This window comes from Heloderma suspectum, chromosome 5 (genome assembly GCF_057233095.1).
Source record: "Heloderma suspectum isolate Gila_16-S chromosome 5, 16-S_ref, whole genome shotgun sequence".
NCBI lineage: Eukaryota > Metazoa > Chordata > Lepidosauria > Squamata > Helodermatidae > Heloderma > Heloderma suspectum.
Window position 1 is genome coordinate 119,470,940 of NC_139462.1, and position 72,089 is coordinate 119,543,028.

Sequence of the window (72,089 nt, forward strand, 5' to 3'; positions counted from 1 at the left end):
CTTCAATTTAGGAGGGAGGCTATGGGTGGTGGGGGAAGCAAACCTTGCACCCCCTTGAGATGTATGTCAAACAAAGAAGGAAAAGTTTTTTTAAAAAAAAGATTCAGAATAGGGAGAGAAAACAGCAAAAAGCTCAAGGTCGAGCTGAGAGGAAAAAAAGAACAAGATCTGAGGCTGTTAATTAGAAAAATGTTGCAGGACAGTCTGGCTTTTAACAAAGCATGGGAGCGTGGGAGTGTAAGGCCGAAGAAGTAGCTGTTAGCCTAGCGTGCCGAGAGGGGGGGGGCAGGAAAATTGCCCACAACGTTCTGAGTTGTGCAACATCATCACTTCGCCTAATTGAGATGAAATCCCTAAGAAATGGAAACTGAAAATGAAGACCCAGAAGATGAAGGCAAAATAGAAAATAAAGGTGAAGAATCAGCCCCCAGAGCACAGGCTAGACCCCTCTTCGAGTGAAAATGTGCCATAAGACTGTCCCAAAGCAGAATGAAGCGGAAAGACCATCTTGAAGATCTCTGTCAAGGTAGCCGTGTTTAGCTTTGAACTGTGTTAGAATTGCATAGAGCCTGTAGCTACTGACCATCAGCTATATGATTTCTGAAGAGCGCAACCATTAAGCTTTTGCCGTGGGATTTCCTGCAATGAAGAAATCTCACTGATTTGAGTGTCCAGTGTTACACTGCCTAAGTGTGTGTGCTGAAGAGACCGAGAAACCAGACAGCATGTTCCTGGCCAAGCCAAAATCACGCTACTACCATGCTCCTGAAAGCTGCGATAAACTGTGTAAGCTGGGAGACCCAACCTGATTGAGAAGAAAAGAAGATACTGGAGCAACTGTCTTAAAAAACAATGAGATCTGTGTAGCTGGCTGGCTGACGCTGTCAGTGATGTTACAACTTTAAATTAAGACTGTTTTCCTGTTTGAGACCCCAGAGAAGAAAGCTGACCCGAGTTATTTGTTGCCCGTGCCAAAGCAAGAATTTGGCTGCCCTGTACCTCATCATGTCCTGTTTTGAGCTTGGGATTTACAAATACAAACAAACTGAGAAGCTTGCCTTTGAAGTCCTGCAAATCACCCCACCGCCTCCCCGAAGATTAATGGCTGCCTGAAAAATGCAAGTATAAAGCGATGCCCATCACCCCCCAGCGTCCTGAGTTTCGGCACTCAGTGTTTCAATGCTTTCGTGTACCAGGTTAGAAGAGAAAAAAAAAGAGTAAGTTTTTAAAATGTCTGTGAGAGAACCTGACAGAAGTAAAATAAAATTTACAGAAGAGTTGCCCAAGTTAAAGCGTCACGGCTAGAGAGCTGAGCTGTGCCGCTCTGTTTAGACAGAGGCCTTGCTAAAAAGTTAAAGGCCCTTGTCTGTCAGAAGGGGTGTAGGGCCACACTTTCCCTTTTTAAACTGATGCAAAAGTGGAGAGCCTTTGCTGGAAACATCTCATCTTCATTGCCCAGAGCTTTCTCTGTTTGCCTCCATCATCATCTGGGCTTTTTAGAGACACTCTGCACATGGACTAAAAATTTAAATTGTCAAAGACTTGCCATGGACAGTGCTGTAAAGCTTTGGATAAACTTGAACTCTCATCGCTGTGGACCGTGTGTCTATGTTTGTAGTCAGCTCAGTGTACAGCAGGCTGAGTTTGATCTATGACTTTTAGATTTCCTTCTGCCAGAACTCATGCAGCATAGAGTTGCCGATGCAAAAATGGTGACCTAGAACTCTTTGCGTGTGTGGGTATGCCCGTCCCTTAATTTTGATGAGCCCTGAGCTTTCAGCCAGAAGACCAGTATGATTGCTGGATCTGCTCCATCATGCCTTACCATGCAAAAAGTGCTTTCCATTCATTGTGTTAAATTGCAGAAAAAGTTTGTTGTGTATATTTTATGATTTCTTAGATATCATAAAATATATGTGATATTTGCAGATTAGTGTTAGTTGCAACTACAAATAATACTAAGTGTGGTTCCCAATGGATGACAAGGAAAGAAAGACAAAAGCAAGTAGAAAAGAAGAAATAGAGAAAGTAGCAAACAGATAGAGAAGAGAGAAAAAAAAAAGAAAGAAAAGGCAAGAGGCAAAGAAAGAAAAAACATTTGTAAAAAAGAAGCGTGGCCATAGTTGCCCCCAGGGTAAATTAAAAGCAGCTGATTGTGCCTGGAGCTTATTACCTGGGGTAAAGTAGCCACAATAATGTAATAGTTCTTTAAGATGAAAAAAATGTAACTAGAAAGAGAAGAGCCTATCCCAAATGTGTGTCATTGGGACTAGTGTAAGGCAGAAAGGTTTAAGTAAGTGAGTTTAACTTGAAAAAGACAAATAAAGAGACAAGGCTGGTGCATGAAGCAGAAAGTTTTATGTAAAAAGTTTGAAACATGATCTGCAATACAGACAGATCAGCAAAGAAAAAAAAAGCAAAAGAAAGAGCAAAATTTGTCTTCCCATACTAATAAATAAAAGTGTTATCAAGCACTTTGGGAAGCGAAGTTGTTTACAGGAAGCTGTGCCTGAGAACCAAACACTTCTAGCCTATGCTGAAAATGCTTGCTAGTGTTGTGTTGCCTCATGGGTAACATGTATGGTATAAAACCCATTTAGCCCAATAGCTCGTGGTTCAGAGAAGCTGTCTGATCCATCCATTAAGTACGCCTGTGTGCTGTAAGTTACCCAATAAAGTCTCCTTGTAAGTAACCCCCACCCCCCGCTGAAATCCCAAAACACAAGTGGGGCTAGAGCGCCTCACCCAATATCAAACCCTGCTGTTAAAAGCCATGAAAGCAGGTATAAAGAAGTCAATTAATATGACCAAAGTGTCTAAAGTGCTGCAAGGTGCCACCGAGGCCCCAGAGTGTGCTTGGAGCGTCTTTCAAATGCCTATCGCCAGTATACCCCCCTCCCTCAACCCAGAGGCCCAAGAAGACGTGGACGAAAGAAAAAAGAAGAAGACCCGGCAGAGGCAGAAGATTCTTAAAAAAGAACCAGTGTGCCCAGTGTGGACAAGATGGACATTAGTGGCATGAATGCCCAAATAAAATAAATCAAATACACAAAGGATAAAACCAAAGGGGCCAGAATAGGCGAAGAGGGAAACAGCTTAAGAGGGGCTGTGACATTGACTTCATGATTGACACTGGAGTGGCATCAAGAGCAAGCAAACGTTAGCCTTAAACAAGAAGTCCAAACACTGAGCAAAGTTCTTCAAGCCCAGCGTCGCTTTGTCTTAAAAAAATAAGCCATTCCCATCACAGAAGTTCATCCTTTCCAACCAAGAGTTAAAGTATGAGTTAAAGAGGGAAAAATAACCCTTTGACTCCCAGATGGAGAGGACTGAGAACTGTCATACTTTCCACCCCCTCAGCTATGAAAGCAGCTGGAGTTAAACCCTGGATACATTAGACACGAGTCAAGAAAGCGAGAGGGGGAGAGTAGACTGTAAACAGAAATCCTAAAAATTCTTTAAAAATCATTCTGAAAAAGCAGTAAGAAGACTCAGGCTAGACCTTACTGTGGACACACCGGGAGACTGTCCCCCTGCGTACGGTCAGACCTGCAACTGGAGAATTGAAAAAGGGGACTAAACCCTACTGCAGCTTGCCAGGTGAATAGCTGCCCGGCGTATGGTCAGATCCCAAAGAAGATCAAACATGCGTGTTGTAGTGTTAGTAGTGTTGCATTGTGTTTCCTTAATAAGGTGCAAAAAGGGGGGTCTGCCCCTAGAAAGAGAAGTTTGTCCCAGCGATTTGCTGATAATTACTGGCTCCACCTGGCTAACATCACGAGAGTAAAACATTTTTGTTTGCCAAGAGGTATGCCTGCAAACAGGCTTATTAGCTCTTGCCTAATACCTGTCTGTAGACATCCTGGGAAAATTCAAAAAGATACCATGTTAAGAGTTTATGGTGTAAGTTTAACTTATTCCCAAAATGCTAATTGGGGCGTAGTTGCAAAGATCCTACCCCCTACAGAGTTCACTCTACGCACCCCCATCGTTGCTACGTGTGCACGAATGCTTAATTGTCAAATATTTTCCAGAAAATATAAAGCTATCCCTGGCCCCCTTCCACTGTAATAAAATTCAAAACATATCTTTTAATGATGTCCACATACTTTTGCCTCATGGATGGTTTTAGACATGTAGTTCCCGCACTTGGTCATTCATTCCTGCCAACTTGTCTAATAACCACCCATGTTGCCTCAGCCACCAATTGAACTGGTGCCAATTCTTCCCCTGTGGCCCGAGAAAATCCGTCGACGGCAGCCTCGAGCACTCCAACTAACTAAAAAATTGTAATAGTCATGTGCAGTTATATTCTGACTCAGAAAAATTGGCCTTAGCAATGTCACTGGTTGGGGTTCCAGGTTTAGCCTTGGCTGATGGTCTGGAGATCAACCGGTTAGCTTGCAGCTTAGCCAAAAGCATAAATGCCACCTCACGAGCATTGTCATTGTTAAATAAAGAGTTGCGTGATCTAAGAGGTGCAGTTCTAGAAAATAGAGCTGGTATAGATTACCTCTTCCTTCTTCATCATTTAAGTTGTGATGACAACTTTTGTCATCAAAAAGCTCTGTTGTTTTAACTTAACTGATAATGGCAATGCTGTAGATGAACAGATCAACAAGCTGCACAATATAGTAGCTAACAAAACAATAAGACAAAACAATTAGCTAAATTAGTTAACCCCTTGGCTTCCAGATCTTAGCTGGCTTAAAGCATTGTTCATCCTAATTCTACCAGTGTTGTTCATAAAAGTTCTGTTATGTCTCTGCGTTCCTTGTCTTATGCGCTGTTTAACCAATCTGTTTTATGTCTCAGCTAGTAAAACCGCTGCCCTCTACGCTCTAATAGCCCAACAAGAGGCTAAGTACTATGTACGTCACAAAAAGCTTTGTATAGTTATCAGAAATGCTATAATTGTAATGAAATTATGCATTTAAGGGGGGAATGTAGCAGCCATATCGGGGGTCAGACTAAGTAGCCTCATGCAGTCTCATGCTTCATGTTCTTGCTGAGCTCTTTCTCCCTTGAATATATTGTTGTAAGCTGACGAGACACAGGAATTCCTTATCTTGTCAAAGGTCATACAATTGTATATCTTGTTCTCTGCTGTTCTCTTCTGTTCTCTCCTTATCATGGCTACCCTATAACCCAGTTCTTGTATTATAAACAATGGTGCTAAGAGAAGAAATGTTGAGGACTGCAACCCCACGCGGGAGGGGGAGGAGGAGCCGTTTCATATGTGTCACAATGTCTATAAAACCAATGTGCTGATGTATTTCGGGGCTTCTGGCTCTTTGGAAATGATTCCAGCCTTAAGCCCGCGCGTTAAATAATCTCTTTTTCCTTCACTCGGTGGTCTCTCTGACTCTGGGTTCTGCAACAGTATAAAGTCAAATACAGTTCAGAACTTCTCTTGCCCACCGAAGAGAATTCTCTTTAAGAATTCCCCAAGATATGCTCTGGGTGGAATAAAGGAAAGAAAGAAAGAAAGAAAGAAAGGATAAGGGAGAGAAGAAGAAAAGAATGGTGATTGGAAATGTGCATGGAGTTGGGGGTAGAGAGAATTCCCTAAGCCAAGTGGCTCCTTTCAGAGAGGTAGTACTTCAAAGGAATTTAGGAGGCTGTGGAGGGTTTGTAAGGATTGCACGTACTGAAATGAACTTTATGAGGTGAGGTGGCTGAGGGCTTTTTCTAGCTTTTTTTAAACTGTAGCACCTGTTTAAAAGCCTTAGCAGTTCCTTGATCATGACTCCACATAGTCCTAACCCTCCTTTTGAAATAATTTGAGTCCTACAGCTATTTCGTAGAAATTAAAGTGGAGGGGGAGAAAGAAGTTTGTGTGGAGGCTGATTGGATCCTTTACTGTACTGAAGCTACTAAACTTCTGCAAAAGCCAAAGTCTCCAGTTTGGGGCAGTAAAATCAGATGCTGTGTGAAATACCAGTATTTCTCATGGAGCTCTTTCTTCCCTTCCTTCTCCCTCTTCAAAATTTCATTGCAAGCAAGCTCCCAACAGTGGGCATGTAAGAGCGGAAAAGTAGGGGGAGAGGGGGGTTTTGCACCTCAAAAAAAACCTACACCAGAGATTAGGGAAAGTGACCTCCTACACCATCTGATTAGGATCTCTAATCCCCTGGGTGACTTGACAGTTTTTACTTTTTGTTGTAGACTTTGAGAAAAGGAAACTTTACGCATGGCTAGCACAAAAGCCACTGGACCTAACTGTCTGAAATTTGGCAGGTTCAGTCAGCTTCATAGGGGCTACCAGGTTCCCAAATTCCATGCATGTATATGGAAGCACAAAAAAAATATAGCTCTTTGATTTGACAGATTTTCTTGAAAATAGCAAATTGTACCTGTGACTAGCACAAAAGCCACTGGACCTAACTACCTGAAATTGGGCAGGTTCAATCAGCTCCATGGGGGCTACCAGGTCTCCAAACTTCATGTATTTATCATACAAAATAAAAAAAAGTTATGGCCATTTCTGTTTTCCATTGCAAGGCAATGGGAAAATGTAAAAAAAAATGGCAATTAGGACAGCTCAAAAGATCTGGGGCACAACTCAAAAAACATCCGGGGATCCATGCCCAGGTGGGCCCTTAGCTAACGATGCCCCTGCTTTGTGGACTGGGCAAGGCATGGCAACGTTTCCCTTCTGTTTTGGAGTCATAAATATAATAGCTTAATACAAAAGCAAATATTGTCAGAATGAAATAGTATTTGCCTCTAGCATAAGCAGGGTGCAGACAAAGGAGGCAGGAGCGACTGCTAAATGGACATGGTTAAAGGATGTTTGTTGTTTATCCGCTCAGTTGCTTCCGACTCTTTGTGACTTCATGGACCAGCCCATGCCAGAGCTTCCTGTCAGCCGTCGCCACCCCCAGCTCCCCCAAGGTCGAGTCCGTCACCTCCAGAATATCATCCATCCACCTTGCCCTTGGTTGGCTCCTCTTTCTTTTGCCTTCCACTTTCCCTAGCATCAGCATCTTATCCAGGGTAACCTGTCTTCTCATGATGTGGCCAAAGTAGGGATGTACAAAAGTCACTTACCTTTGACAAAATTTGCTTCGCGGTGGGGGAGAGGCACTCCGTCCCTCCCCCCCAAAATTCTGGCCTGGGGGGGAGGCGCCTCGTCCCTCCCGCTGCGAATCCCGGCCAGCTAGGAACACAAATGGCGGCGGCCGTAGCCACCGCCGTTTGCGTCCCTGCAGTCAGCCGTGATAGGCTACGTAAATGTTTACGTAGCCTATCATGGCTGAGTGAAAAAAAAAAAACACCGCACGTACGGAAATGGCGGCACCCATGGGCGCCGCCATTTGCGTTCCTTATTTTGGCACGTGTAGTCTATGTAAACATTTACGTAGACTACGGCGAAAATAAGGGGAACGCAAATAGCACAGACTGAAATTTGCGTACGCGCGTGTTTTTTTTGGTTTTTTTTACTCAGCCGTGATAGGCTACGTAAACATTTACATAGCCTATCACGGTATTTTTTGAAAATCTAGCCGTGATAGGCTACATAAATCTTTACGTAGCCTATCACGTTTTTTTGGTGTGGTTTTTTTTTTTTACTGGAAATGGCGGCGGCGGCGGCAGCCAGTCGGAAGACCGGCCACCGCAGCCGCCACTGCCGAACCGCCACCGAACCGCCGCCGGAGCCGCCGCTGCCAGGGACATTTGCCAAAGGTAAGTCCCATCCTGGGGGGGCGGGGGGGCAGACTGTTTCGCCACCGATTTCGGGGGGCCGAATGCGCTGGTATTTGGCCTCCCCGAGATTCGTGGCGAAATTCTCTGACATCCCTTGGCCAAAGTACTTCAGTTTTGCCTTTAATATCATTCCCTCAAGTGAGCAGTCTGGCTTTATTTCCTGGAGTATGGACTGGTTTGATCTTCTTGCAGTCCAAGGCATTCTCAGAATTTTCTTCCAGCACCACAGTTCAAAAGCATCTATCTTCCTTCGCTCAGCCTTCCTTATGGTCCAGCTCTCGCAGCCATAAGTTACTATGGGGAATACCACTGCTTTATCTATGCAGACCTTTGTTGTCAGTGTGATGTCTCTGCTCTTCACTATTTTAGCAAGATTTGTCATTGCTCTCCTCCCAAGAAGTAAATGTCTTCTGATTTCCTGGCTGCACTCAGCGTCTGCAGTAATCTCTGTGCCTAGAAAGACAAAGTCTGTCACTGCCTCCACATTTTCTCCCTCTATTTGCCCATTATCAATCAAGCTGGTTGCCATAATCTTGGTTTTTTTGAGGTTTAACTGCAACCCAGCTTTTGCACTTTCTTCTTTCACCTTCATCATGAGGTTCCTCAGCTCCTCCTCACTTTCAGCCATCAAAGTGGTATCATCTGCATATCTGAGATTGTTAATATTTCTTCCAGCGATTTTAACTTCAGCTTTGGCTTCATCAAGCCCAGCACATCACATGACGTGTTCTGCGTACAGGTTGAATAGGTAGGGTGAGAGTATACAACCCTGCCATACTCCTTTCCCAATCTTAAACCAGTCCGTGACACGGTCACAAGAACATGTTTAAAGTCAGGAGGAGCTAGTGCTCAATAAATATGGTTAAAGGAGAAGAGGTCGGCTACACGGCCAGGAAGAAGAGCAGATAAAAAGTAGGTCATGTTTAAAGGACATGGTTGAAGTAGAACCATGGTTAAATTAGGGAGGAGCTTATGCTAAATGAATGACCTGGAGACTGAGGAGCAGATCCTCAATTAGCCATGAAGACACTGGATGAACTTTGGACCAGTTATTCATCTTCTCAGGCTAGCTTACTACTTAGAGTTGTTGTGTAAATAAAATGCAGGAGAGAACCATGTATGGTATCTTGAACTCCTCTGAAAAAAGTAATGATTTAAGTAAAGAAACCAACAAATAAGTAACTGCTGGTCACCAGTCTGCTTGCTGCTGGAAACCTTTTAATGCTCTGGTATTAATCTCAATCCAGATACAGTTACCTTCCATGTGTTTTGTGTGGTTACAAGAAAAACCTACGTCCATATGCTACACTCCAGTCCAGGTCAGGGAGAAATGAACAAATCATCCTCATTTATTTATTTATTTATCCATCCATCCATCCATCCATCCAGAACCATTTCAACAGGTAAATGAATCCTAACAGAGTACGAAACTCACAGGCCTCTAACTCAACTGCCCTGGAACCAGCCTCTTTCCCCCTTTTTCCCAGTTCTCCCAGCTTTTTAATTAAAGGGACAGAACATATTAACCATCAGTAAAGCAGCTCTTAAAGGAAAAAGGAAAGGTTCCTCCTGTGCAAGCACCGGGTCATTACTGACCCCTAGAGGGACGCCGCTTACACTGGCGTTTTCATGGCAGACTGTAGCAGGGTGGTTTGCCATTGCCTTCCCCAGTCGTGACATTAACAGAAAGTTAGAATTGGCTCTAATTACATATCACAGATACTCCAGCAGAAGGTTTTTTGTTGAGTTTATATACACCCCAAAGAGGTTTTCATTCATTCTCTCTTCCTAGGATCCTAGGAACTGTAGTTCTAAGGAGGAGGCATCTAGGGATTTCAAACACAGTTCTCAACACCTTCAGCAATGTAAAGCTGCCAAGAGTATCTGAGGGAACCTGAGAGTTTAAGCTATATATGGCTGTTTTAAGTTGGTAGTTCAAATGTGCCCCAGTCATTGCAGTGACCAAGAATTCTGGGCGATTTCATAGGAAGATAATAAGAGCCCTGCTGGAATAGACCAACCACCTGTCTCATCCAGCATCCTCTTTCCAACACTGCCCAACCAGAGTCCTCTGGGAAGTCCACCAGCAGGGTATGAAACGAACTGCCCTCTACTGCTGTTTAACCCCCAAGGGGTGCAATTCAGAGACACAGTCCCTGTGAAAACGCAGGGTCCATACACTTTTCATGACAATCAGGCTCCCTGGGTGACTGATCTCCTGGTGAGACTGGAGGCATGGGGAAAGCCAAGGGCTAGTCTGCTCCCACGAGGGGCTGCCATCTCTGTAGAAGGAGGAAGAAGACTAAAGTCTGCTTTCCTTTTCACATCATACAGGACAGAAAGAATTACGAGAGGCCATGGCTGAACCGGCTAGCTCACCAAGGATGGGTGGCACCAGTAAGTACAGCTACATGCTACCCAAGCATGGCATAAACTGTGGATTGGAGAATCTGTGGCTTTGTACTTGGCCAATGCAGGACCTGCGTGCCCAGGTGGAGGTTGGATATGCCACCCAGAAGAGTGGGCTGGTTCCCCCACCTCGCACACACACACTTATGCAACATGTAATGATATTTGGCAGATAATGAGGAAGTAGACTTTTGGGCACACCACTGTCTGGTACTATGCTGAAGGATTCACATACAGATCCTTCTAGGAACCCACCATGTGGCCGGGCTTAAATGCATACTCTCATAGGGAAGTTCCCAAGTTCTTACAGACCGTGTTCTACCTGCCATGAAAGAAAGGATCTGGGATGGGAGAATCTGTGAAGATATTCTCATTGCTCTTTTGAGAGGCATAGGTCAAAGGCAAGGAGAGAGGGGATAGCAACAAAGCAGGACAAGGCCAAACAAAGGCATAGCATCTTTGTCTGTCATAGCATAACAAAGGCTGTCTGGTTCTGCTACATTTTATTTATTTATTTGTTTGATTTTTATCCCACCCTTCCTTGCAAGGAGCCCACATACATGGGTGTGGTACTGCAGGTCTAGTACTAGTGTGGTTTTGATCTGTGCCTACTCAGTTGGTGTCCCTTCCGCACTGTAATTATTGGCCCTGCACATTCTGTCATGAGTGTCCTCTCCATAGCAGGGTGGGGTGGTGAGTCCTAGGAGAAATTAGACAGGAGATCAAAGGTGTGAGAGTCCCGAGCTTACGAAAGATGCCCATCCCAGTTAAGCTGGGTGCACTGTGCTGCATTCTGGAGGCCTCCCCCAACCAGGAGGCAGCTGCACACCTGTGTCATTGTGTAACGGTATAGGCTGTACCCTGCACTGTTAGAGAACGGGGAGGTGAGAATACCAGCTAACCCAGCCCATTCTTCTTTGGGTCTCACTGCTGGATATCTTTATCGCATGCTTTGACTAAAGAGCTCTTGAAGTTCTGGAACTTTGCTCATTGGTCTAGCTAACTCTCTGTAATGCTTAGTGTGGTAAGGTACTTAGACATGGGGTGAATAACAACGCCTGAGACAAAGTTGAACCAAAACGAGTTTATATTTTACTGAAGTTTTTTTTTAAGGTAACAATTCAAACTTCAAAAGTTATAGTGGAGATATCTTTAGGGGTGAGGGGGAACCTAATTTTAAAACAGCTTCAGTAATTAACCATAAGAGTAAATGAAAACAATAAAGGAAATGCATCCACCCAAACCTATGCTTAGGGATGGCCGTCGCTGGGAAATACGACCCTTTTGGGGCTTTCTGGACTGCTGTGGCATGCCTGAATCGGCTTGGTTTTTGCAAGCTGAGCCACAAGGCTTCCCCAAGTTTTAACGCTGTTTTTTGGTGGTCTCGGGTGCAATTTGTGCAAATAGAGATTTGCACAAATTTTGGCTGCAAACTGCACAAAGTTGCATAATTTGTACAGATCTCAACTGTTAATTGTGCAAATCTGCATAATTTGTGCAAATTATGACTGTAATTTGTGCAAATTATGCAAATTTCTATACTTTGTAGCTGAAATTTATGCAAATTGTGCAAATTTGCACAATTTGCACCCAAAATTTGCACAAATGTTCTTTTACACACACACACAAAATGGAATTTCCACCAGCTGGCCCAACTCACTGCGTGCTGAGTTGGGCCAGCTGGTGGTGGATGGAATGGAGTTCAAAGGTCTGAGCCGACAAAAGCTTGTCGATCTCCGCCTCCCAACTGGATTCCTCCGACATCCCTACCTATGCTAGACTGTTTCCCAACTCAAGCCAGTACTTAGCAAAACAACACTTTCCAGCCCTCTCAGTTCACCTTCTGGAATCTGGGTATGGTGTAACCCATTCCATTCTGGCTTCCTTTTCCAATATCAATCTCATTATGACTTTTACCCTAACTCTGTGTGCTCCCTTTACTTGCATACATTATTTCCACTCCCCCTCCAACCTCTTACCCAATCAGAAGTTTGTGAATGAATAGGAAGTCATACAGTTTGGTCTATGACCATCAGGATGTGGTTCGGGCCAAGGTGGGAACTTCACAGGGTATCCAGAAGCCAATGATGGGCCACTGACACAGTTATGCATCTGCCTCCTAGTTGGGTAGGGTACTAGGGCGGGAGTACAGTGCATTCAGCTTAACTGGGATGGCTGTTTTGAAGTAGAACTGCAGCAGCAACTTTGCTGGAGATTTCGTCAATGCACACTCTTTGGCACTGGCATGGGAGGCACCCTGTCTTCCATAGCTCTGCCACATCCAGGCGCTCATATTCAAAATGGTGAGAACTAAAATCCAGAGGTCCTCTGATTGCTTAACTTCCCAGACAAATCTTTCTACTTTTGAACCTAGGTAACACAGAAGGATTTGGACCTCTGCTTCCGAGAAAAGCGGAGGTCCAACAGAAGAGACTACGTTAGGGAGTCTCAGTTCAGCCACCTCACAACATGGAGGAAGATAAATGAGGTGAGGAAAGTAAAGGAAATGTTTCACCCACACACTAAGCAAGAAAACTACTTGGGAGATTTTCCTTGCCCATCTACTTTGTCTAAGAGAATGGACAGTTTTGATTGAAAACCCAGGAAGATCCGGGGTTTGGTCTGAATTGGGGTGGGGAACTGAGTTCCACCCTCACTCCCCCGCCTTGCAATTCCTTAAATGAGAATGGCTTTATTTGGTATATTGATGGATGATTAGTGTTACGTTGGGTATGACTTTACACCCAGTAGCTGCAATAGTGATTTTGTTAGCTTCCTCAGGAATGCTGGTAGAAAACTGAAGATGGCCGGACGCATTGTTGAACAAACACAAATTTGAACCCACATCCAAATGACAACTTTGGATGGCTAGGTAGGAGGACTGTCTGGTCCATGCAAATCCTGTGTTGGTCAGGGAGAAACGGAAGGCTCTCATTATTACAAGCTATCAAAATCTACCTTCATACAGCTAAAAGAGATGTCTCCTTACCACACAATACTAGCCTTTTACAGCCAGTGATCAAGTGGGTTTGGAAGCCTCCAAGATCCCTGGATGCCAAAGTTCTCCACGCAACTTAGGTGAGCCATGGCAGCAACTCCCCTGAGATGTGCAAGTCTTCTTTGCAGATGGGGAACAGTTGTTATCCGCACAGAAGCTCCAATTCCCCCAAAGGGCTGGTGCAAAGCAAACAGCATCCCCACACTGAAGACCCTATTGCCCCAGTGGTCTTCAGTTGTAGGTTGCTTTTTCTCCCCCGTCAGGTGTTCACAGCTTGGTAACTGGGGAGTAACTAGAGCTGGGATTAGAGTCTGGAGGCTTTGAATACTCAACTATCCTTTGAGAGAAACTTCACCAGGTCAGATGCCTGAAGGTGAAATATTTTATAAACCATACTTTAGTAGGCAGCAGCTTTGGCAGAATTCATTCTGTTGCTTAGTCATATAACGAACAAGAATATTGAAGGAACACAGACTCTCAGCCCTGGTTTCTGTTGACTGCCATCTTCACATATTGTGGAAAAGTCCTAAGCTCTTTAACAGGACCTACTAAAAAGGACACTGAATAGCCATTGAAATGCATTGGTTCATTCCAAATGGCTATAGAAAATCACTGGAAGATTTTAGGGATCATCTTCAAATCAAGAGACCTAAAAGAGATAAATATATTTTCATAGAAAACAACTCTGAATCAAAACACTTACTAATGGACTGGTTTTAGGGAACAACTCCTATGACCCCCAACACAGCAGTTTCTAGGGATCGTCTCCAAATACAAAGACATTAGGATGCAACTGGCCTGGAGTTCTGAATGGCCATAGGAATACATTGGAATGATACCAGAAGCCCCACAGGAAACACAGGGGGTCCCCAAACTGCTCACAGGTAGCAGAGGCAGTACCCCCAAACATCCAAATACTTCTGATGTGATGCATGCTCCATAGGAATGGCCCCTCTTTCCGCATCACCATAATATTCGGTTGTCCTTCGGAATGGCCATAGGAATGCACTGGACTGGGATGAGCAGCCCTGCAGAAAAGAGCAGGAGCCTCAAAATTGCTCGCGTGGGATACGGGTAGTACCCCCAAACATCCCAAGAGCCCAGATGTGATGTGTGTTCCACAGGAATGGCCCCTCCTTGCGCATGGCCATAACGTTCAGCGTGCCTCCAGCAGAGGCTCGTGGGCTGCTTGGGTGCTGACTCTATCACCCGCGAGCAGTTCGGGCTCCGCTGTTTCCGGCGGGCGGCTCGTCTCCATCCAGGGTGTTCCTGGGGCCCTTCCGAAGGACGCCTTCGTACTGAGGCCACGCGCAAGGAGGGGCCGTTCCCGCGGAGCAGGCGTCAAGGAGTGATTTGGGGGTGTTTGGGGCACCGCCTGTTGCACCCGTGAGTGGCTTGGGGCTCCTCTCTTTCCTGTGGCGCTGCTCGTCTCAGCCCAACGCTTCCCTGTGAGAGCCTTATGGCCTCATTCATTGACTGGTTCCACTCCTCCGTGCGTGTTACGCACGCTTCGCCCACACGAACGAACAAGAGAAGAGGGGCCCTCCCTCGGGAGGAGACGGAGCGCCTCCCTCCGGAAAGCGCGCTGGCAGGGCAGGCCGTTTCCTCAGCCAGCCCCCGGCAGGCAGGCAGGCAGGCGGCGGCGCTGGCCTCCCCGCGGCGCGGAAGAGGTCGGTTCGCTCCTTTCACCCCGGCAGGCGGAGCTACGAAGCCGGCTTGCAAGTGCCCCGCAGGAGCTGCGAGGGAGCCGCCCCAGGCGGGCGGGCGGGCAGGCAGCGCGATGGCAGCGGCGGAGGCGCGCCGGGTGCTCGTGTACGGCGGCCGGGGGCCCTGGGCTCCAGCTGCGTGCAGCACTTCCGAGCCAAGAACTGGGCAAACGGCGTTTCGTTGTGCAGTGGCCGCCCTATGTTGCATTCGCTGCGAAGGGCTTTTCTCTCCTGTCCTTTGTCGTGAAATGTGAATGTTATTTAAAAAAAAGCACCAACGGATCCTGATTGAGTCTAGTCGGGTGGGACTACTCCAGCCTTCCCCAACCTACCAGCCAGGGATGCTGGGAGTTGTAGTCCAACACATGTGGAGGGCACTAGGTTGGGGAAAGCTGGACGAGGATGTGTACCTACTGAAATCCTTGCTCTGCCAGGAACTCAACGGCCTTGGGCAAATCACTTTAGTTGGAACTTCCACTTTCCCGTTTATGAATTGAGGCTGAAGAATGTGGGTTGTTTAAAAAAAAATCTTTGCCTGTTCAGAAATAATAGTGAGAACCTCAAACAATACTGGGGAGGTGGGAAGGGACAAAGAAGTCGTCTTCTCCCAACTGCCTTGCCCATCCCTCAGCCCTTCATTCTTCCTGCAACAAAGAGGGAAAAACAAGCCGACGTGCTTTTGGCAAGATTGGGGTTTGGGTACTAGAGTTTTATGGAGGTGTAAAATTGGCAGAGTTTGCCAACTGGCAATATTGTCAAGAAATCTGCAGCTAAAGAATGGACACTCCTGCCCACCTACATGTCTGAAACGTATTTGGAAATTATTGCATGTGTTAAAGCCAAAAAACAACTTTTAAAAATCAGGAGGGGGGGATCTTGTTGTCTTCTATTAGTAGGTGGCCAGCATTGACTTGGCAGAAAATGAAAAAGCGTGTGCCAGCATTGTGGTGAAACTGAGCAATTCGTTTATTGAACAAGCAGTTCAGGTAACTTGCATGGTTTTGTGTGTGTCCTGTATTTTTATTTGGAACAATTCAAGTGAAGTCAAGAGAATATTAGCGTAACTTCTTCTGGATCTCGACATCGAGATGAGCTACCTAAAATAACATTCCATGTATGCTAAGTTCTTTCCTCTTGGGGACGGGGTTTCAGACTCAGGCTCTGCTCCTTTCTCAGCAATATGACAGGCAGAAAGGTTGATGCAGCTCTCACCATTCACTGAATTGCCATGCTGGGAGATGCTACACTGGTTGAATTTCTATTTATCATGCAGTTGTTTAAGGTATAGTGCCAGTGTCTGAGAGAAGGGTAGAGCGAGAATGTTACTACACACCATATACAGCCTAGTTAAATGATTTATGGGCCTTGAGCACAACAGATCTAGGCCTCTCCTCTACCCATGATATATGTTGTGATATATTTTAAATACATGTTACGGTGTAATGGAAGGCATTTATTTCAGGTGATCTTCAGACCACCCACTTCAGCTCCTCGCTTGCCTTCTTCCTGCTTGTTCTCCTTTTCCTGTAATTTATTGGGTGCCTTGCCTTCTAAGAAGAGAGGTTGTTGTTGTTGTTCAGTCGTTCAGTCGTGTCCAACTCTTCGTGACCCCATGGACCATAGCACACCAGGCCTTCCTGTCCTGCGCTCTCTCCCGGAGCGTGCTCAAGTTCATATTCATTGCATCCGTGATGCTATCTAGCCATCTCATCCTCTGCCGTCCCCTTCTCCTTTTGCCTTCAGTCTTTCCCAGCATCAGGATCTTTTCCAGGGAGTTTTCTCTTCGCATTAGGTGGCCAAAATATTGGAGCTTCAGCTTCATTATCTGTCCTTCCAATGAGCACTCAGGGTTGATTTCCTTTAGGATGGACTGATTTGACCTCCTTGCAGTTCAGGGGACTCGTAAGAGTCTTCTCCAGCACCACAGTTCGAAAGCATCAATTCTTCGGCGCTCAGCCTTCCTTATAGTCCAGCTCTCACAGCCATACATTACTACAGGGAAAACCATAGCTTTGATTAGACGGACCTTTGTCGGCAAGGTGATGTCTCTGCTTCTTACTATGCTGTCTAGGTTGGCCATAGCTTTCCTCCCAAGGAGCAAGTGTCTTTTAATTTCATGGCTACAGTCACCGTCTGCGGTGATCTTGGAGCCCAAGAAAGTAAAATCTGTCACTGCTTCCATTTCTTCCCCTTCTATATGCCAGGAAGTGATGGGGCCAGATGCCATGATCTTCGTTTTTTTAATGTTGAGTTTCAAACCAGCTTTTAAACTCTCCTCTTTCACCCTCAACAAGAGGCTCTTTAGATCCTCTTCGCTTTCTGCCATTAGGGTGGTATCGTCTGCATATCGGAGGTTATTGATAATTCTCCCAGCAATCTTAATTCCGACCTCTGATTCATCCAACCCGGCATTTCTCATGATGTACTCTGCATATAAGTTAAATAAGCAGGGTGACAATATGCAGCCTTGTCGTACTCCTTTCCCAATTTTGAACCAATCGGTTGTTCCATGTCTGGTTCTTACTGTTGCTTCTTGACCCTCATACAGGTTTCTCAGGAGACAGGTAAGGTGGTCTGGTACTCCCATCACTTTAAGAATTTGCCACAGTTTGTTGTGATCCACACAATCAAAGGCTTTAGCGTAGTCAATGAAGCAGAAATAGACGTTTTTCTGGAATTCTCTTGCTTTCTCCATGATGCAGCGAATGTTGGCGATTTGATCTCTAGTTCCTCTGCCTCTTCTAAACCCAGCTTGTACTTCCGGTAGTTCTCGGTTCGCATACTGCTGAAGCCTAGCTTGTAGGATTTTGAGCATCACCTTGCTGGCATGTGAAATGAGCGCAATTGTGCGGTAGTTTGAACACCCTTTGGCATTGCCCTTCTTTGGAATTGGAATGTAAACTGACCTTTCCCAGTCTTGTGGCCACTGTTGAGTGTTCCAGATTTGTTGGCATATTGAATGCAGCACTTTAACAGCATCATCTTTTAGGATTTTAAATAGCTCGGCTGGAATACTGTCATCTCCGCTAGCTTTGTTGTTACTAATGCTTCCTAAGGCCCACTTGACTTCACTCTCTAGGATGTCCGGCTCAAGTTCAGTGACCGCACTATCATGGCTATCAGGGACATTCAGATCTTTCCTGTATAGTTCTTCTGTGTATTCTTGCCACCTCTTCTTAATCTCATCTGCTTCTGTTAGGTCCCTGCCTTCTTTGTCCTTTATCATGCCCGTCTTTGCACAAAACGTTCCCTTGAGATCTCCAGTTTTCTTGAAGAGATATCTAGTCTTTCCCATTCTGTTGTTTTCCTCAATTTCTTTGCATTGTTCATTTAAGAAGGCCTTCTTGTCTCTCCTGGCTATTCTCTGGAACTCTGCATTCAGTTGGGTATATCTTCCCCTTTCTCCCTTGCTTTTCGCTTCCCTTCTTTCGTGAGCTACTTGTAAAGCCTCATCAGACAGCCACTTGGCTTTCTTGCATTTCTTTTTCTTTGGGATGGATTTCGTTGCTGCCTCCTGAACAATGTTACGGACCTCCGTCCATAGTTCTTCAGGCACTCTGTCTATCAGGTCTAATCCCTGAAATCTATTCCTCACCTCCACTGTATATTCATCAGGGATATGATTTAGGTCATACCTGAACGGTTTAGTGGTTTTCCCGACGTTCTTCAATTTAAGCCGAAATTTTGCAAGAAGCAGCTCATGATCTGAGCCACAGTCAGCTCCAGGTCTTGTTTTGACTGACTGTATGGAGCTTCTCCATCTTTGGCTGCAAAGGACATAATCCATCTGATTTCGATATTGACCATCTGGTGACGTCCATGTGTAGAGTCACCTCTTGTGCTGTTGGAAAAGAGTGTTTGCTATTATCATTATGTTCTCTTGGCAAAACTCTATTAGCTTTTGTCCTGCTTCATTTTGTACACCAAGGCCATGCCTGCCTGTTATCCCGGTGATTTCTTGACTTCCTACTTTAGCATTCCAATCCCCTATGATGAAGAGGACATCTTTTTTTGGTGTTAGTTCTAGAAGGTGTTGTAGGTCTTCATAGAACCGATCAACCTCAGCTTCTTCGGCATCAGTGGTTGGGGCATAGACTTGAATTACTGTGATGTTGAATGGTTTGCCTTGGATTCGTACTGAGATCATTCTATCATTTTTAAGATTGTACCCCAGTACTGCTTTTCCCACCCTTTTGTTGACTATGAGTGCTACTCCATTTCTTCTAAGGGATTCTTGCCCACAATAGTAGATATGATGGTCACCTGAATTAAATTCGCCCATGCCTGTCCATTTTAGTTCACTGATTCCCAAGATGTCGATGTTCAATCTTGCCATCTCATGTTTGACCATCTCCAGCTTACCTTGATTCATTGATCTGACATTCCAGGTTCCTAAACAATATTGTTCTTTACAGCATCGGATTTTCTTTTCACCACCAGACACATCCACAGCTGAGTGTCCTTTCGGGTTTGGCCCAGCCGCTTCACTCTTTCTGGCGCTACTTGGAAATACCCTCTGCTCTTCCCCAGTAGCATATTGGACACCTTCCGACCTGAGGGGCTCATCTTCCGGCATCATATCTTTTAGCCTTGTGATACGTTCCATGGGGTTTTCTTGGCAAGAATACTGGAGTGGGTTGCCATTTCCTTCTCCAGTGGACCACATTTTGTCAGAACTCTCCGCCATGACCTGTCCGTCTTGGGTGGCCCTGAACGGCATAGCTTATGGCTTCACTGAGTTACGCAAGCCCCTTCGCCACAACAAGGCAGTGATCCATGAAGGGGAAGAAGAGAGGTGCCGTGGCTCAAATCTGCCTGGAAGCAGCCTCCTGTGCTCTGAAAGCCCTGCCTTCTAATTCTGGATAGGTGGGGTCCTTTGGAGGTTGCTTAGCAGTGAGGGAAATGCCTTCTGTGCTTGCTTAGGGGCACCGTCTTTATTGCCACCCCTTGATCAATCCAGAATTGAGGACTGAAAACTGGTTGCAGGGCTGAGGCTTGGCAAGTGCTGGCTTATATTAAGCCTTGGCCCATATATGCTTGTGTCTCTGTTGGTACAAGGGCTAAGGTGGGGCAGGGGGTTGTATTTAAATTCAAGATGAACATTCAGGAAGGACCCTAGAATATCCTTGGGGCTCTCACAGGCCCCCATGACTGTGATGTTGAGTCCCACTGCCCTTAAGCTGAGCGTAATTATTGCAGTACCTGCTCTGCATCCTTCAGTTGACTTCTGCTGTTCCCATGAAGCAAAGGCAAAGAATCCTGATTTCTCTGCTGCTTTCAAAAGCCTGGTTCTGAGGGCCAAGCTTGACATGATGGAGGCAGTCATGTTTGTTGAAGTGTCTGCCTCCCTTGAGCACAAAGCTGGGGCGAGCCCTTCGCCTTGCATCAATAGTGGTGTACAGGTGAGGGAAGCTGGTCCTTCCGCCTCTAGCCACCTCACTTCCTGTCATTTCAGGCCATTCTCCCCCTGGCTTCCAGTGTTAGTTGGGCTGGGAGAAAAGGGCTTAAAGCAATGAACTATGGGGAGGGGAGGTGTGGGAGAGTATAGCTCTCTCCTGTTACGTTCCCCTTTTGATGTAAAAACTCTCGTCCTGTGCCTCGTACTGGCTGCCTGTTATCTACCGAATGAAGTACAAGGTCTTGCTGTTGGCATATAAAGTCCTGAACAGCTTGGGACCAGGTTACCTGGAAGATCACCTTCCCCAGTACAGACCTGTGAGATTGTTAAGGAGGAGGCTTCACTGGCTGTACCGTGGCCTGCAGATTGCCGTCTTGCAGCAACACAGAAGCAGGCCTTCTCCACGGTGGCACCCACCTTACGGAATGACTTCCCACTGGCATTCGGGAGGCGCCAAATGTAGCAGGCTTTAGGTGCCAATCTAAACCCATCTGTCACCCAGGCCTTCCTGAGTGAGTGTGCTTCCCTGTTCATTAGGTATGGTGTTGTATTTGTTTTAATGTTTTTATCAATGTCCGATATACATGTTTTAGCAATTATGTATTTTCACTGTGAATAATGCATTTTCATAGAATCATAGAATAGTAGGGTTGGAAGGGGCCTACAAGGCCATCGAGTCCAACCCCCTGCTCAGTGCAGGAATCCAAGTCAGAGCATCCCTGACAGATGGCTGTCCAGCCTCGTCTTGAACGCCTTCCAGTGTGGGAGAGCCCACCACCTCCCTGGGAATTGGTTCCATTGTTGTTTTGCTCTAACAGTCAGGAAGTTTTTCCTGATGTTCAGCCAGAATCTGGCTTCCTGTAACTTGAGCCCATTATTCCGTGTCCTGCACTCTGGGATGATGGAGAAGAGATCCTGGCCTTCCTCTCTGTGACAACCTTTCAAGGACTTGAAGAGCGCTATCCTATCTTCTCAAGGCTAAACATGCCCAGTTCTTTCAGTCTCTCTTCATAGGGTTTTGTTTCCAGTCCCCTGATCATCTTTGTTGCCCTCCTCTGAACCCTCTCCAGTTGGTCTGCATCCTTCTTCAAGTGTGGTGCCCAGAACTGGAAACAGTACTCCAGATGAGGCCTAACCAGTGCTGATAGAGGGGAACTAGTACTTCCTGGGATTTGGAAGCGATGCTTTGTCAGGGTGGACACTGAGCCCATAGAATCCCAGAGTAGTTCTGATTCAGAGGAAGAGCAGTCGCTCCTGGGAGAGGAGCGTGCCCCTTTTTCCCAGGGCCCGCAGCTGACCGAGATTCCTCCCACCAACATTCCTAGATTAGAAAGTAGTCCAGGGAGTGACCCAGCGCCGATAGCAGACTGGTTGGATGCGCGGCGCAGACGCAGAGAGCGGCGCCAAATGGAGAGCGCGGAAAGGAGGCATAGCGCCCGGTTGGCGTTCAAAGAACGGTTGCGCCCAGAGGATCCAAGGGAAAAGGGGAGGGATCCTCCCTAGTCCTTATATTCAGGGGTCTGCCAGTAATTGCCTTTCAAACGGGGACCAACTGTTCCAACTTAGGGCATAGGGATGCTGCTGCTCAGATCTAGTTGCTACCTGTAGAGCTGTTAAGTTGTAAAGGAAGAATAAAGCTTTGAAAAGAATCCCTTTGTCTGCGTCTGGACTTGGCTACTGGATTAGACTGAGAGAGCCCTCCAAGGAGCCCTTGACAGCTTGGTCCCCGTTCCTCTTTTTTTTTTCCTCTCCTCTCTCCCTCTTTTCTCCTACTGCCTTATGGAGGGTGCCGGGAACCCAACGGTGCAAGCTCTGGCGCAAGAGAACCAGATGCTCCGTGATCAGATGGCTCAACTGACGGCTGCCATGCAGAATCTACAGGCAACGTTTCAACCCCCCCCCACCTCTGATTCCCCCACGCCGCAAGTGCCCGGTGGCGTTGCCAGAGAAGTTTTCTGGTGAGAAAGAACTTTTTCAGATTTTCAGGGCCCAATCAGAGCTGTACATGCGCCTTCGACCTGAGGATTTCCAGACGGAACAAGTTCGTGTGGGTTTTGTCATTAGCCTGCTGTCGGGCGTGGCCGCTAAATGGGCTTCGGGACTTCTTCTCGCTAATGACCCCCTGCTCGGGGACTATCAAGGTTTCATGACAGCCATGGCACATTTTTTCAGTGACCCCCTGCGCACGAAGACGGCTTCTCGGGAGATTCACCGCCTCCGGCAGGGCAAGGACTTCAGTTTCCAGCTACGTGACAACCTTTCGCTTGCTGATGCAGGATTTACAATGGAATGATGCCGCACTAGTGGCTCAGTTTTTGGATGGTTTGAATGACGAGATCTTAGATGAGTTGGCGCGCACGCCCTGCCGCCTACTTTGGAGGAGCTCATCCAGACCTGCCTTCAGATAGATAGTCGGCTGGAGGGGCGCCGCCAGACCCGGCGGGGCGCCGGGAACTGGGATTTCCCTCCTCCCATTCCCCCACGTTTCCTGCCTCCTTCCTCACCCCCCGCTCCGGTGCTGGGGGTGGAGGAGACCCCGATGCAGCTGGGGGCTACCCGAGCCTCACTGCCGCCAGAGGAGCTTCAGCGCTGGTGAGTTGAGCGCCCATGTTTTTGATGTGGAAGTCTGGGGCATTTCGCCAAGACCTGCCCAGTTAAATCCACGGCTCTGCTGCCTCCTCCTCCTCTCCTTCCCCCTCCTCCTCATCCCCAGGCTTGACTAGACTGCCCCCAAAGCTTGTTGGGGGCCTCCAGTGTGGGGGTCAGCTCCCCACCAGCTGGGTGCTTTCCCCAACCCCCCCCACCCTCCCATCTGCGGCTGCATGTTCACCTCCTCTCCCCACAGCGGGGTGGGGTGGAGGCACTAGCTTTAGTGGACTCGGGGGCTACGACCAGTTTCATGGATGAGACCTTCGCCCTCTTACACGGAATTCTTTTTTGGCTGCCTTTTTTGCAGCCACAAAAGGCTGCCTTTTTTGCAGCCACATCACATTGTTGGCTCATATTCAGCTTGTGATCGACAACAGTGCCAAGATCCTTCTCGCCTGTAGTGTTGTTGAGCCACATATCCCCTATCTTGTAACTGTGCATTTGGTTCCTTTTTCCTAGGTGCAGAAATTGGCATTTATCCCTATTAAATGTCATTCTGTTGTTTGCCCAGCACTCCAGTCTATCAAGATCACTTTGAATTTTGTTTCTGTCTTCCAAAGTATTAGCTATCCCGCCCAATTTTGTGTCATCTGCAAATTTGATCAGCATTCCCTGCACCTCCTCCTCCAAGTCATTAATACAAATGTTGAAGAGCACTGGGCCCAGGACTGAGCCCTGCAGTACCCTACTTGTTACCTCTCCCCAGTTTGAGAAGGTCCCATTGATAAGCACTCTTTGAGTCCGATTCTGTAGCCAACTGTGGATCCACCAGATCGTTGTTTCATCTAGCCCACTTTGAGCTAGTTTGCTCATCAGGATATCATGGGGCACTTTGTCGAAAGCTTTGCTGAAGTCAAGGTATATGATGTCTACAGCATTCCCACAGTCCACAAGGGAGGTTACTTGATCAAAAGATGAGATCAGGTTAGTCTGGCAGGACTTGTTTTTGACAAATCCATGTTGGCTTCGAGTAATCACTGCATTTCAAGGTGCTTTCAAGGTGCTTCCAGATGGATTGCTTTATCATCCGCTCCAGAATTTTCCCTGGGATTGATGTCAGACTGACTGGTCTGTCATTCCCAGGTTCCTCCTTTTTACCCTTTTTGAAGATAGGGACAACATTAGCCCTCTTCCAGTCATCTGGCACTTCCCCCATCCTCCATGATTTCTCAAAGAGAATAGACAGCGGTTCTGAGAGTTCTTCTGCCAGTTCCTTTATGACTCTAGGATCCTTTATGACTCTAGGCCCTGGAGATTTGAACTCATTCAAAGTAATTAGGTGTTCCTTGACCATATGCCTATTGATCTCAAGCTGCAATCCTGCCCCTTCAGCCTGTACTTCGCCTTTGCCAGGGGGGTCATAGACCCTCTTTTGGGAGAAGACTGAGCCAAAGTAGGAATTGAGCACCTCTGCCTTTTCTTTGTCATCTGTTATCGTTTTGCCATCTGTATTTAATAGCTGAACCACCATTTCTTTCCTCTGCCTTTTACTATGCACGTAGCTGAAGAAAGCCTTTTTGTTGCTTTTTGTTGCTTTTGTTGAGTCGGAAGTGACTGACCGAATAAACAACAACAACAAATTACTACTACATCATGCTTCCTTAAAACATTGGCTGTTTGCTTTTCAAAAGTTTCATCCTCATCTTCTCCTTGGTTGGGTGGCCGGTAGTAGACTCCGACCACCAGGTTCCTTTTATTCTTTGCTCCATTTATTTTGATCCAGATGCTCTCGATGGGGCTACCAAGCTCATTCTCCTGTATTTCTGTGCAGAGATATGTATTTTTCACATACAGTGCAACCCCACCTCCCTTTCTGTTCCTCCTGTTCTTTTTGAACAAGTATATCCTTCAATTGCTGTATTCCAGTCATGAGAGTCATCCCACCAAGTCTCAGTTATACCTGTCAAGTCATAATTTCCCTCCTGTATTAAGAGTTGATGTTTGTTCTGTTTATTTCCCATACTCTGGGCATTAGTATATAGACATCGAAGACGATGTGCTTCATAGTCTGGCTTTCTTCCTACATGTGTCTGAAGACTATTATTGGGCGCTATCAGAGCTGTTCTCTCCGTTGCAGTGCCTGCGCCTACGTCCATTGTTACCCCCAACATTACATCTCCCTTCCCCGTGGGATTCAGTTTAAAGCCCTCCTGATGAAGTTCTTCATGCTGTGGCCAAACACATTCTTCCCGTCCTTTGTGAGGTGCAACCCGTCCCTTGCCAACAGCCCATCTTCCAGGAAGTATAGCCCGTGGTCCCAGAATCCAAATCTCTCTCGTTGGCACCACCTTCATAGCCAGTCATTCACCCGGAGTATTTTTCATTCCCTTTCTATCCCTCTTCTAACTACTGGAAGGATGGATGAGAAAACTATTTGGGCCCCAAAGTTCTTGAGTTTCCTTCCCAAAGCTTCAAAGTCTGACGTGATTGGCGGTATCATTTGTTCCCACATGGAAGAGAAGAAAGGGATACCTGTCAGTGGTAAAGCCACTGTGGTAAAGTGAGTGCAGGCAACCTTTCAATCACATCTCTGATTTGTCCTCCCGGGAGACAACATACCTGGTGAGTCCACGAGTCTTCGTGACATACTTGGGTCTCGATCCCACGCAGCAAGGAGTCTCCCACTATCACTCTTCTCTTCTTCTTGTTGTAGGCCTGGGTTTCATCGCCTCTATTTGACTGACCTTCAGCCTCTTGCTCACTCTCATGTAGGTTCCCCTGTGATTCTTCCTCTGCAGGCTGTCCTCCAGTCTCATCCGCAAGTACCTGGAATCGGTTCCACAGCTCCACTGCTTCCACTGGTGCAGAGTGGCGTCTAGTTCTTCTTCTCCTAACTGTCACCCTTTTCCAAGGAGTATCCTCTACTCCATTTTTCTTCACCTCAGCATTTCCCACTTCTGCCTCATCTTGCTGTTGCTCTTCAAGCTTCTGGTCTTCCCTTTGCTGCTGTAGTTCCCCCATTCTGTCCAAGAACGCTTCGTGTTCTCTTATTCCCTGGAGCGTCGACAGTCGCTGCTCCAGTCCACTTACTTTTTCTTCCAGCAGCGTGATCAACTTGCACTTGTTGCAGGTGTAGGCCATGTTGTTCTCAGGCAAGAAAACAAACATTGCACACACCTTGCAGGTCACCACCACTGGAGAGTCCTGTCCTTCCATTGCCTCTTTTCCCTTTTTGTGTCTGGCTTTGTGATTGTTCTAGACTAGCCTGTGCCTGCTCCTCTACTCAGTAGAGGTTAAAAGCAGAGTTCCACTGGTGTGGAGTTGTGTGTTACAAGACAAATAAATGAAAAAAAGGTAGTTAAAAAATAAAATAAAATGAAAAAAAAAAAAGTAAAAAAATAAAAAATAAAAAAAATGTATTTAGATTCTTTTGTAAACCGCTTAGGGCACAATCTTCTGGGGATAGTCAGCCACCTCCAAACTCGGAAGTGACTGACTATCCAATGCGGGGCGAGTGGAGCACGGAGGGGATCTTCTCATCTGAGCTCTGCCCACCCTGCATTTGTGGCCAGATGGCCGATTTTGGCTGTCGAGCCAGGGCGCCTCAGAGTGGGGGGGGGGCTGGACAGCACGCTGTCCCCTCCCTGCCCCCAGGAACACGCCCTGTTTGGCCGCTCCACACCGCCCTTACGAATGCAGAGCCAGGGATGAACCGTGCCTCCTATAAGGCGGCAGGAGAGACTGTGGAGAGTCGGTTTTCTGGGAACCAACCTTGGAGTGCTGGCTCTGAGCTCAGTTCCCAGAAAATAAAAAATCCTGTGGCCATCTGGATGCTGTTTAGCAGCCATAGGATTGCACCCTTAGAGATATTTTTTTAAAAATGGTAAGTGGTATATACATCTACTAAATAATAATTAATCATAATTGAGCAGGGCAGCCAACCAGTTCTCTGTGTCTACTTTGGCCCTCATTGAGATGTAAACCTGTGTCTGAGCTGTGCCACTTCAGACAGCAGGGTGAGGCTCACATGCCCGTTCCACCACACAGGAATATAAAAAGCAAGATGTGAGGGCAAAGCCTTGTAAACTGGCTTCTCCCCAACATGCTAATCATCTATGGACAGAGACTTTCATTTTTTTTCTCTTTTGTTATGGTTGAGCATCCAGTCATGCAAGCTTCCACCTGCAGACTGAAGTTGTGCAGCACAAGGACCGTTTTAGTACTACACTGAGAACTAGGCCTGAGAGCACCAGTATGTTCAGTCTGAATGTTTACACATTCCAGGCCATTTTCTTGCACCAAATCTTCATGTTTACATGTTTAAAGGTGACAGCAGATGTTGAGAAGCTCCTGGGTGAAAAAAAGGTTGACGCCATCCTTTGTGTAGCTGGTGGATGGGCTGGAGGCAACGCAAAAGCAAAACGTAAGCAGAAAACTCATGAACGCAGCTGAAGAAGTTCTTTCCGCTTTGCCTTTTTTAGTAGCTGTCAGAATGGCCTCTTTCCATTCATACATGCACAGGGAATGAGTACAAAAACTCCATCCAACCTACATTGAAATCTGCCGTCCTATACACACTGACCTGGAAGTAAGTCCCGTTGAACTCCATGACGCTTACTTCCCAGTAGACATGCATAGGATTGTCCTGTCAGGATCATTTCACTACATTAATTTTGTCAATAGACGCCCCAAAGATGTGTTAAATCAGGGATGACCAACTGACTCTGGGCTGTACTCAAAACGTTTTTTTTTTTTTTTTTGGGGGGGGGGGGCTATTAAACTTTTATCAAGGCATGTAATGTTTTACCTGAGGACAAATGAACTCTGTAACTGGGAAGCCTTTTGCTGGATGGCACCAACTTCTTTATGGCACTTGACTGGAGTTGTGGGAGGTGGGATCAGCTTGGGTGGCAAAAGGTATTTCTGGTCCCTGGAACACTGGTGTTCTCCCTGCTCCCCAGGATACAAAGTCCGGTCCATCTGTATTTTAAGAGTATGCTTAAAAATGGGACAGTGTGAATGCAGCAAACAGCTGTTTGCAAACACATGTGCCACACGTTCGTTAGGAGTCGTGATGGATGAATAGTAAACCTGGGTTGCAGCTCATATTTCTCTGGAAAGTTCCTGAAGAAGATTTTTTAAATAAATTGAGAGCTATATCATATTCAAATAAATGTAGTGCAGCCCAGGTCTATCGTGGCACTCTCCCCATGGGGAGGGAAAGAGGTGTGCAAGAGCCTACCAGGCTGAGAGTTCTCTCCAGAACACAACGCATGAACAGGCCTTTCTGAATACTTAGGTCCAGTGAAGAGGCTTTAAAATCCTCCATGTGAGGATGTAATTGGCCTGGTGGGAACCATACTGATGGTAAAAGAAAAAAAGCCTGGGTTATTGCGCTTCCACAGGTTGCTTCTGGCCTCTGAGTAGTTGCACCAGTTGAAAGTCTGCTTTTCTCCATGGAGCTACATCCCTGGGGAGGCCCCGTGTCATGGGCTTCAGAGCATCTGGAGACCTGCCTCACATGGAGAATTTTAGAGTAACTCAACTAGGCCTCCGTTGAACCAGGCCTTTGTCTATCAGCTTGCTTGATGTTGCCCTGCTGCTGCTGTTGCTGCTGCTGCTAAATAAATTCCAAGACCAACCTGTTTTGCCATGTTATGAAGATGCATTACCATATGCAGCAATTTTTTGTACTGGAATTATATTTGAACTGCGGCTGAAAACACATTTTCCCCATGTTTTTGCAACATAGATTATCCACAAGCTGGCATTATTCTGTTCTGTCTGGCATTAAAAAAGATCAAAGTTCATGGGATGTTTTCCCCGTTTTTAGTGGTTTGGGGCTTGTTTTTCATTACATTCCAAGGAGTTAGTAAATAGTGTCTGAAATAAAAACCAGTTTTTTTACATAATGCTACAAAGCACTTTCCAGTGACCATCACTGCAGGCATTAAAGACTTCAGGGCAGATTGTTATGTTCATATATTTTTAAAAAGCACATGAGACCATCCCTCAAAGAACGAACTCATCCTTGACGGGTCTGTAAGCCTGAAGCCTGAATCTAATAATTCTCAGGTGCTCAGTGTCCAAAACAATTGGCCCAGTTCTGACATAATGTTCCTGGTTCAAGAAACTCTTGGGTTTTATTTTGGATCAGGAAAAGGTTTGAATGCATTCTCCTCCTCTTCTTGCATGCCTGGCTTCAAAGAAGGCTTCCTTGCTTGTTAAACCACAGCTTCCTGTGATATCTGAACCACAAGATTGTGGCTTGTGTGTTTCCTACAAACCAGGTTAAACCTGATCTAGCTTATGCAAGAATATGCTTATATGGCTGGCCATATTTTCCCCCAATGGAAAGTAAATTGGATAGAATCAGGCAGAATGTGGATTGGGACCACAATATTCATGTTGGATACTGAATCTCCTAGATTACTCTGGCATACCTAGGAAAGCATGCATGATGCAGTCCCTAGTGGCTAATGCTAGGGAGATCTGACCCTGTAAACTGGTTGGGATTTTTTGAAAGCTAGTTCTGCTGTAGAACAAGGACAGATCTGACAAACCAAAGGAGAAAAGGTGGATCTAACAATTCCAGCAGACAGTTGGTTATGCAGGTAGCAGATTGGAGAAAGGAGTAATACGTGTTGTTGCACTCTTGATGTCTAAATATACCCTGTAACTTTTGTCCCCCAGCTGTATACAAAAACAGTGACCTGATGTGGAAGCAAAGTGTTTGGACATCAACCATTTCTAGCCACTTGGCCACCAAGCACCTGAAGGAAGGGGGCTTGTTGACCCTGACTGGGGCAAAAGCAGCATTATCTGGAACCCCAGGTAAAATATAAAATATAATGCTGGTGTTGTTTTTTACTTGGTCAATACTCTTTATGCTCTTTAATTATGCTCTTTATTTACTCGTATCTGAGAAAATCCAGCCTTGGGTCTTCCAAATTGTCATGCACTGTTGGCTATTGAAATCTTCTTGGAGGAAATTTGCTAAGAGCTTTCACGCTTGAATGTGGCAAGCTGATAAAATGCTTTGGATGAAATGTTTCTGTATATTTAGATTTACTAAGTGCTCTATAGCTTGAAAAAGCACAAGGCTTATGGTATGCCGCTTGTTTCAGAGTTGTGAGACAAGATAAGACTAAGGTCATGTTTGGCTTCCTAAACGTTAGCCATGACTCTGCTTGTTTACCTTGGATTCAACGTTTAGCCTGCCTTGTTTCAAGGACAAATGAACTTCAACCTTCTTTGTCGATAGTTAGAAAATAGTCCTGGTCATCTTTGTTTCATGTACAAAGAAAGTCTCCCTGCAAAAGAGAGTCTGGAAACTGTATAGTAAACTATAGGCAGGACTCTGTGTAATTTATACTAAAAATTCAAAAAATCTGCCCAGGGAATTGAAATTCTGCACCAAGAAACACTGATTTATGTGACCTGAATAAATTATGTAAATTATGTGAAGAGGTTTGCATAATTTGTTCTGCTTTTGCTAATCGTAGGAAGCGGCAGGGTCCTATGCAAGGAAAAGATGCCTGCTGTCCCACCACTGGAAATCTTATTCAAGGCACTTCCTGGCTTTGAGAATTTTTAGTAGGCCTTGCCTGCATACTTTCAAGGATACCTTCATAGCCATAATGACTAGCAGCTTTAAGAAATGAAAGCTGAGATTCTCATAAGTGAATTGTTACCTGGTACCTGAATTGGTGCCTTTTCTGTACTTGTACAGAATCAGAGTCCACACCGCCCTGGTAATAGGCAAGTAGAGAAGAAGGGGAGGCATTGGCAATATCTTGTTAGGGAAGCAGCCTAAGAAATAACTTGGGATGTGATCGTAAACACGTTTGCAACATGATCCTATATGCATCATTTCTTGGAAGTAAGCTCCACAAAGTTCAACTAAGTGTGCATAGCATCACGGCTGTGCAGCACAATCCTAAACACATTTACTGAGAAGTCAGGTTGAATCCTATGTACACTTACCTCTGAGTGGGTCCCATTGAACTAAGTGAAACTTACTTTCTGAATGAACAAGAGAGGGCTGGAAGTACACTTAATGGAATTTAAACACATGCTTAACAGCACAATCCTGGGTGTGTTTATCCAGAAGTAAGTTGCACTGTGTCCAGTAAGGTTATCCCCTAGTAAATGTGTTTAGGATTGCAGCCCAAGTCTCACTCCAGCTGAACTTCAATGGAGTTTAAGAGTGTTTAACTTTGGCTGGGTTGTGTCCTTATTTGATAACATCGATATAAATTATTTTTGCTGTGCATTCTGAGGTCTTTATAATAGTTGTGTCTCAGTATGATTCCTGGGTATGGATAAAAATAAACAGATGGGGGCTCTTCCTGCCCCCTGACTGTGCATACACTGTAACACTTCAACCCAGGCTGCAGCATGTTTACTGCAAGATCCGTACAGTGGTATCTTCCCAGTCTACACCATCTGTCTCCGTCTGAATATGGGGTTGGTATTTCAGGGTCAGGGACATGCCTCCAAGGGTTACCACCTGCAGAGCCCCCAAACAAGTGACCCATTGAGAAACCATTTAAAAAATGACGTATTATGGAAACATTAACAGTGCTTCATTGTATGTGCCAGCCTTCTCTAACCTGGTGCCCTCCAGTTGTTTTGGACTTCAACTCCCATCAGCTCCATCTAGCATAGCCAGTGATCAGGAATTCTGGGAGTTGTAGTCCAAAACATCTGGAGGGTACAAGATTGGGGAAGGCTGGAACATGCTGTCCTTCTTAACCTTAACCCTTTTTACTGTACTGGAGTGTGTTTTTTCTCCTTCCTTTTAGGAATGATTGGCTATGGCATGGCCAAAGCAGCCGTCCATCAGCTCTGTCAGAGTCTGTCTGGTTCAAACAGTGGTTTGCCGCCTGGGGCTGCTGCGGTTGCTGTCCTCCCGTAAGTAGTTGAGTGTTTGCCATCTGGTATTGCCTGCTTCTGTTTTTAGCAGGAATCTACCGGTGTGCCAAGTGCGTGCAGTGTGTCTAACAAGCCACCTCTTAAATCGGTGAAATCTAATCTGTTTGAACACTTGGCCCAGCAACTTGAAATTGCACAGGATGAGTGACAAGGAAAGGAACCAGATTTCCTGCCTGTTTAATTTTATTAACATTAAATTTTACTTTACTAAAGTCATGGAGGAAGCAATCCAATGGCCGCTAGACAGCGGCTAGATAGCCATAGGATATGCTGTTTTCCGGGAGCTCGCACTCTGAGGTTGGTTCCCAGAAAACTGACCTCCACCCACTTCCACACTGCCTCAGAGGCAGCACAGAACAGCCCCATCCTCCGCATTCACAAGAGGAGTGTGGAGCGGCCGGAAAGGGGCGTAGCTGGGGGCATAGATTCTTCCCTCCGTGCTCCCATGGCTAGACAGCTGCAATCGGCTATCCAGCTGAAAAAGCAGGGCAAGAGAAGCACAGAGGGAATGATCCCCTCCATGCTTCTCCTGCCCTGCTTTTTAAGCTAGACAGCCGATTGCAGCTGTCTAGCCATGGGAGCATGGAGCGGGGAGGGAGGCTGCTGTACGACACATAGGATGTGTCGTACAGGAATCTACGCTGTCCTCGCCCCGGAATGCCCCCAGCCACGCCCCTTTCCAGTCACTCCACACTCCTCTTGCAAGTGCGGACGACGGGGCTGTTGTGCACTGCCTCTGAGGCAGCGTGGAAGTGCAGGGAGGTTGGTTCTCCTGGAACCAACCTCAGAGTGCGGGCTCCGAGGCCGGATCCTGGAAAACGGCTAATCCTATGTCTGTCTAGCCGCTATCTAGCAGCCATAGGATTGCTCCCTAAGGGTGCAATCCTATGCATGTTTAGACAGAAAAAAGCCCTACAACTCCCAGCATCCCCCAGCCAGCATGGGGAATGCTGGGAGGTGAAGGACTTTTTTGGATCTAAACATGCATAGGATTGTGCCTTAAATAATCTGAATTCAAGCATATAATTACTTTAACATTAATGCTCTTTTTGTGCCGTCTTGCATTAATTTATGCTTGTTTTGTGTGGTATAGCAGCAAAGAGATGGAGCTATAAATTGGGAAGTCCCTAGTTCAGACCTCAGTTCTACCATGAACTCATGAAGGAGCCTTAGGCAAGCTACTCCCCCTCACCCCCAATTCCCCTATCTACAAAATGGGATAATATTTTCGTTATAGAGACTAGATAAGTCCTCTTCAGGTGTTCTAAATCTGGGGAGAGTAAACACGTGAGGAGGGGGAGTGCACTAGCCCCACCCCTCAGTCTGCACTTTTGTCACCCTCTACGCGTGGAAGGTGACTTTGTGAAGAGGAGAGCCTCTTAGACATCTGAAGGGGCTCTCCACACAATTCTGATTTTCCAGCATTCCGGATTGTGTGGCAACAACCCCCTCCCCAAGGATAGAGGGGGCTCTCCTCTATTTATTCCCCCCCCCAGATTTAGAGCACCTGAAGAGGACTACATTGTTATTTGAATATATGGGATTCATCAAATATGGGGGGGGGGAATTATCTACAGACCACAGGCTGGATCAGGCACACTGCTTAGTTTCATCTGGCTCACAGAGCCATGCTGTACCAAAAATGAGGCCTCCCCTCAAATGGATGCCTTTGAAAGCACAGGTGTCAGTTGGTTTCCATCCCCAACACTCTCCGCAGGTGGGAGGCTTCTGAGCACTGGGCAAGTCCTCACCTGAGGAGCGATGCCTTGGAAAGCACAGACTGGATGGCTGAGAGGTGGCCAAGTCAAACTTTTGAAGTTTCCCCTTCTCTGCAGGGTGGGCGTGGGCTGCCACACAGAATAATACAACAAAACAAGGGGGTGGGGAACTGGGGTGTCTCCTCTTCTGTCTGCATAGGATTTGTTGACATTCTACAGAATCTTGTTTCATTCCTAAAAGCTGGCTTATCCACAGTTATTTTATAGCATAGATGAATTTAAGATAGATGTTTCAGTTTGATGCAGCTGTTTTAAAAATGCTTTCTATAGTGACTTTCAGCTCAGGTCTGTGACCTGGTTCGCACATAATGGCAAGCCACTATGGATGAATGTCTCCTTGGGGGTCTCCATCAGAACCCATGGCCTGTTTTCAGGTTGTGGGTGGCTAACCACCTCAACAACCCACCCTTGCTGAGTATGCACGTATTGATAAGCTGCAGCACGCTTCCACCATTCTCCCATGGATAAATTCACCCACAGATGCTTCTCGTTACAGCTGAACCAGCCCCATGTGTGGTTACTCAGAATGAGTCCCTTCTCCTGTGTAGGCATGTTTATGATTGAAGCCTCAGTTCTTCTCCACTGTTTATCTGGTCATGAATGTTATGTATGTTAATTCTTCTGGCTTTGCCTAGAAAAAGGATTTGGTTCTCATTCTTCAAAATATTCCTAACAGCATATCAGGTATATGTTGCTGCTATGAGGGTAAGATTGTATTAGTTTAGGTCTGATGCTTTCCTCTGAAAATAATGTTTAATTAGCACTTGTTCCTGGACATCTGTGTGAGGACTGCAGCTATTGTGTATTTACATGTTATTAGAACATACTGTCTGTCTGAGTGGCAAACGATCTATAACAAGCAAGCATGTGTAAGTAAGTCCCATAAGGGAAACTGAAAAGCAGCTTTGGAATGACAGAATTTTAAGCAGAGTAGTAGCTGAGGGGAGGAAGAGGAGATGGAGGGGCTTAATCCTTTCTCAGCCAGGTATTTTTCTCACACACACACACACACACACACACCACCACCACGTGCACTGCTTTTAAACATGCACCCTGTGGAGGGAAAAACAACTGGGAGAGAAATTCCTATTGAAATTCCTATTGATTAATATACAGCCAGCTTGTTTTTGTTTCTGCATATTATTTATTTATTTATTTATTTATTGAATTTATTAATTGCCCATCTGGCCGGTCACCCGGCCACTCTGGGCGATGCACAATAATACAAACAGTTTAAAAACATTAAAACATCATTTTCTAAAATTTCCCTAGCCCACCCCAAATGCCTGCCTGAACAACCAAGTTTTCAACCTGTGGCAGAAGCTCGTTAAAGAGGGGGCGTGGCAGAGTTCCCTAGGGAGGGAGTTCCACAGAGTGGGGGCCAACACAGAGAAGGCCCTCTCCCTTGTCCCCACCAGCCTAGCTGTCCTGGCTGATGAGACAGACATAAGGCCATCTGAGGCTGATCTTGCTGAGCAGCCTGTCTGGTGTTGCTGGAGGCGCTCCTTGAGATAGGCTGGGCTGGAACCATATAGGGTTTTAAAGGTCAAAACCAACACCTTGAATTTGGCCCAGAAAACAACTGGTAACCAGTGCAACTCCTTCAGCACTGGAGTGATGTGATCACGCCGGCGGCTGCCTTTAATCAGGCGAGCTGCTGCATTCTGCACCAGCTGCAGCTTCCGAACCGTCTTCAAGGGTAACCCCACGTAGAGCGCATTACAGTAGTATAGACGAGAGGAGACCAGGGCATGTACTACCAATGGCAGCAGATGGTCGGGAAGGTAGGGGCTCAGCCGCCATATCAGATGGAGTTGATACAGCGCTGCCTGGCTCACAGCTGACACCTGAGCCTCCATGGACAGCTGGGAGTCTAAAATGACCCCCAGGCTGCGGACCTGGTCTTTCAAGGGTAGCCATACCCCATTCAACACCAGGTCAACATCTGTCAACCTCCTCTTGTCTCCCACCAAAGGTTCCTCGGTCTTGTCAGGGTTCAGCTTCAGCTTATTCCTCCCCATCCAGCCATATTCACTAAGAAGGCTAGATTTTAATTAAAAAATAATATCCTGCCACTGTCCTGTACTGAGCATTCTGTGTTGTGGTAAAGAAGAACTGCGGGCAACATTTATCAGATGCACCAGTGCACAAGTGATGGGCTTATCTCTCTTTATCCTAGGGTTACCCTGGATACACCGATGAACAGGAAATCCATGCCTGATGCAGACTTCAGCTCCTGGACGCCATTAGATTTCATTGCTGAGTGAGTAAGCAGAGACTTCCCTGCAAAATGGCTGTTGCCTGAGATATTGCTATTTGAATCCCTGTGCCTTGGAAATCTACTTAGTGCACACTGGCCCAGATCCTCAGTGAATTAAAGTAAAGGTGTGTGTGTAACCCTAGGTGATGTAGTGTATTTCTATGCATGATGAAACAGTATACCGGGGTGGGCAACCTTTTTGGCATCGAGGGCCAAATGGAGTGGCAGGGTCAGGGGCCGCATACATGCACACACAGGCACACTTCCATCCACCTCTCAGCATCCAAGGGAAAAGTGGGTAGCCCCGCCCGCCCAGGCAGGCCACACAGAGAGCAACAGAGCACCTCATGCGGCCTGTGGGCCACAGGTTGCCCATCCCCTGCATTGTATCCTCTGCAGGATCCCTGCCAGTGAGGACCAAGCTATGTATACATGGGAATAATAATAGTTTACCTCCTTGTGGCAGGGTCCTGTCTCCTATTTATGAAGCTCTGTAAAGTGTCATGTATGTTAGTGGCAACCAACAACAATAATTTTATTATATTATTTTATTAACAAGTCCTGTGTAAGACTGAATAGGCACAAATCAAACATTTTAAAATGGAAACATTAGGGCCACAGTCCTAAGCACACATTAGGAGTAAGCTCCTTTGAACACCATGGGACTTACTTCTGAGTAAACATGCATAGGCTTGCACTGTAAAATCTGTTGTGAGGAGCACTGGACATGATATCTTTGACATCTAAGTTCTACACTGTATTTATGTAAAAGGCAGATCAAATGGTATTTTGAACGTGAAGCTGCAGAAATGGAATTCAGTCACAAAGTGTTGTTTATGTTTTTTAACAGGACTTTTTATGACTGGGTCACCGGAAAAAACCGGCCTGGCTCTGGGAGTCTGATCCAGGTGGTAACTACAGGAGGAAAAAGTGATCTTTCAGCTGCCCACCTGTGAGCTGAGATTGACATTCTGTGCAAGCAACAGCAGAATTATTGAGATGTCAAGCGCGTGTGCCGTTTGCGTGCTCATCTTCTGTTTCTGCCAGTTGGGTGATCTTATTTGGTGAGAAAGACCTGAGGTGGTGTTCGTGTTGCTAGATGTTGAGTCAGCTGTACTTCAATTACCAAAAGGTCTTGTATTTAAAGTAGGGCTGTGAGTTGCAAGATTCACTAATAGCCTAATTTTACAGCACTATTCTGCAGAATGACTGTGAGCCTTAAAAAAGCAAATCGTGATACCAATGGGTAAAATTGTAGTTAATGCTATGAAATGCATACGTGTATCTGTTGCAGAAGGCTTGCTTGGGGGATTTTCTGTATTTCTGTGAGTTGTCATCTTGAATGTTATCCAAATGGACTTCTCATCAGATGTGTTATGAATTGTCATATGTTAACCTCGACCAAAGATGCAATCCTGCTACCCTCCCTCCCGAATATCCTTTCCTCTCTCAAAACGTTCCATGGAATGCTGTGAAACAAAGTAAAAATAGTGTCTGTTCCTAATAGTACCACTTCAGGAAGAGGGGAGAGAAGGTTGTGTTGGAGTACTCCCTAAACAAGATGTATAGAACACGTGTGCATGCACACACAGAGCTTTTCACTTGAGAAGACATCCAAGCATTAAATCCCTTACTTCCAACTTCAGTCTGAAGTAATTACGGTCTGTCTAAATGCATGGAGAAGTGGATGTTTTGGGGAATCAAGCTTGTAAGACAGAAACATTATTTTGCCTTAAAAGCTATTAAATACTTGTCAGCACAGCCTGTACGTTCCCTGATTGTGAGCAAGACCATCATGACTGTGAAGAAGGGTTCTGTTTGAAGAATATATTGGTGACTGAAGCCTCATTATATAGTGAAAGAGGCCTAGCCAGATTTTCACATGTGTTTATACACAACGGCAGCCACTGAGGCATTTTACTTGCAAGTAGACCCTGCCAAGGAGAGGGAGGGAACACATCCTTCCTCATGACCAATAGGAGGGGGGGCAGCTCAGTCAGCACTCTGCAAGCTCGTGATTGTTGACCGACTAGCAATTCCTGCCGGCATCAGTGGGCCATGCTGGGGTGTAGTTAGCCATTTGGCAGCCATATATTTGCACAATGTTGATTGAGTGATTCCCTACCTCAGCCTTCCTCCAACCTGGTGTCCTCCAGATGTGTTAGACTACAGCTCCCATAATTCCTATCCATTATTGGAGTTGTAGTCCAACACATCTGGAAGACAGCAGGTTAGGGCTGCTGTGAGTACTAATGGGGTCTACCCACCAGCAAACCATCTCACTGTCTGTACTGCTGGTTTATGGATGTATCTTGTGTGACCTCATAAGGTGATCTTTAAAACCTGAAATAAGAGAGTGCCCTAAAGTAGCCGTGGTTCTTTTATTATTAATGCATTAAATGTTGTGCTAAATATGTTGTTTAGGAGTCTGCCTGTCATAAGGTGTTTTTTTTCTTAATATGGTCTTGGATACCCTACTATCATCAGATACACTCTTGTGAGTTTGTCTTTGAAGCAGGATGTGACCTTTCCTAACACCATTTTAATGATAGACAAACTGGGACTGGCACAAAAACAGCAAAGTTGCTGGCCCTCAAGGTCAGACAACTGGAGCAGAGGGTTTTTCAGATTTTCTTTTCACCACCAGACACATCCACAGCTGAGTGTCCTTTCGGCTTTCGCCCAGCCGCGTCACTCTTTCTGGCGCTACTTGGAAATTCCCTCTGCTCTTCCCTAGTAGTATATTGGACACCTTCCGACCTGAGGGGTTCATCTTCCGGCATCATATCTTTTAGCCTTGTGATACGTTCCATGGGGTTTTCTTGGCAAGAATAGTGGAGAGGGTTGCCATTTCCTTCTCCAGTGGACCACATTTTGCCAGAACTCTCCACCATGACCTGTTCGTCTTGGGTGGCCCTGCACAGCATAGCTTATGGCTTCACTGAGTTACGCAAGGCCCTTCGCCACAACAAGGCAGTGATCCATGAAGGGGATATACTAAAGTAAAAGGTAAGGTGTCCCCAACCAGTCGTGTCCGACTCTAGGGTGTGGTGCTCATCCCCGTTTCTAAGCCGAAGAGCCAGCGCTGTCCGAAGACGCTTCCGTGGTCATGTGGCCGGCATGACTGAACACGGAAGTGCACGGAACACTGTTACCTTTCCCGCCGAGGCGGTACCTATTTATCTACTTGCAATTTCTTGCTTTCGAACTGCTAGGTTGGCAGAAGCTGGGACTGAAGACGGGAGCTCACTCCGTCACGCAGCACTTGGGTCTCGAACTGCTGACCTGCCGACCTTCCAGTCTGCAGTTCAGCATCTTAACCACTAAGCCAGTAGTGCAAGTCAAAATGAGGGGGGGCGAGAAACTGGGTTTTTGCTTCTGTAAACACGTTAAGGCTGCAATGCTAAGAATGCTTACCAAAGAGTAAACCCCACTGAATTCATTGGTCCTTATTTCCCAAGTAGGGCCATCACCATATGAAAGAAATCCTAGTCCATTAATTGTATGGATTATATGCATATATAGGACTAAAGGAAACTTAAATCTGCATATCCATAAGGTGAATAGGTCTGAAGAAAGAAGTCCTACCTCTTGGGCTTATACCTACAGAAATCCTACAGCCTTCATAGAAAGGCCCTGGTGTGATGACCAGCCTTGGTGGTGGGATGGCTTAATTGCCCCTTTTCCTAGGGGCATTCTAGGGGAATTCCCATTCGTGCAGATGCCTCCAAGAGGCAAGATGATGACCAGAAATTGCACTCGCACACAGATCCTCCATGTAATTGTCATCTTCCCACCCAAATGGGGGAGTGGGAAGGGAAATGGCAGAAGCCAGTTTTAAAAATGGGAGAAGGGGGAACCTTTTTAAAATGTCCAAAGTCCATGTTGTTGTAATACAGGCCAACCAAAAGATCACACAAAACATTATGCAAGCTTTTGAGATCCACAGATCTCTTCCTCAAGATGAGAGAGGGGGAGAGGTGACCAGATGATGAAGTCACATAAAATGGCTTAGTAGGTAGTTAGTACATTAAATATTACTTGCAAGTAAACATACATAGGGTCAGACTTTGAGCACACATACAGGATCAAGCTATACAAGCTGCCATGGCCTTTTCAGGGCCCCATGGTCAAAATGTTAAACTGAACAGTGACATCTTGTGGTCAAAAAGTTTGGCCTTTAAATAATAACAACTTCAATATGGCATTTCAGTGAGAAGTTACCTATCAGGAAGCAATCTCCCCCCCCCCCACACACACACACTTTTTAAATGTTCTTTTTAAATGTTAACCACCACACATCTGGATATGGACTGAGCTCCTATGTTAAATTCTGCAATGTAAACTGAATCTTGGATGGCAGCATCAGTTTACAGATCTGTTTCTGGAGATTAGGAAGACTTCCTATTAGCATATAAACCATATACACCATAGGACAGGAGTGATTACACTCTTGAATTCTAAACTTTCCCCAGATGTGATATATCGAATACTGGCTGTGTGCCTGGCATTGCAGCATACAGAATAGTTATGCACTCCTTTGAGTTGTCACCTCAAACTCTCTTAAAAAGTGAGTTGTTGCTACTCTTTGCAACAAAGGTACACAACAGAAAACCTATAGAAATACTATCTCCTTGTTCACTCACTGATGGGCACTCATGCCAAAGGTGGGCAAGTACCTTGGGGCCAACGATCAAGCAGTAGCCAAGCAGGTCAAAGTCTCATAAGCCCAGTTTGCACAATCACTGCAGCGGCTGCAGTGATTGTGCAAACCGGTCACTGGCTTATTTAAGCCATGGTGGGTTGTGGCATGTGTTGGCAGCCATTTTGAATATTCAGCCCCCGGCAGGGGGTTGTCATGGTTTGTTGTGTTGTCATGGGTTGTCATGTTGTCTGAACCTGGGCGGCAGGGGTTGTTTGAGGTTTAAACAACCCTCAGATACTCCTACAACAGACCATGGGACAACACGACAAACCATGGCAACCTCCCACTGGGAGCTGAATGTTCAAAATGGCCACAAGCATGTGCAGCAACCCACTGTGGCTTAAAGAAACCACAGTGGGCTGTGATGATCATGCAAACCTGGTAATAGTCTGATAGTCTGCCTAAGCAAAAATTGTCCAGACTAAGTAAAAAGAGTACAGCAGACTTGAGAGCTTTCTGTCACACAGCAGCACAGACTGGTGGTCTGGTGTCACCTGGTTTCCCAACCAGGAGATTTCTGGACTGTATTGCAAGTATCCCAAATGGAATTATCTCCTGTCCACTCCTCCAGCTATCGGCTTTGGTAGCACAAGGGAAGAGGAAACCAGTTCTAGCCTCGCTGCACCTGACATTTACATACAACTACCTCTTGGGCTGGACTTGCCCAAGGATAAGGTTGGATGGATCATGATAACTATCCTTCCACATTTGGCAGTATTCTCACAAGGGACCATGTGGATCTAGGACCTGGGTATAGCTTCCCCAGTGTGGCCTGTACAACACCTAGGGCATCGTCAACACTGTATAAATGTTGAGTAGTCACATCCAGATTAGATTATTACTGCTTGACTGCCAGCCCCAAGGTATCTGCCCACTTTTGACTGGAGTCTTCAGATCCAGCACTTGGGTCACCCTGATTCGTCAAGGGGCAAGATATGTTAGTTCTGTCCTCAAAGTGTAGGCTTGAAGCAAGTGAAAGCATTACAGACTGACTAGCCAGGATTCTTACAATGGTTTGGGTAGTATCCTGTTGTGCTCGTGTGTTCGCAGGACCTACCGCTTATGCAACGGGGCTTTTGCGGTTCTAAAAATGACCCGGAATGATTAGGAATGCTCATTTCTGGAATGGGGCAGGCCAGTGGAGCTCAAGAAGGGAGCACCACTGGCCTGTCCCAGTGCGGAGCCAAGCATTTCCGCTAATTTCTGGGGTTATTTTTAGAAGCGCCAAAGCCCCATTGTGCTAGTGGCGGGTTCTGCGAGCGCGACAGAAATAGTGCAGGTAGAGGAGCCCCACTGGATACTGCCCTTTAGTTTAAAAAGCATTTTAATTCTGTGTTTCCTTTCATTCTGTTGTTGAGTTATGAATGTTGTTCTTATGGTATTTTGTTGCTCTTGTTTTTGTTGCTATTTTGTTTTCACTGTTGCTCTGGTTTTATTTGGCTTTTTTTCATATGGATTTTAAGATTTTAAGATTTTGTTATACATCTTTTTGAAATCTAAATAAATAAGTATTTGCATTGGAAGAAGCCGTTTTATTGTACTAAAAATGGTGTGATTTTATCCATTTAATATTATTAGTCTACCTATTTAATATAACTAGGTTGTTAGATGGTCAGAAAAAAACACAGAGTCACATTCCAAAACAGAAACACATTTCTGGAATGTATTCCTTGGCCAAATATTGAGAATTCAGATTTTGACCTTTTGTCTCAGATTCACTGCAGTCCTTCCCCATGGATGCTCTTCTCTGCTTTTTGCTCTTCAGCAATCCAGCCCCACAACCGAGTTTCTTGAGGTGAGGGCAGGGAAAGATCGTTGCTTAATGTCTCCCCCACCCCATCTCCATCTCCCACCCAAATAAGGACTGCAAAGCTTCACCTCAGAAGCCCTGCAAGATTTGTGTGGCCTACAAAGTGGCAGCAGCTTAATCAAGAAAGGCAGGAGAGACCTGGTTCTCACATAATGCTAACCCATGATCTATTTAAACCATGTTTTGTTGCCCTGCCCAGGATTTGTTTGATGGATGATTGAACAAACCATGGTTTGGTTTCTCAGTCCCAAACTCAAATTTTGGAAGAATGCTTTTTGATGCTTCTGGGACAGCCTGACTCTTCATAGAAGACAAAAATAACTGTTTTGAACAGGTGATTACTTGACATCATTCTGCTTCATTTTCCTTGTGAATTCTGTATTACTTGTTTGAAAAAAAATTAAATTGTCTGCCTGGATTTTGGTGGGGGCTGGGTGGTCTGCTCACATGATACAAATACTGTAGCAGGTGCATTGGCTGCTAATGCATTTCCAAGCCCAACTTAAAGTGCTGGTTTTAACCTTTAAAGCCTTAAATGGTTTGGGCCCAAGTTACTTGAAGTTACTGCTGCATTCTGAGGTCATTGACAGAGGCTCTTCTCACCCACCTACCACCAAGCCTGGTCAGGTAGGTTGGTGAATACAAGGGAGACGGCCTTTTCAGTGGTGGCCCCATACCTCTAGAATCAGCTTACATCAGAGATTTGTCAAGTGTCTTCTTTGCAGGCCTTCAGGAAGGTTCTGAATATGGACTTTTTTTGTGACCTTTTCATAATCTGTGGGCTGCCAGATTTATTGGTATTATCATTTTTATAGTATTCTATTGAATATTTTATTTACTGATTTTATATTGATTTTATATATTTTTGTATTTTTATCTTGTACGCCATCTTGAGATGGTTCTACACTTAAGGGTGGCCAAATAAATAAATAAATCATTTAAAATAAAGAAAGAAAAAATGGGGGGAAATAAATACTTATCCAAAAGGGTTACCTGAAGGACTGCCTTCCTCCATATAATCCTGCCCAACGGATCTTTTCCATAGAGGCCTTTCTTGCTGTGTTTCCAAGTATTCATAAGGTGAATTTCTGTGGTGGTCTCTAGCCTCAGGAATTCTCAGCCCGGGGAGATTCATATGGTTTCCTCACTGCGGGGGGGGGGGGAGTTAAATATTTTCTTTTTAGGATGCAATCCTATACACATTAGAAAGAAAAAAAAGTCCTACAACATGCTGGCTGGAGCATGCTGGGAATAGTGGGATTTTTTTCTGCCTAAAGGATTGCATTCTTAATTCAGGTTTTGAGCCTTCATAGATATTTTGGTTTCTGGGAGACTTGATTGTTATTGCTTGTTTATATTGTTTTACTGTGTTTCGTGTATGCCACTCTGATTTCCTTAGTGGGGAGGAACAGCAGGATAATAATGATTTTAAATGAATAAATTATGTCTCATCTATCTTATATATATACTTCGAAGTCAGAAATTAGTTGGTCATCCCTTTTTGATTGCCTTTTTGAGTGTAAGTCTCCGTACACCTTTATAAACACAGGTGAAGGCCAAAGTACAACGATATGCCAGTAACATACGGCCTGCAAACAAATCATGAAAGGATTAAGAGGCACCTATAATTAAAAGTAACACAGTCAAAGTTTAGTTATTTTCCAGAAAGGAAGTCTCTAGCTGTTAAATTTAACAAAGTGACATTTCTATATTCCATGCAGTAATAATATGCCTAGACGTCAAACTCTTACTGGTAACCGTAACTGGCAGGTGAACTGTGAGTCTCCGTGTGCCTCACACCGCCATGCTTATTCTACCCCTCTGGGCCCTAGAGAAGAAGCTTTGTGCCCCACCCAGATGCTGCCATGCCCTCCTCGGCAAGTCTGCATATGCAGGCGACCTGTCAGCTTTTTGATTACAGCGAAGCTCTGGCCGGCCTTGCATCAGTCAGTATCTCAAACCAGGCCAGTCATAGGAGGCAAACTATGCCTGTCAGCATTTGTCATGCAACCAGTAATGGCAGGTTTGATATCAGCAACCATGTCAAGGTTTTGCAAACACTGCGACACCTTGCTTTTCAAGCCAGTTCCCCATTCGTCTGGCCTTTGCCATTAGCATCAACAAGAGCCAGGGACAGACTGTGGACCAAGTTGGCATCTATCAGCCTACACCTGTCTTCTGCCATGGGCAACTCTACGTTGCCGTGAGTCGTGTGCGCTCATTGGCAAACCTCAAGATTCAAGTTGTCAATGGACCAAAAAAGGATGTTACAGTGGCTGCCCTGGAGTTTACACCAAGAGCATTGTATTTAAGGAAGTTAAGTAAAGATAAAAGATGTAACACTTTGAATGTTTCAGTAAATGTTAAGTTAAACCTTTCATTGGATTTTATTTTTCTTTAAAATTTTCTTAAAATATTTTTTCTGGTAAGAAAAAAGACAGAAGAAGTGATGGGAAAACACAGGAGGGTTACAAATGGAAGATGTCATCTGGATCCCCTGTAAAATCCTGTGAACAAGATAAAGTGATTACACAATACAAGCCTCACCTGGAAGCACCCTAGTCTTAAACTGCATCTGCAACTGTTTCTGTGTCAAGAATGATGTATATTAAAAGCCCTTTGGGGGAATGAGACACTAATAGTATCTGTTCAAAATCTGTATAAGTTCTATAAATATTATGATTTATGCATATACAATCTTTATCCCAGTAGAGTGAGTTAAATTTATATCATTGATTTTAGCTAGAATTGTCATTGAAATTTCATCTGAAGTAAAATCTGAAGCAAATTTTGGGGTTCATCCTCAGGCAAAACATCTGCAGAATCTTTAAGGAATACAAAATAATTTTGTCTTGTGTAGAACTACCATCATTTCAAGGAGGGGGCATTCTGCACTACAGAAAACAAGAGCAAGAATAAAAAAGTATGTGTGTAAGAGATACACACACATACACAAACACACCCTCTTTGGAAAGTTTATAAACTTTCTATGCCCTAATTATATTATATAGAAATTATATTATATAGAAATTTGTATTGGGAATACACTGTCTTAGCAAGAATAGGTTCAGGATATGAGAATGAAAACAGTCACTGGTAAATATTATGTAAACTAGAAAATTCTCCAGATTATACATAATACATTAATCTTGTCTGACTAAAAAAAATTAAAGAATGTAGAAGTGCTATTCAAACGGGTAAATTACAAAACAGGATTTAGTAATTCATGTGTTCCTCTCAATGAAGCCAACTCTCATTTTCTCATGCACATATGCCAAGACACACAGCGCTCAAAGAAAAATCGTTTTCACACTGTGATCTGCTTCTAGGGAAAATGGTGAGAGTAGAGGTCATTCTAGTTTTTAGAACTGGTTCTTGTGTGTCACTGGCAGACAGCCAGATAGACCATTTGACCTTGAAGAGAATGCAGTTGTGTTGCATTGCTCAACCAATTAAATTATTGTCAATCTATTACCCCTAGGAGAGATGTATAAAAGAGCATGACACATCTTGGTTGACATTATTTGGTTGCCGTGATCTACTATTCAAGGTGTATGGAGATACTCCCCATGCCTGATATTACCTGCCACACCGCAGTTGCACAACTAAAGCATACTTGTGTTCACTTTGGCATTCCAAATGAACATCCTGGGAACAGCAGAGGGATTTGAGGCTGCGGAATAAAGGAAACAAAGAAACAAGGACTGGAAAAGAAAGGGTAAATACTGGCTGGTATGCGTTTTGACAATTTTAACTATATTATGTTCTTGTTTATTCTGTTCTTTATTATAATGTGTGGTGGTGGTGGTGGTAAGGCTTGTATATTGTAAGGACCCCTGAGGGGTGAGAAAATATTGCAACACTCTGTGGAATACCTGTCAGTGAGGGCTACTCCATGATAGGGACAGAGGGCAGGTTGTATTTTCTTTGCAACAGGGCCCCAAGTTAAGCACTTTATAATGTTTACATAGGATTTAATGGCAGCCATTAATTTATGTGGCAGAAAGTAAAGCAGTGCACCTGGGGATACCATTTGTACAGGAGGGCTAAATATGATTCTCGCTTCTGTTGTAAGGTGGCCAGGTGTTCTCTTTTACAGTCCTCTATTTGAAGGACTGCCAGAGGACCATCCTCTATTTGAAAGTGTTCTCTATTTGAAGGACTGTCCTGTCCAATTCCAGTTTAATTAAAGATAATGAACTGTAAGAACTGTGGCCCATCAACCGTTGGTGCTTAGACAGGAAGTCACATAGGTCACCTGGTCGTAGTCTTCCACAGTATGATGAGGTGTACTGTGTTTCTATCTAAATTATAATTAATTTATTTTTTTCTAAATTTATTTCTAAATTTATTATTTCTAAATTTGCATCTATACATATACATTAGCATATGCAAATGTTATGCATATTGCTGTCCTCTTTTGTCCTCTTTTTTGGTGATTCATATGTGGCCACTCAACTCTGCTGATACCAGCTCTTGAGAATCAAGCCTGTTCCTTCCTCATCTCTTTATCTGCAAAGTTCCCACCTACGGTTCTTGATCAGCATAGGAAATTTGCTTATTATTATTTGTATATATGGGATTATTAGCTCTATATGTAAATGGTGCAACTCTTTCACTCAGCCCGGTTTGCATGACCACAGAGGGGCCACCATGGCTTCCCAGTTGCGTACTATGGCAGTTTGCATAATTAGCAGCAGAACTTCTCGTGTTGTGCAAGCCTGGCCAGGGTGGCTTGTTGCCATATTCAAGGCGCAGCAGGGGCACACCGTAGCTTCTCATTATGTGTGAACCCAGCAAGGTTGTTGAGGTGGTTCACGAGCCACCCACAACCCTAAAGCAGCCAATGGGTTCTGGGTGGCTTATCAACCACCCCAACAAACCACCCCTGCTGCGTTCACACATGATGAAAAACTATGTGCACCCCCACAGTGCCCTGAATATTCATAATGGCAGCTGCAGCCACAACGAGAAGCCCCACAGAGAAATTAACCCACTGTGGCTTCTTGTTATGTGCGAACCAGGTCACTCTCTCTCTCTCACTCTCTCTCACACACACGCACACGCACAGAAAGGGCTTTTTCCCCAGGCAACAAACTCAGTGACGTAGTGAAGTTTTTCTAATCTGTGGTCCAGTGGGATGCACACAAGAATCAAATTCTATTATACAGATTCAAAGAATTAGATTTCATTATCCCTTTTCCAATTAATCCAATTAATCTGGGTGGATTTGGATGTTAGTTACTTCCTCTGTTTCATGTGGCCTAATGGAAAATAGGCAAATGAGATATGTTATGTGAAATAGTTTTGGAGCTAGATAGTGAAAACATTAAACAATAACTGCTTTGTTACTCTTTTTATTGAGTAATTTTGGATTTAGGCTGAGTGCCTATGCCTACCTTGATTTCTTTTTATCTGGCAGCCTTTCATGCTATATTTACTAAAACTTGAAATGTTGTACTTCTTTGTCTTCTGTGCTTCTCACTGTTCTTGGAACATTTTTAAAGAAATGTTAAATTCAGGTTGTCACGTCAGGCAACTTTGTGGTGACCATAAGTGGGGTAAAATATGGGGATATATTTTAGTCTATTTCAATTTATTCAAATTTTGAATAACTTATTGAAGTTATTTATTTCAATTTTCTATTTAAAAACTTATTTCAATTTTCAATAATTTATGCATTTTATGGTTGAAACAGAATCTAGATTCAGACAGCCTTAGCTTTACAGTTAAAGTGCTTTGGCCTTATAAGCAAAATCATCCTCTTTGACCATCAATGGCCTCCAGCACATTATGAGAAAATCAGACTATAACTTCTTGAAATATTTAATATTGTTTTTAAAAGCTACAAAAACTCTCCCCACATTCCCCCATAAAAATGACTAACTTCCCAACCATAAACAATCCAAAGGGCATAATGTTCTTTTTTTTAAATGGGGGATTGGTCAAGATTAATATGCTTAATCTGCATGGGTGGATCGTATTTGTGGAATCTTAGAAGCACACTTTGATTCATCAGGGTGTGGTTCGAAGGGCAGGTTCTTAAGGCAGCTGTGGGCCTAAGGGAGACTTAATTGGTCTGTCACCCATCTGATATCCTCCAGCTGGTAAGACAGAAAACTTGAATGGCAGTATCACTAAAATTCAATGACTGCTTACACTGGGTAGTCCTGCTGATGTTGGCACTTGGCAGCAGCATCCCTGTCTGACTAAAGTGTTTTTATAACACAGTGGCCGTAGCTTAAAAAAAAACAAAGTCCAGTCCTCCTACCCTCCCAAAGAAGGATTATAGGGAGAACATTTCATCCCCTCTCCCCCTTGCTCATCCAAAGTGTGATCATCACGGGGACCGAAAAAGCCATGGCATACACCCTGATTTCTGTCTGTAGCTCACACGCCCACCTATCAAAAATAATTTTAATCTGTTATTTATTCATTCCATTTCTAACCTGCCTTTCTACATGAACGATCCAGACTCAGTAAAGTATCCTGCTGCCTAGCCCAATACTTTGCCCAACTGAATTCCAGGTTCAGTATATGGTATCAGGTACAAACTGCTTTTTTCAGGCATCCTCAAGAAAATAATCAAAGTGCAAGTTACATTTCCTGTGCCTTTTCTTCTGAAAGTGATACATAAACCTTCTCCTTTCACAGTATTTGTTCTGTTCTTCTTCTAATGAACTTCAGGACCTGAGGGAACACAACTGAGAAAGAATATTGCTATCTGGTAAGCAGTTTACTTTCTTTTCATTATAAATGTGGCACATACAGGATGAATATCAGATGGAAATCTTTTTTCCTACCATCTATGGTCATAGCATAAATGATGTCAATATTTTCTTTATAAGATGTCCGTAGAAAAACTGTTTAAAACTTAGGAATTTTCAGTCTTTCTAGGTAATGGGTAACTATTACACAGATCTTTATATTAAAACATATTTCTTCTTATTCTGATTATGCAAAAACATAAAGGAAGCTATGAGAGTGTTTGCTATTTATTTAGCACAATAGTGAACTGTGCAGGTGATAAATGTGATAAGGAATACTCTATGAAAGTATAGCCTGAGGCTACAGTTCCAGTCTTGCATGTTTGCAATTAATTCCAACTGAAATCCACAGTATTAATTCCCAAGCATTTGCGTTTAAGGGACAGCTCATTATAATTCCCTTCTGAACTGATGTGTATACATTGAAGGGGTGCTGGTGATGGAATTAATATGATTTTCAAGTATCCAGTAACACTTAATAAACTGTTGAGGGTGTTCTTTTTATTATTTTCATTCTTGGAATTTAATATTTCAGCAATTGTTCTTTGCTGAAGTCACAAAAGAGAATTTGGTAAGCATTTGATATTTCATGTATGTAATTTCTTTAGGTACTGTAAAATTTCTTTAGGTACTGTAAAATTTCTTTAGGTACTGTAAAATTTACATACATTTCATGTATGTAATTGCTTTAGGTAATTCAGCAACAAATATTTGCTGAATTGGATTTGCTCAACTGTGAATCAAAACCTTCCCCCCATCCTCGCAGTGACAGACCCAGGGAACATCCTCTACCAACACTGGAGTGGCAGACGGGATGGCATTCTTAACCCTTTCCCTGTTGGCTAGTTACTTATTCAGTTTATCAGCTGCCTGATCAAAAAAAGAGTTCTTTGGGCATTGTCCCAAGTAAAAACAAATTAAAAATCACTATTACAATAAGACGCATAAAGAAAGAGCAAATAAGGCAACTATATAATAAAAATAAATCACTTTAAAACAGAGATCAATAGATTAAAACATTGCAACAATGATCCCTTAAAATTTGTATTTATTACATTTATATCCCACCTTTCTTCTATCATGGAACTCAAAGTAGCTACATGTGGTTCCCAGGTGGTCTCCCCTCTAAGCACTGACCAGACTCAAACCCACTTAGTTTTAGCAAGAGTGGCTGCCTCATGTGCCTTCAGACTATGCCCTGGGACCTTGGTTTAGTTCTGTGAATTTATTTTTTTCTAGACAGTAGAAAAAATAAATTCACAGAGCTAAACCATCATACTAAAACCTTAAACAGTATAAACTTTTTAAAGCCTGGGAAAATAAAAAAAGATCTTTGCCTGGTATCAAAAAGGCATTAGAGTAGATGCCAGGTAGGCCTCTCTACAACCGAGGGGCCACTGATGAAAAGCCCCTTTCTCCCATACGCCATCTGCCATGTCTCAGTTGGCAAGGGTTCTTGAAGAAGGACCTCAGTTGATTATCTGAAGGCTCAGGTAGATCCATATGAGAAGAGGCAGTCCTTCAGATACCAAGGTCCCAAGCTGTTAAGAGCTTTAAAAGTCAAAACCAGTGCTTCCAGTTGAGCCTGGAAACAGGACCATAATGGGGGGGGATTTAGGGGGGCATGCCCCCAGCCCCCCCTCAATGTTCTGTCTCTCCCTCCTCCCAATATTTTACAAACAAATAACTAAATTAATTACGGAAGGAAACCAACAGGAAAGCCTATGTTTTTCTTCTTAAAGGTACAGATCATATTATTTTGTGGCAGTGCCATGGTGAATTCTGCCCACATATTCCTAACAGTAAATGCAATTGAGGGTATACCTGAGATGAAGGAATATTTTGACTTATGTGAACAGTTGTACATATTTTTTTAAGAAGGGGCATGTTGCTCAAGAGTTACAAAGGCAACTCTTTAAAACACCTGTTGGTTCAACAATGGACTGTATATTTGGGTTCAGTTATGGTTATACATTCAGATGAAGAATTCATTGTTTCCACACTCAAATTAATCAGTACATTGTTGCCTTGTGGAAAATTTTGTCATATAAACACTGAAGTTATTGGATTGCTCAGTCAGATCAGTAGTTGTTCTTTTCCCTTTCTTACTTAAATTATACTACAAGTACAGGGACAGCTTAAACTTGTAACATCATTACCGTAGCAGAAGAATCTGGATATCGAGGCAGCATTTAAACTTATAGACTGTGTTGGGTTGTACTTGCAAGAAATGCAAAATCATACTGTTTTCAACAACACTTTTAAAGCAGCCAAGGAAGCATGTGACTCTGATGACAATTAAGCACTATCAAAACATCTTCATAAACTCCCTTGCACTCCAGAAGATCTGATTGTAATGAACCCAAAGCACTAATAAGTAGGATTCCATGGCAAGAAAACTCAACAGGAAGAGGAATTCAAGCGGGGCAGGGGGCGGGGGAGAATGCTTATCAAATTTGCAGATGACACATAATTGTGTGGGAAGGCTAATACTTTAGAAGATGGAAACAAAATTCAAAATGATCTTGATAGATTAGAAGACTGGGCAGAAAATAACAGAAAGAAATTTAACAGAGATAAATGCAAAGTTTTTCATTTAGGAAAAAGAAATAAAATGCACTGGTATAAGATGTGGGATACCTGGCTTGGCAAAATTATGTGTAAAACGGATCTTGAAGGTGTAGTTGATCACAAGCTGAATATGAATCAGCAGTGTGATGTGGCTGCAAAAAAAGCAAATGCAATTTTAGGTTGCATCAATAAAGTATAGTTTCAAAATCACGGGAAGTAATAGTTCCACTCTACTCTGTGCTGGTCAGACCTCACCTCATATACTGTGTCCAGTTCTGGACACCATACTTTAAGAAAGATTCAGATAAACTGGAATGAGTTCAGAGAAGGGCAACAAAGAAACAAAGTACTATGAGGAAAGATGGAAGGAACTGGGTATGTTTACCTTTGAGAAGAGCAGACTGAGTATGGTACTTTTCAAGTACCTAAAGGGATGTCACACAGAAGAGGGCCACAACCTGTTCTGTATCATCCAAGAAAATAATGGGCTTAGGTTACAAGAAGGCAGATTTTGGTTGAACATCAGGAAAAACTTCCTAATGGTCAGAGCACTCAAGCAATAGAACCAACTCCCTAGGGAGGTGGTGAGCTCTCCATAGCTGGGGGTATTCAGGTAGAAACTGAACTGCCATCTGGCAGGGATGCTTTAAAATGGATTCCTGGACTGAGCAGGGGGTTGGATTCGATGGCCTAAATGGCCCCTTCCAACTCTGTGATTATATGATAACAATATTCCTGTAGTAGCTTATTCTTGATTTTCTACTAGTGGGTTATTCTTGATTTTTTTTAACCCTTTCTATTAATTGGTAGCAGAACCATAACAATTATTGAAGTTGCTTAGTGAATTTTTTTGAATGTCCATAAATTGCTGTATGGCAGCAAAAATAAGGGTGAAATAACTCAGTTTTAAGACAAAATTGAAAACTGATTTTATTTAACCCTTATTTTTGGTCCCCCCCCCCGGCCCCCCATGAATTTTAGGCTTGCTGTGGGCCTGCCTGGAAATGTACTGGGAGCCTGTGCAGATTACAGTATTGGGGTAATATGTTAGTAACACCCGGTCCTAGTTAATACTTTTGCAGCTGTATTCTACACAACTGAAGTTTCCAGACCATTTTCAAAGGCAGCCCCACACACAACACATTGCAGCAATCTAAACTGGAGGTTGCCACGGCATGGGTTACTCCCAGATTTTCTCAGCAGAGGCCCCATGTGCTGGATGAGCAGGCCTAGCCAGCTGAATCTGGCACATGGGCCACAGCTTCCCCATCCTTACTTTAGGAGGAGTGCACTCACTATCAGTACCCCTGTCTTGTTTGGATTGAATTTCAGTTTACTGGCCCTTATCCAGCCCATTTATATCCCACCATTCCTCCAGGGAGCTTAATGAGGCATGCATGGTTACCCCCCACCCTGCATTTTATCTTCAAAGCAACCCTATGAATTAGGTTAGGCTGAAAGAGAGAGAGAATTACCGGCCCCAAGTCCACCCAGTAAGCTTTATGACTGTGCAGAGACTTGAATGTGGGTCTCCTCAGTCCTAGTCCAACACTCTAACCCAGCTGGGTGCCCTCCAGATACTTTGGACTACAACTCCCAGCATTCCTAACCACTGGCTGGGGCTGATGGGAATTGGCATCCAAAATATCTGGTGGGCACCAGGAAGGCGAGGCTGCTCTAACCACAACACCAAGGGGAGACAGACTTCAGATTTGTGAGATATACTTTGGTTTTTACTTTTCCAAATGAAAAAGACATACATTGGAATTAAAGAATTCCGTGCCCAGAAATTTGTTTGCCCTGCCAGAACTGAGTAGAGTTCATAGTCCTTCCGTACAAAAAAAAAAAATAAAAATCCGCTCCTGGTTACTCCAAGTTTCCTTCATTTCAGAAGTGTAATTTAGTGTGGGCAAGGAATCCTTTTTGATGCTGCTATTATAGGGATGTACGAAAGTCCCTTACCTGATCCCGAAGCTTGATTCGCGGTGGGGGGGAGGCGCTCCGTCACTCCCCCTGAAATTCTGGCCGGGGGGGAGGCGCCCCGTCCCTCCCCCCCGAAATTCTGGCCGGGGGGGAGGCGCCCCATCCCTCCCCCCCCCAAATTCTGGCCGGGGGGGAGGTGCCCTGTCCCTCCGGCCGCGAATCCTCCAGTCCTGCCGGGACGCAAATGGCGGCGGCCATAGCCGCCACCATTTGCGTCCCTGCAGTCAGCCGTGATAGGCTACGTAAATGTTTATGTGGCCCATGGGCGCCACCATTTGCGTACGCGCGGGTTGTTTTTTTTTTCACTCAGCCGTGATAGGCTACGTAAACATTTACGTAGCCTATCACAGTGTTTTTTTAAAAATCTAGCCGTGATAGGCTACGTAAATCTTTACGTAGCCTATCACGTTTTTGTTTTTGTTTTAACTTGGAAATGGCAGCGGCAGCAGCCGGTCGGAAGACCGGCCGCCGCCACCGAACCGCCACCGAACCACCACCGAACCGGAGCCGCCGCCGCCAGGGACATTCGCCAAAGGTAAGTCCTGTCCCGGGGGGGGACGGGGGGGTGGCAGACCGTTTCTCCACCAATTTCGGGGGGCCGAATGCGCTGGCATTCAGCCTCCCCGAGATTCGTGGAGAAATTCTCTGACATCCCTAGTTATTTATTTGTTTCATTTCTATACCGCCCAATAGCCGAAGCTGTCTGCGCAGTTCACAAGAACTGTTAAACAAATGCGGGTCCGAAGCCCTTGCTGATCTACTGCAAATCACCCAGAGATCTACCAATAGATCTAGATCTGCCTTATGCCCACCCCTGCACTGCATTGCACTGTGCTATTTTATGTTTATTTATTTATTTCTATACCGCCCAATAGCCGAAGCTCTCTGGGCAGTTCACAAAACTTAAATCCAAGCAACACACAATAAAACAATTTAAAATATACAGAACATTAAAACCACAATATAACATACAACAACAATAAAACCTAGCAGCAGTGCAGGAGTTTAAAATACAGATTTAAAACAGCAAAGATAAAAATTTAGAAAGCTAAAATGCTAAAATGCCTGGGAAAATAAAAAGGTCTTCATCTGGCACCGAAAGGAATACAATGTAGGCGCCAGGCAAACCTCACTAGGGAGCTCATTCCAGAGCTGGGGTGCCACAGCAGAAAAAGCCCTCCTCCTAGTAGCCACCCGCCTCACTTCCTTTGGCAGGGGCTCACGGAGAAGGGCCGCTGATGATGATCTTAAGGTCCGGGCAGGCACATATGGGAGGAGGCGATCCTTCAGGTAACCTGGCCCCAAGCCATTAAGGGCTTTGAATGTTAACACCAGCACTTTGAATCTAGAATGTTAACACCAGCACTGTGCTACACGACTCTCTGTTAATTGCACACTCACACTATATCTGGCAGCATAATTGCAACAGTGTATGGGGTCACGAAGAGTCGGACACAACTTAATGACTGAACAACAACAACAAGTGAGTGAAATATCTACCCCTTCTGTTTTGAAATAGATTCTCTTATGAAATTGTTGGATTCAAGAGGAAACCCAAATAGCACCCCTTCCTCTACCCAGCCTCTAATATGTGATACAAAAAGCTAGGAAGGTCTGCAAATGCACCATTGAAAATGCATGGCTCCCATTAATTCCAATGATTTATGTAGATGAGTTTTTCTTTAAAAAACTATCTATTTCATTTATAAGACAGCCCCAAGGTGGCCTACCAAAACCACTAATAAAATATACAGTAAGAACAGATTGGGGCTTTCACAGGAGACCTTCCTACAGCACTGAGGCCATGGGTCAGACCAACCCATCTCCTACTGTGCTGTCCTGAACATTACTCAACGTGTGCCGGCACAAGTAGGTCCTTTAACTTTTCTTATAGTTAAGGGGTGTTGAATCTCAGGCCCGTGGGCAAAACCAGTCCACATGGGATTGCAATCCAGCCCTCCAGGGTTCCCCTGATGGCCACACCCCTTCCCCTCCCCACTCCACCAACCGCTGATAGTTTGGTGGTTTTCCAGCTTTTGCACAGTCCCCCCCCCATTCTAAAAAGTTGAAAGGCCCAAAGTCACCCACTGAGTTTCATGACTGAACAGGGATTTGAACTCTAAATCTTCCCAGCCAAAGTCCAAAACTGTAACTACTATACCACACTGCCTTTCTTTGGCATAATGGGGAGACAGACCTCAAGAATAAAATAAAGTTTCCTAGATCAGGGGCATCTCTACACTAACCTAAAATCCTGGATTTAAAATGGGGCTTTCTGCTTTCGTTATAAATGCAGGATTACAACAACTCCCTTTTTCATGCGCTTCCTTTTCCTTTTCCTCTTCCCCTTTCCCCCTCCTTCTCCCCCCTATCCAAGTCTTCCATATCTTTCATTGATCTGCCTCCCCTTCTTGCTGCTTTTCTTCTTTTCATGGAGGGAACTCAAGGGAACACAGCTGGGTAATTTGATAGCTCATTATCTGTGATCTATTTAAAAACAGAACAAAGGGCATTTAGTGCAGGAGATGGCTTGGAGGATCATAGCATCATGTAAAGAGCCTGCAAACTTCCACGAAGGAGCAATCTGAATTGCAGGATAAAAGCTCCTTGAGAAGAAAGCCTAGATCATACAGGCCAGTTTCCAGTCTCGTACAGAGGCCTCTTCCAAATAGACTAGCCAGCGCCTGCTTTCTGCTTGTTTTTAGCAGACACTTGGGAGATGCCCTCAATGTCTGCTCATTAGATACTTATATAAGTGTTGGCTGTTAACACGTTGGATCCAGGTAAAACTTTTCCATTTCTAGCAGTACCTGGAGATGAAAAATATCTAATTGCATTTGCTTTAAACTTGTGTTATTTGGATTACATGGTTGTTTGAGAAACAGAAGACAAATATTACCAATTCACTGTTCCAGAACCATTTGTTATTTCATATACCTCTATTATAAAAGCCCATAGACATTTCTAAAGGGGGGAAAACTTATGCTTAGCATATAAAAGATGTTTGTCACTGATCACATCTTGGAGCATTTTCATTTTTGTTTTCTTTTTTGATAATGTGTGTGGCATCTTATCTGAGTACCATAGAAAGAAGCCAGTTTCTCACCTCGGGATTTTCTGGTTTAAACCCAACAACAGTTCTTGCTTTTGTTCATAATGACTGGGTTCCCACAATCATGAAGGGACAAATAAGCCATGCTGGCTTATTCCCCACCCCCCACATCCCAGTCACATGTCAGGGGGATTTGCCATGGGTAACAAGCCATCCAGAACCCATGGGCTGTTGTAGGGTTCTGGGTGGCTTGTTAGCCATAGCAACAAGCCACCCTGGCCAGGTCAGAATGACATGACAAGCCGCACTGCTGAGGGTAATTATGTAACACCCCCCCCCCGCCCATGACCAGTACATGTGCATGGGATGGATGGGGGGGAAATAAGCCATTATGGCTTATTTCCCCTCCATGATCATGTGAACCCAGCAACGTTGACAGGTATATATAATTATCTGCCATCTCAATGGATTTTGGTATTTTTTGAAAACAGTGCAACTTGCCATTATTAACATAGATCAATGCGTAGTCATGCTTTCATCTCCAAGAGAAACCCACTTTCTCTGAGTAGCTGGTTGTTGGTTGTGGTCTGAGTAACAGTCTCACAAAGTCATACTAAACCTGTGTTTTAGAGCACTTGCTTAGATAAAACAGATTCTTGTGGCACTTTAAGGACTAACAAATTTATTTATTCTGGCATAAGGTTTCATAGACACTGTCTACTTCAGCAGAGGCATGAAGTGTCAGCCTCAAATATACCTCTATATATACATGCAGGGAAGGGGGAAGATGTAAATAGTGTTTTCAGAGGAACGGAAATGCAAAAAAGTACAGACAGTGATAATTATCTCAACAGTTTCCATTTACAAGACATTGTTGTGCAATATCTCAGTAGAAATGGTGAGCCAATTAACATATGTTCACACTTCATACATCTGAGGAAGAGAACAGTGTCCACAAAAGCCTCGGCCAGAATAAATAAGCGTGTTAGTCTTTAAGATGCCACAAGTCTCTTTGTTGTTTCTGTGCTACAGATCAACATGGCTACCGCTCTGGAAATTGCTTAGATAAGTAACATATATCATGCACCTGGTTACTAAATGAGAAAACATCTGTCTAGAGATGTAGAAATTGTATTATTTGTAACATAAGCAAGCTTTTCAATTACACAAAATTCCTCCGGCAAAATGGAAAGCAGGGTAATGGTTCATAGTACCTATTAATGCAAAAGGGACTAAACTATCTACATAAACAAATAACTTTGCTATTTAAAAAAAAGCTTGAGAAGCGGCTGTTGTTGTTTTTTATTTGAACAAGAGAAGTAGTCCCATAAAAGGTGTAATTTTACCAAGTTATGTCTCTTTAAAATTGTGAGTTATTTTAATAGGAATGCATTTGTATAGTCTGAGCTATGCAGGGCAGGATGACTGGTACCACCGAAAGCTTTAGTTAATTAATTGACTAATTAAACACAGTAAGGGCGCAATCCTATGCATGTTTAGACAGAGAAAAGGCCTACAACTCCCAGCATTCCCTAGCCAGCCATGCTGGCTGGGGAATGTTGGGAGTTGTAGGCCTTTTCTCTGTCTAAACATGCATAGGATTGCACCCTAAAGCTCACAGGAACTGCTATGAGGTTCTTGGAATAAGAGTGGGGTACAAATATAATTAGAGCACAATCCCATGCATGTCTACTCCAATGTAAGTCCTATTAAGAATCTTGACTTACTCACAAGTAAGTGAATATAGGGTTGTAGTTATAATCAGTCAATGCAACTATTACTACATCCTTGCAGATTCTGATGATAGCCCCTAACTTATCATGGAGGATAAGGCTATTAGTGGCTACTAGTCATGATGGTATCAGTAGTATGCCTCTATGTACCAGTTGCTGGGGCACAAAAGCAGGAGGGTGCTCTTGCACTCACGCCCTACTTGTGGGCTTCCCACAGGCAGGTAGTGGGCCACTGTGTGAACAGAATGCTGGAGTATAGGCCTTTGGTCTGAACCGGCATGGCTCTTCTTGTGTTCTTATGTGCCCCATAAGAACAAACAAGAAGACAAGAGGAGGCAAAAACAATTCCCAAAGAGGAGGTAGTTCCAGAAGCTGACACAAACAGAGAGCTGACCACAAAGCAAGAGGATGGCATTGGTAGTATTGCACTGGATTTGCTGAAAGAGTGGTTTGACTTATGGAAAAGTCCTCGGATCTCCTGCTCCTGCTCCAGCAAATGAATTAATATGCTACTTATTTTGAGTGCCCCCTTACATTATTACATCGTGTACTTATTAGATAAAATAGATGAGTGCTACACTTATTTTTTTATCAGAAATGTCCCAGATTATTGAACTTGGATCTTGCCTATCCTATGTGCTGGCCAAAAATAGTTTCTTAGCCAATGAGGTCATTCTTGCATGTAATTTAAGATTCTGAGCTGCTGCCCTTGTTGAAGGCCCACATTTCTCATGCTAATATAAATACTTCAAATATGAATAATATTGTGTTAGGCCCTCTTTTAAAAGTACATTTTTTGGTACAGAACTAAATTAAGATTGTAGGAATGTTACCTTCTTATTTTCAGAATCTAAATGCATGGGACAGATAAAAGCTCTCCAGAATAGCTTGTGTGTGTGATTGCTGAGGACTGCATTGTGGCTGGCTGCCAAAATATTGTCATTATTAATATAGGCTGCAACACACTTTGGACACTGTTGCACATTTAACTACAGCTTATAAACAGAATTTCTTTATCCTAAGCTGTTGAAATGTATGGACTTCAAAGTTCGGTTAAGCTAAAGATGGTGAAGTTGAGGAGACCAGCAGAATGAGGATTTTTAACTAAATATGGTAGTAGCCTAGGGCCCACATTTCACAAGTCTTAATTTGTCATACTAAGTTCTTCTGTGCATCATTTCTCTATTCATAGTTTAAGAGTATTTTTCACTTTGACAAAGTATTTCTGAACCTGCAGCCCAAATGTGCTGAAATTCTTCTGTATTGACTCCTAGGCTTTTCTTTACTGATGTGGAAAAAGTTTCCTGAAGATAATTTGAACAATCACTGCTGCAAAATATCTTCTAATTGGAAGATAAAGCCTTAATAGGAAGATAGCATAGGAAGGTATGAGCGAATTCTGGCTGTTATCCTGGGAGCGGGGTGGAGAGAAGCAAAAACAATTACCAAAATGCCTTCTGAAAGCCAGAAAGGGGAAAAAATGGACTAATGAGGATATATCTATTTCCTTGCCTCAAATTCTATTAGCAACACCCATGTGATCAGAATTATAAGAATCTGAGTTTCCTAGTCAGTATTTACTTCCGAAGAGTTATCTTATGTTTTCAACTCCTGGCCTTATAAGGTAAGAATTGTTGATTTTAAATATATATGAATGTAGAACTACAACAGAACTTTCTTATTACTATGAATGGACTAAAGTCTGATAGTCTGTCAGACTGAATAAGAAGCTATGTCTACACTTTGGTGCACAGTTACATGGAAGCATGTCCTACTGAACTCAATAGGACTTACTTGTGAGTAATGATGTCTTGAATCAGGGTACTCATGAGGTTCAGGAACTACATCTTAGATTTCATCGCAGCTTCATGTTGGAGACTTTATTTTTCTTTACTTTTATTTCTGTATCTATAGGCTGCCTTTCGGGGTTATCCTACTGAAAATGTTACTTTATCTTATTGAATATGTACTTCTCAAAGTGCAGCTAAATTAGCAAAGCAAATGCACGGAGTAGCAGATACTCATTTCTTTCATAATCTTTCAGTCCTAATAGCCGTAAGTGTGATTTATAATGCCAGTGAACAGAATAAAATACATTGAGCTTGCAACCATTTTAAGTTAGTTCACAGTGCAATCCTATACATGTCTACTCAGATATTAGTCCCACTGAATTCAACAGGATTTACTCTCAGGTAAATATTTTTAATCTCAGTTTAGTTGCAGTTTCTTATCGGGATTGCAAAGCAGTCAAAAGTCAATAGCTGCCCCTGTTCAGTCTTTAATGAAAAACTGCAACCATCATGGATGCAATCAGGTTCTTTTTCTGCTAGTGCGGCGGCTGGCTTCTTCTCATTAACAGTTTGCTCTATCCTAAACAGGAAGGGCCCTAAGAATTATCATTGTTAGTTCTCTGGTTTTGCTGGTCAGAATTTCAGCTGCATGTGAGGCTATAGCCCATCTTCCTTGCAAGGTGGGGCTGCCACGTTTCCAGGAGAGGGTTTAAAAAATTAATTGAGGGTGCAATCCTATTGGGATAGGTGGCTGCCCCTGAACTTGGAGGCAAAGGCCTATACATGCAGGGCAGGAGCAGCACGGACGGGATCTTCCCTTCCACACTTCAGCCGCCCTGCATTCGCAGCTGGACAGCCAATTTTGGCTGTCTAGCCGCAGGAAGTTGGAGCAGGGGGGCAGATGCCAGACAATGCATAGGAAGCGTCGGAGGGCACGTCTGCCCTCCCTGCCCCGCCCCCAGGAATGCCGTATTTTCACTGCTCCACACTCCTCTTACGAGTGTGGAGCACGGGGCCAATCCGTGCTGCCTATAAGGCAGCGCAGGAGGGGATGGAGGTCGGTTCTCAGGGAACCGACCTATCCTATGGCCATCTAGCTGCTGACTAGCAGCCATAAGATGGCTCCCTTAGACTACTGTTGGTGTACTGCCCCCACCTTGCTGCCCAACAGTCTCCCTGACCAAGCTGACAGAGGTGATCTCAAGTGTGGTGTTACAGAACCCCAGTACTGGGCATGCTCAGGACTTCATGGCTTCCATGGCAAATATGGGTCTGTCTCAATGTGTCATTAGGCTGATGTATAGGGCAGGGCACACCCGTAGTCTTTGCCTCTGGATGTGAGCAGGGTGGTCTGAATGTTATGTGTTAGGGGGATTATGGATTCCTGAATGCTGAGGGGGAAATTCCAGTAGCCAGGGGTAGTGATTCTGTAGTCCTGTTATTGAATGGTGAGACATGGCAGACTGTTGACACTCTCCAGTGCTGTGGAGCCCGAGGTGCTCCCTGTTTCTCTGGTGAGTTCTGGGCAATGAAACAGGCCAGAAGATGGCTACAGCATAAGTGGCATAAGACTCATTGTAAGGCCAACCAGACATGGGTGAGAGCGCATAATCATACCTAGTGTGTGCTGGTGACAGGAGCAAAGAAGGCTTCCCTCACTGCATCCTCAAGTAGCCCTCCAGTAGAATTTTTCTGGGTGGTTTGGGGCTTGTTGTTATCTTCCCCAGTAAATCCTATGTGGGAGTTCTTGGAGGCCTGCTGTAATCATTTTGCAAGGCACCTTGAGGATAAAATCACTTGATTTCATGACAACTTGAATGCTTCTAGTACAGTATCTGGTGAGATATCCAATGCAGCATCTGGTGCAGCTCTAAGGGAACTGATTCCAATTTTGAGGTCTGAGGGCATACACAAGATGCTTGTAGCTGTTCAGCCTTCAACCTGCTCTCTTGACACTTGCCCATCCTGGCCAGGAGGGTTAACTGAGTGGATCCAGGGAGAGGTGAATGGACCTTTGCATGACAAAGTGGTGCCCACCATCTTGAAGGAGGAGGTGGTGGTACCTCCTCTCTGGAAAAGCCTTCCGTGCTGTCCAATCACTAATACCCTCTTTTTGAGCATGGTGCTTGAGAGAGTGGTGGCTGGGCAGTTGTAAATGATCTTGGAGGCCACTGATTAGCTTAACCCGTTTCAGTCTGGGTTTTGGACAGAATCAGTTTTGGTCACTGATTGCACAAGACAGACAGAAGGAATGTGACTCTGTTGAGCCTGCTTGAGTTCTCAACAGCTCTTGATATTCTTTTGGATCATCTCTGCGAGCTAGAAGTTGGGAGTGCTGTTTTACAGTGGCTCCATTCATACTTGCAAGGGCTGTAAGTAGCTTTGTTCCTGGCTGTTTTGTTGTCAGGATTTGTTTCAAATAAGAAGCGCTATATAAATATTGCAAATAAATACATAAATAGGGACCCAAGTAACTTCTGTGGCAAGGAGCACCTATTACCAGCTCTGCTTGGTATGTCAACTACGCCCTTTCCTGGACAGGGATAATCTGGCCAGATGTTTTGGTAACCTCATGTTTGCATTATTGTAATGCACTTTGCAGGATACCCTGGAGAAGATGCTGATGCTAGGGAAAGTGGAAGGCAAAAGGAAGAGGGGCCGACCATGGGCAAGATGGATGGATGATATTCTGGAGGTGACGGACTCAACCTTGGGGGAGCTGGGGGTGGCCACGGCCGACAGGAAGCTCTGGCGTGGGCTGGTCCATGAAGTCACAAGAGTCGGAAGCAACTGACCGAATAAACAACAAACAATGCACTTTGTATGGGGCTACCCTTGTACTTGGCCTGGAAGCTGCATCTAGTGCAGAATATGGCAGCCAGGATATGAAGTGGAGCACCTGGCTGTTCACATACTACACTAGTGTTGAAGCAACTGCACTGGCCATCTATTAGCTACCAAGCCATGTTCAACGTCTTGCTGTTGGCATATAAAGCCCTGAAAAGCTTGGGATCAGGTTATCTGGTGGATTGCCTTCCCTGATATAGACTTGTTCAATCATTAAGGTCATTGGAGGAGGCCTTGTTGGTTGTACCTACCATAACCTGCAGATTGCCATCTTGTGGCAACCTGGAAACGGGCCTTCTCTGTTGTGGCACCCACCTTATGGAATGCCCTCTCCTCTGGTATTCAGGAGGAATATTTTAGGGACCAGTTAAAGACCATTTCTTTACCCAGGCCTTCCCTGATTGATTGTGCTGTCCAGTTTATTAATTATGGTATGTTTTGAGTATTTGGTTTTAATGTTTTTATCAATGTTTTATATAGATGTTTCTGTATTTATTATGATGTGTATTAAAATATTATTTAATGTATTATTATATATTTTAATGTATTAATGTGTTATGATGTATTTTAAGGTATTTTACATCATAAACTTTTAACTTTTTTTAGATATGGTAAGTGGTATATAAATCTATTAAATACATACATAAATTGCAGGGAAGCAGATTATGGCTAGACATTCCGAGAAACATCCGAACAGTAAGGGCTGTCCAACAGTGCAACAAACTGCCTTGGGAGGCCATGCGCTCTGCTTCACTGGGGGCATTTAAGCAGAGGCTGGCTGGCCATCTGTCAGGGATGCTGTACTTGCATCTTGCATTGCAGATCCTGCATTCAGCAGGGGGTTGGATTAGATGACCTCCAATGTCCATTCCAGTTCTATAATTCAATGGAATGTTTAAGAAGAAATTACCTTGCAAATTAAAATCTAGGTGTGGTACAGCAGCATTTGCAAAGCAACATTCTTTGAATGCAGAGATTGCCTTATAGAGCAACTAAGAAAGATCGTCTGCTGACCTGACAAGTTATTACCCAAAATAATGTCTAAAATGTTAGACACAAACACTTACAGAAACACTTCTTTTTCTTTTTTTCTTGTGAAAGGAAACATCACTGGGGGGGGGGGGAACAGAATTGAAAGCTGATTCTCTATTTTTTCTTTAAATCTGTATTAGAATCTCTTACAACACACTGGTTAGCAAGGCAGTGGAATGAATGCAGCCAAGGCAGGAGTTCCCCTTCATGGATCACTGCCTTGTTGTGGCAAAAGGGCTTGCGTAACTCAGTGAAGCCATAAGCTATGCCGTGCAGGGCCACCCAAGATGGACAGGTCATGGCAGAGAGTTCTGACAAAATGTGGTCCACTGGAGAAGGAAATGGCAACCCACTCCAGTATTCTTGCCAAGAAAACCCCATGGAACATATCACAAGGCTAAAAGATATGATGCCAGAAGATGAGCCCCTCAGGTCGGAAGGTGTCCAATATACTACTGGGGAAGAGCAGAGGGTATTTCCAAGTAGCGCCAGAATGAGTGAAGCGGCTGGGCCAAACCCGAAAGGACACTCAGCTGTGGATGTGTCTGGTGGTGAAAAGAAAATCCAATGCTGTAAAGAACAATATTGTTTAGGAACCTGGAATGTCAGATCAATGAATCAAGGTAAGCTGGAGGTGGTCAAACATGAGATGGCAAGATTGAACATCGACATCTTGGGAATCAGCGAACTAAAATGGACAGGCATGGGCGAATTTAATTCAGGTGACCATCATATCTACTACTGTGGGCAAGAATCCCTTAGAAGAAATGGAGAAGCACTCATAGTCAACAAAAGGGTGGGAAAAGCAGTACTGGGGTACAATCTTAAAAACGATAGAATGATCTCAGTACGAATCCAAGGCAAACCATTCAACATCACAGTAATTCAAGTCTATGCCCCAACCACTGATGCCGAAGAAGCTGAGGTTGATGGGTTCTATGAAGACCTACAACACCTTCTAAAACTAACACCAAAAAAAGATGTCCTCTTCATCATAGGGGATTGGATTCAATTCAAAATTGGGAAAGGAGTACGACAAGGCTGCATATTGTCACCCTGCTTATTTAACTTATATGCAGAGTACATCATGAGAAACGCCGGGTTGGATGAATCACAGGTCGGAATTAAGATTGCCGGGAGAATTATCAACAACCTCTGATATGCAGACGATATCACCCTAATGGCAGAAAGCGAAGAGGATCTCAAGAGCCTCTTGTTGAGGGTGAAAGTGGAGAGTGCAAAAGCTTGTTTGAAACTCAACATTAAAAAAACGAAGATCATGGCATCTGGCCCCATCACTTCCTGGCATATAGAAGGGGAAGAAATGGAAGCAGTGACAGATTTTACTTTCTTGGGCTCCAAGATCACCGCAGATGGTGACTGTAGCCATGAAATTAAAAGACGCTTGCTCCTTGGGAGGAAAGCTATGGGAAACCTAGACAGCATAGTAAGAAGCAGAGACATCACCTTGCCAACAAAGGTCCATCTAATCAAAGCTATGGTTTTCCCAGTAGTAATGTATGGCTGTGAGAGCTGGACTATAAGGAAGGCTGAGCGCCGAAGAAGTGATGCTTTTGAACTGTGGTGCTGGAGTCCCCTGGACTGCAAGGAGGTCAAATCAGTCCATCCTACAGGAAATCAATCCTGAGTGCTCATTGGAAGGACAGATACTGAAGCTGAAGCTGAAATATTTTGGCCACCTAATGCGAAGAGAAAACTCTCTGGAAAAGACCCTGATGCTGGGAAAGACTGAAGGCAAAAGGAGAAGGGGATGGCAGAGGATGAGATGACTAGATAGCATCACCGATGCAATGAATATGAACTTCAGCACACTCCGGGAGAGAGTGGAGGACAGGAAGGCCTGGCGTGCTATGGTCCATGGGGTCACGAAGAGTCGGACACGACTGAACGACTGAACAACAACAAGGCAGGAGTTATCTGTTGTGTTGTTTAATACCACAAAGGAATCCTATCCCAGGAAGAGCTGATAGGGCATTCTGATTCTTTTACCTCTGTGGTTCATGTGCAGCTCTGTAGCAGCCATATCGGGGATCAGACTAAGTAGCCTCATGCAGTCTCATGCTTCATGTTCTTGCTGAGCTCTTTCTCCCTTGAATATATTGTTGTAAGCTGACGAGACACAGGAATTCCTTATCTTGTCAAAGGTCATACAATTGTATATCTTGTTCTCTGCTGTTCTCTTCTGTTCTCTCCTTATCATGGCTACCCTATAACCCAGTTCTTGTATTATAAACAATAGTGCTAGGAGAAGAAATGTTGAGGACTGCAACCCCACGCGAGAGGGGGAGGAGGAGCCATTTCATATGTGTCACAATGTCTATAAAAACAATGTGCTGATGTATTTCGGGGCTTCTGGCTCTTTGGAAACGATTCCAGCCTTAAGCCCGCGCGTTAAATAAAGAATCTCTTTTTCCTTCACTCCGTGGTCTCTCTGACTCTGGGTTCTGCAACATAAATGGTGCCGTGACTCGGATGTGGCAGGCTCTGAGCCAGACAGGTGGCAGTTGCCTGCTCTTGATCGCCGCACCGGGAAGACGAGCTCGGCGCATGCCTCCCTTTCTTGGCGCCACCGACCTTTTTGTCGAGTGAATGGGAGAAAGCCTGCACCGGGATCGCCCAAACGGCAGCGAGCAGCAAGAGAACCTTGGGAAGCGGAGGAAGGAACTTGAGCCCTGCCTGTATCGCAGCTGCAATTGAGTTGAAACCCACATTGGAAGCCTTCAGGAGAAAGGCAAGTATATGGGAAAAAGAGGGCCCCGCCTTTAGGGAGAAAGGCCACTGGGCAGAAAAAAAGAGGGCCCCGCCTCATGAAGAAGGTCAGTGTTGGTGGTATACGTATACAAAAGAACCTACTCCTTGCGAGTAGAAGGGGGGCCTGATCACACCCCCGAGTGGGCGCCAGTACCCAGCACGCCAGTACTCAGTAGGAAGCTGAGGAAGCTGGGGAAGCCGTTTTCCGCTCTGGTAAAAAGTGGGAAAAGTGGGTGGCAGGGACATATGGATGCAGTGGAGAGAATGATTGTGTGAGTGGCTACTTCGGTTTCTGAAGCATACCGTTGACCGTCCGGGTGCCCAGGCCAGTAGCAAAGTGCGTGGTGTGTAAAATCCTCTTGTGTCGGCCAGTGAGACCCCTTACTCACTGACCAATTCCCATTCCCTAATTGTGTCTGTCTTCAATTTAGGAGGGAGGCTATGGGTGGTGGGGGAAGCAAACCTTGCACCCCCTTGAGATGTATGTCAAACAAAGAAGGAAAAAGGGTTTTTTTAAAAAAAGATTCAGAATAGAAAGAGAAAACAGCAAAAAGCTCAAGGTCGAGCTGAGAGGAAAAGAAGAACAAGATCTGAGGCTGTTAATTAGAAAAATGTTGCAGGACAGTCTGGCTTTTAACAAAGCGTGGGAGCGTGAGAGTGTGAGGCCGAAGAAGTAGCTGTTAGCCTAGCGCGCCGAGGGGGGGGGGGCAGGAAAATTGCCCACAACGTTCTGAGTTGTGCAACATCATCACCTCGCCTAATTGAGATGAAATCCCTAAGAAATGTAAACTGAAAATGAAGACCCAGAAGATGAAGGCAAAATAGAAAATAAAGGTGAAGAATCAGCCCCCAGAGCACAGGGTAGACCCCTCGTCGAGTGAAAAGTGTGCCATAAGACTGGCCCAAAGCAGAATGAAGCGGAGAGACCACGTTGAAGATCTCTGTCAAGGTAACCGTGTTTAGCTTTGAACTGTGTTAAAATTGCATAGAGCCTGTAGCTACTGACCATCGGCTATATGATTTCTGAAGAGCGTAACCATTAAGCTTTTGCCGTGGGATTCCCTGCAATGAAGAAATCTCACTGATTTGAGTGTCCAGTGTTACACTGCCTAAGTGTGTGTGCTAAAGAGACCGAGAAACCAGACAGCATGTTCCTGGCCAAGCCAAAATCACGCTACTACCATGCTCCTGAAAGCTGCAATAAACTGTGTAAGCTGAAAGACCCAACCTGATTGAGAAGAAAAGAAAATATTGGAACAACTGTCTTAAAAAACAATGAGATCTGTGTAGCTGGCTGGCTGACGCTGTCAGTGATGTTACAACTTTAAATTAAGACTGTTTTCCTGTTTGAGACCCCAGCGAAGAAAGCTGACCCGAGTTATTTGTTGCCCGTGCCAAAGCAAGAATTTGGCTGCCCTGTACCTCATCATGTCCTGTTTTAAGCTTGGGATTTACAAATACAGACAAACTGAGAAGCTTGCCTTTGAAGTCCTGCAAATCACCCCACCGCCTCCCCGAAGATTAATAAGGCGATGCCCATCACCCCCCAGCGTCCTGAGTTTCAGCACTCAGTGTTTCAGTGCTTTCGTGTACCAGGTTAGAAGAAAAAAAAAGAGTAAGTTTTTAAAATGTCTGTGAGAGAACCTGACAGAGGTAGAATAAAATTTACAAAGGAGTTGCCCAGGTTAAAGCGTCACGGCTAGAGAGCTGAGCTGTGCGGCTCTGTTTAGACAGAGGCCTTGCTAAAAAGTTAAAGGCCCTTGTCTGTCAGAAGGGGTGTAGGGCCACACTTTCCCTTTTTAAACTGATGCAAAAGTGGAGAGCCTTTGCTGGAAACATCGCATCTTCATTGCCCAGAGCCTTCTCTGTTTGCCTCCATCAATGTCTGGGCTTTTTAGAGACACTCTGCACATGGACTAAAATTTTAAATTGTCAAAGACTTGCCATGGACAGTGCTGTGAAGCTTTAGATAAACTTGAACTCTCATCGCTGTAGACCATGTGTCTGTGTTTTTAGTCAGCTCAGTGTACAGCAGGCTGAGTTTGATCTGTGACTTTTAGATTTCCTTCTGCCAGAACTCATGCAGCATAGAGTTGCCGATGCAAAAATGGTGACCTAGAACTCTTTGCGTGTGTGGGTATGCCCGTCCCTTGATTTTGATGAGCCCTGAGCTTTCAGCCAGAAGAGCAGTATGATTGCTGGATCTGCTCCATCATGCCTTACCATGCAAGAAGTGTTTTCCATTCATTGTGTTAAATTGCAGAAAAAGTTTGTTGTGTATATTTTATGATTTCTTAGATATCATAAAATATATGTGATATTTACAGATTAGTGTTAGTTGCAACTCCAAATAATACTAAGTGTGGTTCCCAATGGATGACAAGGAAAGAAAGACAAAAGCAAGTAAAAAAGAAGAAATAGAGAAAGTAGCAGACAGAGAAGAGAGGAAAAAGAAGAAGAAAGAAAAGGCAAGAGGCAAAAAAAAAAAAAAATTATAAAAAAGAAGCGTGGCCATAGTTGCCCCCAGGATAAATTAAAAGCAGCTGATTGTGCCTGGAGCTTATTACCTGGGGTAAAGTAGCCACAATAATGTAATAGTTCTTTAAGATAAAGAAAATGTAACTAGAAGGTGAAGAAGACCCTATCCCAAATGTGTGTCATTGAGACTAGTGTAAGGCAGAAAGGTTTAAGTAAGTGAGTTTAACTTAAAAAAGACAAATAAAGAAACAAGGCTGGTGCATGGATCAGAAAGTTTTATATAAAAAGTTTGAAACATGATCTGCAATACAGGCAGATCAGCAAAGAAAAAGAAAGCAAAAGAAAGAGAAAAAATTTGTCTTCCCATACTAATAAATAAAAGTGTTATCAAGCACTTTGGGAAGCGAAGTTGTTTACAGGAAGCTGTGCCTGAGAACCAAACACTTCTAGCCTATGCTGAAAATGCTTGCTAGTGTTATGGGTAACATGTATGGTATAAAACCCATTTAGCGCAATAGCTCGTGGTTCAGAGAAGCTGTCTGATCCAACCATTAAGTACGCCTGTGTGCTGTACGTTACCCAATAAAGTCTCCTTGTAAGTAACCCCCCCCCCCCCCCGCTGAAATCCCAAAACACAAGTGGGGCTAGAGCACCTCACCCAGTATCAAACCCTGCTGTTAGAAGCCATGAAAGCAGGTATGAAGAAGTCAGTTAATATGACCAAAGTGTCTAAAGTGCTGCAAGGTGCCACCAAGGCCCCAGAGCGTACTTGGAGCGTCTTTCAGATGCCTATCGCCAGTACACCCCCCTCGACCCAGAGGCCCAAGAAGACGTGGATGAAAGAAAAAAAGAAGAAGACCCGGCAGAGGCAGAAGATTCTTAAAAAAGAACCAGTGTGGACAAGATAGACATTAGTGGCATGAATGCCCAAATAAAATACATCAAACACAAAGGAGAAAACCAAAGGGGCCAGAATAGGTGAAGAGGGAGACAGCTTGAGAAGGGCCGTGACATTGACTGTGAGGGGCCGTGACATTGACTTCATAATTGAAACTGGAGCAGCATCAAAAGCAAGCAAACGTTAGCCTTAAACAAGAAGTTCAAACACTGAGCAAAGTTCTTCAAGCCCAGCGTCGCTTTGTCTTAAAAAAATAAGCCATTCCCATCACAGAAGCTCATCCTTTCCAACCAAGAGTTAAAGTATGAGTTAAAGAGGGAAAAATAACCCTTTGACTCCCAGATGGAGAGGACTGAAAACTGTCATACTTTCCACCCCCGCAGCTATGAAAGCAGCTGGAGTTAAACCCTGGATACATTGGACACGAGTCAAGAGAGCGAGAGGGGGAGAGTAGACTGTAAACAGAAATCCTGAAAATCCTTTAAAAATCATTCTGAAAAAGCAGTAAGAAGACTCAGGCTCAACCTTACTGTGGACACACCGGGAGACTGTCCCCCTGCATACGGTCAGACCTGCAACTGGAAAATTGAAGAAGGGGACTAGACCCTACTGCAGCTTGCCAGGTGAATAGCTGCCCGGCGTACGGTCAGATCCCAAAAAAGATCAAACATGCGTGTTGTAGTGTTAGTAGTGTTGCATTGTGTTTCCTTAATAAGGTGCAAAAAGGGGGGTCTGCCCCTGAAAGGAGAAGTTTGTCCCAGTGATTTGCTGATAATTACTGGCTTCACCTGGCTAACATCACGAAAGTAAAACATTTTTGTTTGCCAAGAGGTATACCTGCAAACAGGCTTATTAGCTCTTGCTTAATACCTGTCTGTAGACATCCTGGGAAAATTCAAAAAGATACCATGTTAAGAGTTTATGGTGTAAGCTTAACTTATTCCCAAAATGCTAATTGGGGCGTGGTTGCAAAGATACTACCCCCTACAGAGTTCACTCTACGCACCCCCATCATTGCTGAAACAAATGCTACGTGTGCACAAATGCTTAATTGTCAAAAATTTTTCCAGAAAATACAAAGCTATCCCTGGCCCCCTTCCACTGTAATAAAATTCAAAACATATCTTTTAATGATGCCCACATACTTTTGCCTCATAGATGGTTTTAGACATGTAGTTCCCACACTTGGTCATTCATTCCTGCCAACTTGTCTAATAACCACCCATGTTGCCTCAGCCGCCAACTGAACTGGTGCCAATTCTTCCCCTGTAGCCCGAGAAAATCTGTCGACGGCAGCCTCGAGCACTCCAACTAACTAAAAATTGTAATAGTCATGTGCAGTTATATTCTGACTCAGAAAAATTGGCCTTAGCAATGTCACTGGTTGGGGTTCCAGGTTTAGCCTTGGCTGATGGTCTGGAAATCAACCGGTTAGCTTGCAGCTTAGCCAAAAGCATAAATGCCACTTCATGAGCATTGTCATTGTTAAATAAAGAGTTGTGTGATCTAAGAGGTGCAGTTCTAGAAAATAGAGCTGGTATAGATTACCTCTTCCTTCTTCATCATTTAAGTTGTGAGACACACCAAAAGCTCTGTTGTTTTAACTTAACTGATAATGGCAATGCTGTAGATGAACAGATCAACAACCTGCACAGTATAGTAGCTAACAAAACAATAAGACAAAACAATTAGCTCAATTAGTTAACCCCTTGGCTTCCAGATCTTAGCTGGCTTGAAGCATTGTTCATCCTAATTCTACCAGTCTTGTTCATAAAAGTTCTGTTATGTCTCTGCGTTCCTTGTCTTATGCGCTGTTTAACCAATCTGGTTTATGTCTCAGCTAGTAAAACTGCTGCCCTCTATGCT

The 72,089-nt window shown here is 44.4% G+C and overlaps 1 pseudogene across 1 annotated transcript; it reads left to right on the forward strand.

Moving 5' to 3' along the window:
• Window positions 1–14,897: 14,897 nt before the first annotated feature.
• On the forward strand, window positions 14,898–38,204 carry LOC146344314 (dihydropteridine reductase-like; annotated as a pseudogene). Its single transcript, XR_014792498.1, has 7 exons — window positions 14,898–14,989; window positions 15,717–15,809; window positions 27,137–27,233; window positions 29,504–29,644; window positions 31,618–31,726; window positions 35,705–35,788; window positions 36,636–38,204. The product of XR_014792498.1 is annotated as a dihydropteridine reductase-like (transcript).
• Window positions 38,205–72,089: the final 33,885 nt, after the last annotated feature.